Consider the following 60282-nt stretch of genomic DNA (forward strand, 5'->3'; position numbering starts at 1 on the left):
GACACACCCATCTTAATTATTTCAATATATAGTTTAACCTGCCCAAAAAGACCATAAACATTGCAGATAACATCTAAAGAAAAATTAATTTACATACACATCTTAAAACCTAATCCTGTGTGACTGATACGCTTCAAATCAGATGATTTTAGGTCAGTGTTTTGGCTGTCAGTCAATGGTGCTCTCTGCTGGTAGGGAATAGTAATAAGGCCGCTTGGACACTTCTGGCTTCCACCGCCTGACAGAAGAGAGCGCAATGAGCAATCCAGTCATTATATAGATCAGTGGTGAGTTACTCAGCACATTTGAACTTCTGTAAGAATCAATAAGCTTTGTTCTCACACATCAAGTACAGTTGTGCTATTCTTTAATTTCGCTGATCAGTGTAAGTATGGGACAGTGTTTCAGAAGAACGAGAGTAAAATGAGTGTAGAGCAGAAGAGATGAGCTCCTGTGGTAATGATGCACTGATACTCGTAGCTGTACTCAAAAATACATCACACCTGCACAACGCCTCCATTAGATCAACAGTAAAACTCACAGACATTCACACTACAGACGGAAACAAACAATAACCTGAAAAAACCAAACCCTCCTCCTCAACACATGTACTTACTATTAAACCTCTACTAAACCATCTGATACAATACTTAATTAATACTAAAAATGACTTCATGAGTCTATAATGTGTTTTGATTCCTGATGTTTTAGTGCTCAGATATACTGCAGTGACCCGTATGTGGTTAACAACTGAAATAAACTAACATGCCGTGGTCATATTTTTAATCACTGAGTACCAGAAAGTAAATCAAATATGGTGTTGGTGCATCCCTATTTTGTTATATTTATATGTAAAGGTTTAGAAAAACTTTTAATATTAAATGACATAGACTAATATTTACAATAAATAAATGTAGTGTTGTATTATTATAATTTGTGGTTAATAAAAGTACTTGTACATTTTTCATGTTCTTGTGTTCAGATGAATGTTGCTTTAGCACCACTGATATGCTATTATAGTTTTTGTTAATGGGTTTTGGTAACACTTTATATATTCTAACACTATATATATTCTGTATATACTATATTCAGCTTTCACTTTTAAAGTTTAAGTTTTAGTTATTATAATTATGTTGTGTCTCTGTCATTTTTAGATTTTCTTAAACATGTCTTCATAGTATTTATTACTTTTGATTTAATAATTTGTTTATTTGTTATATCCGTTTTAGTAATTCTAGTGAAATTAAATGAAAATCAGAAATGTTTTTTGGCAAATAGCAGAAATAAAATGTTTTTTAATTTTTATTTTTTTTTATTTCAGTAAACATTTATTTTAATTAACAAAGCATTATGCAATTTTTTAAAAATGCAATAATTTTGAGGTAAAAAATATTACAATGTGAAACACAACAAAGCTGCACCTCACCTGATGCTGTCAATACATTGTATTTCTCTTAAAATGCTGGATAATTTACAGATTTGCTTGAAATTACAAAAAAAAAAAAAAACTGTCTAATTTGATTGGATCATTTTATGTTTATGGACAAAATATGTGTTTTTAAAGTTTTTTTCTTTTCTCACATCTAATCTACACAGTCTATGCTATTACGATCTATAGATGTGATAAATTATATTAATACAAAAAATCAATATAAAACGCGGTTCACAACCCATTTTACATCCACAATCTGCTGTATTTCCAAGTAAAACATGTTCTTTAATGAGACAAAAAAGGGTGAAACGTTTAACCTTAAAAAACTGATTGGTCTCTAAATGACAGGTGGTTGTAAAATAAAAAAGGCTTAGAAATCTATGTTTTTCCTCAGAATAATGCCAGTTTTTCTACTCATCTTCCCCAGTAGATGCCTGATGAGTCCTCTAGAGAGCGCCGTGTCTGATCTTGTGCTGCTGGAACTCGACTATGTAAAGCTGTTCTCAGTCCTGTTAATGACCTATTCCAAATGTTCTGTATGTTTTATGGTCTTATTTCTGTGACTTAAAAATTTTAGTTTTTCACTATCCACACATAAACGTTGTTCTCTCAACAACACAAACATGTACATTCATGCTGTTCACATATTATTCTGTAGCCCAGTTTGTGCTTATTACAGTGTAATCAGACTATAGACATGAATATGTTTTAGATACTGAAAAAAACCCCACAAATGGCAGGGTGTCAAAACTACTCCAGAGCCCCAAAACCTCATCAGACAACAGAGGGTTAAATCCAGACTCTTTATTGTCCAGCTGGTTGTTCTGTGAGAGGAAGACACTTGGTTGAACTCTCAACGAGTGAGGAGTTTAATGTAGGTTTTTTAAGCAGTGGGGTTACAAAAATGCCTGTGAGATGAGATGTGTTGTCATGAGAGTGAAGACATACTGTAAGTCTTGCAGGAGATGCGAGGGGATTGGGCCTAAAGAGCAGGTGGTGGGGTGGCTGGAGAGAATACGTTTAGAGACAACTTCTTCTGTAAGATGCGTTCACGACCTCAAGGTTGGATTATTGTAATGCTTTATTGGGTGGTTGACCTGTGCACTTCATAAACAAACTCCAGCTGGTTCAAAATGCAGCAGCTAGAGTTCTTACTAGAACCAGGAAGTATGACCATAGGCAGCTAGTTAGGGTAGAAAATAACCAGGGTTTGAAATTAACACCCGCCAAATGCGGATAAAAATCAGCTGTGGCGAGTAATGCTGTCAAATCACTAGCCAATTTGGCGGGTTATTTTTCGTAAGTTATGTTCACTCATTAATTTCTTGTGGACGTTCATGCAAGCCAAATCTGCGCAGGTTTAGCTCCAATACTGAACTCGTGAGACATCATGACATTATCGAGTATATTGCAAAAACCAAACTAAACACACCTACAGAGGCACGTATACGCAACGAGACGAAGTCTGGTTAGATGAACATAGGCTTTAGTGCGCGTGCGCATTGAGAGTGCGTTCTTTCACTGCATGATTCAGTCTATTAATATGCATTAAGAATGATCACATAATTTAAGATAAGGGGGCAGAAAATGTATATACTGTATTTATATCAGTTCATATAGTTAACCAATATCACACGAAGAGTGACGTTTTTTCTTTTAAAAAATCAGCATGGTTACAAATGTGATAGTGATTTTATACAACAGTTCAATAAACAATAAGTTAATATCAAGAGACTTGCGTCCGCAGCGTGACAAGAAACCTAGAGGACGCAGTGTCTTGTTCCCTACTCAGGGAACCATGGTTACATAAGTAACCTGAGATGTTCCCTTTCATGGGAACTTCGAAACTGCGACCTCTAGGGATCGCTATGGGGAATTATATACCCACGCCACCATGCTGAGGGGAGTGCATGCCAGAATCATGGCGAGCACTAAGTACCAACTCTACCATATTGCTATGGGAGTCGCCCCTGGGACGTTAGATTCTGTCAGTGACGTTATTCCCTACGGCCAAAGGCCTAGGCTACATACTCCAAAATACTTACCTGTTAGGGCCAGACTCCTGGGCCCGGGGTAGAGCTCAAGGCTTGGAATCAGGAATAGATTCCTTTAAGGGAATAAGACCAATAGCCTAGAAGCATACTAGTCTTTGCCTGGCACACAGGGGCTACCGCACGTTTCTCTTTGTATGTGCTGAAGGAACTGTGTCAACAGACCCTTAGCAGCAACACCCTGTTAAGTAGGTATCCAGAGGATACATACGTAGGAGGAGTGATGCCCAAGGCGGAACCGGGGTTTTAAACCACTCAGAAAGAGCACAAAGCTGTTGCGCGTAGCTCTTACCGTACAGGATTTTAGAAAAGTGGGCAAAGCATAACGTGCACACTTACCACTTATGTGGATTTTAGAAAGTGGGCAAAGCATAACGTGCACACTTACCAGCTATGTGGATTTTAGAAAGTGTACAAAGACTTTACGTGCACACTTACCACCTATGTGGATTTGTAGAAAAGTGTGCAAAGCTTAACTTGTGCACTTACCATAGTATTTGGATTTAGTGTTGCACTTTCCGGAAGTACTTTGAGTGGAGCCCAAGGTACCGGGGTCTAAACCAACTCAGAGAAAGGGAACAAGGTCAATAACGCGTATCCCTTACCATACAGGATTTCAGAAAAGTGGGCAAAGCATAACGTGCACACTTACCAGTATACCTATGATGAAAATTACAGGCCTCTCTCATCTTTTTAAGTGGGAGAACTTGCACAATTGGTGGCTGACTAAATACTTTTTTTCCCCACTGTATATTAATATATACATATATTAGACATGGATCGTACTCACCCATGATTTACTCACTATGATTTAGCCATAGAACCAACCAAAATATCATAGGTCCAGTAGGAGACTGTTATGCAGGAAGCTTCCACCTAACCTCGGTCAGGTGGAGAGATGGTCGTTACAGGGGAATTAGGAAGGGGAAGAAAAGGGTAGATGTTACACCCCCTGAGGGAAAGAGTGGATACCTAAGTATTACTCTGATCCAGACGAAAGCACTGACGCCTTGTCTGGATCACATCCCTCAGGTATTGCCTACCTCCCTTTGACCCACGATACTTCCTACCCCTACCCACAGGCGGAGGAGGAGCGTGAGTCACGACACTAGCCTTCTGTTCTCGTCTCTGATCCTCAAACCGAGACGGGCCAGGACCCGTGGGTTGTTCTGGCTCAGACTTGGACCTTCGTGGAATGAAGGTTTTGAAGGCCATTGAGCGCGCCTTCGCCTCCCTGAACTTTTTGACCACCATCTCAGCGGAGGTACCAAAAAGTTCAGAGGGCGAAACCGGGGCATCGAAAAGAAAACCCCTTTCTTTCTTCCCGATGTCTGCCAGGTTTACCCACAGATGCCTCTCCGTTACAACCATCGCCGCCATAGATCTGCCCATGGCAGAGGCAGCCTGCTTAGTAGCACCTAACCTCGGTCAGGTGGAGAGATGGTCGTTACAGGGGAATTAGGAAGGGGAAGAAAAGGGTAGATGTTACACCCCCTGAGGGAAAGAGTGGATACCTAAGTATTACTCTGATCCAGACGAAAGCACTGATGCCTTGTCTGGATCACATCCCTCAGGTATTGCCTACCTCCCTTTGACCCACGATACTTCCTACCCCTACCCACAGGCGGAGGAGGAGCGTGAGTCACGACACTAGCCTTCTGTTCTCGTCTCTGATCCTCAAACCGAGACGGGCCAGGACCCGTGGGTTGTTCTGGCTCAGACTTGGACCTTCGTGGAATGAAGGTTTTGAAGGCCATTGAGCGCGCCTTCGCCTCCCTGAACTTTTTGACCACCATCTCAGCGGAGGTACCAAAAAGTTCAGAGGGCGAAACCGGGGCATCGAAAAGAAAACCCCTTTCTTTCTTCCCGATGTCTGCCAGGTTTACCCACAGATGCCTCTCCGTCACTACCATTGCCGCCATAGATCTGCCCATGGCTTCAAGTGAGATGTAGTCTGAAGGGGCACGGATGGCAAGGGGGGAGTTTTGAGAGACGATGTCTCACCCATAGAGAGATAGCTGGCTAGTGTCTCTTCTACAGGGGGCATTCTCTCATAGCCGTTTTCGTGCATCACCTCGATATTCGCATTACTGGTATGCTGAAACCGATGGATGCGTGAGGAAAATGGCCTCTTCCATTCCTTCTCGATCTCAGTATGGAGATCAGGAAGGAAAGAAAGGCTCACCTGAGCTGGAGGGTTATGGCTCGTCATACGCAGGAGGATTGAGAAGGCTCAGCCTCAGCTTCTTCGCTCTCTTCATCGATTCCCTGCTCTTCCTGGGCTGAACCCAGCAGAGCACTGGCCCCTGGATCAGATGATGTTAAAGAGAGAACATCATCCTCCGGCAGCTGTCTCGCCCGCCGCCGATGAGCGCGAGAGGGAAAGCCCCTCTTTAAACTCATCGGCCAGGTCCACCTGAGATCCCCACAAGCTCATTCTCCTCCGTGCCTCAGCAGCGGTGGGTCCTGAACCGCGGGAAGCAGATAGCTGCCCCTCTTTACTCGAAAAGAGAGACAAACGAGAACAGAGCTTTTTCATTGGAAAACGCTACCAATGCACGCAGATTGCCCCCTAGAGGACATCGTGTGCGTGCTCTTCGCCCAAACAAACAATGCATAGATTGTGTGTGTCATCGGGTGTCAAATAGCGATGACACGGATGCACACACCTTCTAAATGCTCTGCTAGTGCTCGCCATAATGAATAGAGATAGCTCTTACTTTTTCCTTGGAAATGCACGCTTCAAACAGAACAGTCAATGAAGACGAAGAAGAGAATGATGTGTGCTCCTGGCGCCTATTTATATTATAGTAGCACCGGTAGTGACGTCATGGCTGTCGCCGGCCAATGAGTTGGTGTTTTTTCAATGTATGCTTCAGACACGGGTCACGACGAGGTGTTCCCCGTAGTGACCCCTAGAGGACGCAGTTCGAAGTTCCCATGAAAGGGAACTGTTGGTTTATTTCTGTCTTTTTTTTTTTGGCTAGTAGAAGTTATGAATGGCCGGTAACTTTAACATTTTGTAGCCAAATTGGCTGGTGAGTGAAAAAGTTAATTTCATTCCCTGAAAATAACGTATCTGTGGCACAATGCATATCTTATGATGAGAAGTGTGCAGCTACTTTGGCTCATTTCTAGTCAGAGTGGGACTGTCCGGTGTCTGAAAGTGAGTTTTGATTAACTTGTAGATCTCTGCTGCTCAAGCTCGAACTGTTTCAGACGATTCAGTCTGATTTGGTGAACTGGTTGATGATTAGGATGATTAATCGGCACCAATAGTTGATTGCTGGAACTATCGGCAAAAATCCATGCCGATAGTTGTTCTGGGTTGTGTCTGTTGCTGGAGCAGATGAGAAGGGTCACAGTGTAGAAGTCACTACACAGTGCGAGAGCAGCCTCTAGAGGTGGAAATCACTGACAGCACTGTTGTTTGTTTTGACATGTGAGGCTACACACTGCACAGTGCAGGGGCCCGATCTTCGCATGTCGCTAACTCAGCAAGCTGGATTTGATTGTTGATGATTTGGCGTGATCTTGGATTGTTTGGTTCTTCAAAGCTCATCCCGGAGTTGCTGTCATAGCAACAGGTCATTAAGCTTAAACCTGCTTATTTCATGTAAACAGGATTAGATTGCATCTTTTTAAGCAGAACTGATACTTAAAATCTGTCCCAGCCACCGCTACTTTTTTAGAAGAGTACCCTACTGATCCAGGGACAGTAATTTACAGTAATAATAATTTAAACATTAATGCAAAAAATATTATAATGTTGTGTAGTCATCATCTATAACACTATAGACACAGCAGGTTTACTCGTTGAAAATGTTATTCGTGATGAAATAATTACTTTATAATTGTATTGGAGTCTTACACACATGCTATATAGTTAATCTGAGCTGTGCATTAATTTGAGTGGTGACAGATAATATGGGAGTGGCTTGATGGAGTGCAGGAGATGCAGATAACATGATCTTGACCATAAAGAAACTTTAATTAATGCTGTCACGTAACAAATCTGTTCAAATATCAAATTAAATTAATGGCTAATTACTACATTGGAATAAAAATGTAAAGCCTGTACAAATATTAGAAATCGTGAATATAAATATTTGGGAATCATGTACAAAATAAAAATAAAATAAAAACAGTGCACATTTAATTTATCTATTGTAACATTTATGTAGTTTTGTTCGCTTGGCTGTTTCCTTATAAAAGTCCAGAAATTTGTCAAGTTTTTCGTCAGGTGTCTTTTTTAATTATATGATGCCATTACGTTGCTGTCTTGCCGCCAGCCAATCACTGCATTTCTGATCGTGGTTTCAAGTATCTATACATAACCCCTTTTAAACAAACCCATGAATGCGCAATTATCTCATATAACTCAATCCATCCATAATAATCATCAACAGCAGGTGCGTTCGAAGAACTGAATTAGCCAGATCCTGATTAGCGCGATGATATCATTTTGGATGTGACATTTCATCTCAGATTTAATAAGCGACGTACGAAGAACGGGCCCCTGGAAACTTCAAACATGGATTTAAATGCAGCCGACAGAAAATCCTGGCCCGCCACAGAGCACATTCACATAGTTTTCCATTAAATTATATTATATTTGTCCCAAACCGTTATTATTGTACATAATGTCTTCACCCACATAATCATGACTGGATCAAAAAATATTATTGAATTATTGTAGGCTATATTGCACTTTTTATGTTTTATGTCATTTTCATCACTAGTCATGAAGTTTATTAATAATAACAACAACAATAACAATAATAATAATAATGTAGATTAAGCAATGCACTTCGACTGTTGAAGAACAATATTAAAAACAAATAATAATAATTTGAAAGATTTCATATCTTCTAATCCTGATGACTGATCTCTGGCTAATTTGGTTCTTAAAACGAATCTGCAGATTTGATTAAGTTATCTGGATTAAGTTGTCTAAGGCTGTGTTCGAAATGGCATACTTACTTACTGCTTACTGCACAGTACACAGTGCATACTGCCTACTATTTTTTAAAGAATGGTGTGTGAAACAGTATACAATAAGCAACAAATGTTTCAAAGTAGTATGCATAAGTGTTGTCACATGACAAACACTGAACATTAATTCAGCACAGCTGTCAAGGTTGTTACCTTACAAACAAATGTGCTAATAGTTCTTTTTAGGCTTGTTAATAAGGTTTCATACTAGTAAACAATGCTATATTTCCCAATTTAACTCATTTCATAATTGATTAACTTTACATATTGGACAGAACTGAATCAACACTGAGCTGTCTTTAACTGAACATTGATATTTTTGCAGATATATTCTAGTTACACTAAGTGCAAATAATGATAAATTCTGTTTACACTAAAATAACAGCATTTTCTTTAGCAACAGCCATGTAAATAGTAGTTAGGTGGCAGATGTTTACACTTCAGTACTGTACATTATATAAATACATGAATTTTATTTGATGGATGCCACTTTATTGGGACAAAAACCTACAGCTAAGCATATAATAACACTGTATTATTAATTAGGCTTTTTTTGTACGTGATGGGGAAAGGAGTGGCACGAGTTTGACAAAAGGCAGACTCGAACTCGTGTCGATGACGTCAACAACACACATCTCACGTCTTTTACTTGCTGCACAACTCATACTACAGAAATACATGAGTCTTTTGCAGTGCTGTTTATCACAGCCAGGCATTGGTGGGTGGAATTAATCTAAAAAGCCTCTGCCAACAAATTGGTCAATTTGTCCTTAGAGTAAATACATTCCGTTTCTTTTTAGAGCTGCTCAATAGCGGAACTGAATTCTGTTTGAATAATTAAAATATTAATTTTAATTATTTATTTATTTTATTTATATATTATATTACTGCAATATTATTATTATTTAATATCTTTGAAACAATTTGTACTGTATAAAAGCGCTATAGAGATAAAGGTGACGTCATTTGACTCGATCGGAAATGTGCCGCAGAGATTAAAGAACAATTTATGTCCTACATACATATACAAGTCTTACATTTATAATTACTATTCCCCGCCTCCAATTCACTCACACGTTTGAAGATGAAACGTCATATGGAGTGTGTTGCTTTCTTGTAAACAGTACCCAATGCAGTGTCTTCAGATGCATACATCAAATTTCAGCCAATGTAGCAAGCAATCCGGGCATTCCATGCATACAGAAAATTCACTTACTATTCACAATATACACACAGCATACTGCAATATAATAGGAGTTGTATGGTAGTATGCCATTCCGAACAGAGTTTCTGTACTGCTTTCAGTGTACTTGAGTAATATTTAGCAGATTCTGGCAAATATAGTAGGTCATCCGGGTATTCCATGAATACAGAACATTTGTATACTACGCACAGCATACATACTGGATACTGCAGAAATAGTAAGACTAGTATGATAGTATGACATTTCGAACACAACCACAGATTACTGCGTGTTCCCCGAAAAGGGCAGATGTATCGATACTTGAAACCACGATCAGCAATGCAGCGATTGGCTGGCGGCAAGACAGCAACTTAATGACATTATATAATTTAAAAAGACACCTGACGAAACACATTTTCAATAACAAATTGCTGGACTTTTATAACGAAACCAAGTGAATAAAGTGAACCAAGTGAACAAAATTTCATAAATGTTACATAAATAATAGATAATAAATAATAGATAAATGAAATGCACTTTTTAATTTATTTGTAATTTTTTTTTTACATGATTCCCAATTATTTATAATCACGATTTCTAGTATTTGGACAGGCTTTACATTTTTATTTCAGTGTTGTAATTAGCAATTCATTTAATTTTATCTTTGAAGCAGATTTGTTACATAACAGCATTAATTAAAGTTTCTTAAGGGTCCAGATCAAGTTATCTCCTGCACTCCATTAAGCCACTCCCATAATAGCTGTCACCACTCAAATTAATGCATGACTCATATTAACTGTATAGCATGTGACCATGTGTGTAAGACTCCAGTACAATTATAAACAAATTATTTCATCACTAATAAATATTTCAGTGAGTAAAACTGGCTGTGTCTATAGTATTATTGACTACACAACATTATTACATTATTTTCAAACATTTTAAAATTATTATTTAAAATTTTTGTTCCTGGATCAGTAGGCTACACTTGTAATAAAGTAGTGGTGACTGGGAATGATTTCAAGAATCAATTCTGCTTAAAAAGATGCAGTCTAATCCTGTTTACATGAAATAAGCCTGATCCCGAGCAGGTTTAATCTTACAGACCTGGCGCTATGACAGCAACTCAAAGAGTTGAATGAGCTTCAAAGAACCAAATGATCCAAGATCAAGTGAAATCGTCAAGTCAAGTCACCTTTATTTATATAGCGCTTTTAACAATACAGATTGTGTCAAAGCAGCTTTACAGTATCAAATAGGAAAATAGTGTGTCAATAATGCAAAAGGACAAAAGTAACACTCAATTCTCAGTTAAATGCAGTTCATCATTGAATTCAGTGATGTCATCATCCAGCTCAGTTCAGTTTAAATAGTATCTGTGCAATCAAGTCGACGATAACGCTGGAAATGTAGTGTCTCCAACTAAGCAAGCCAGAGGTGACAGCAGCAAGGAACCAAAACTCCATCGGTGACAGAATGGAGAAAAAAACCTTGGGAGAAACCAGGCTCAGTCGGGGGTCCAGTTCTACTCCAGCCAGACGAACCAGCAGGTTGATCCATGCTGCAGCAAAGTTAGATTGTGCAGAGGACTCATCTGGTTCCTGTGGTCTTGTCCCGTGGCAAATATAGTAGGTCATCCGGGTATTCCATGAATACAGAACATTTGTATACTACGCACAGCATACATACTGGATACTGCAGAAATAGTAAGACTAGTATGATAGTATGACATTTCGAACACAACCACAGATTACTGCGTGTTCCCCGAAAAGGGCAGATGTATCGATACTTGAAACCACGATCAGCAATGCAGCGATTGGCTGGCGGCAAGACAGCAACTTAATGACATTATATAATTTAAAAAGACACCTGACGAAACACATTTTCAATAACAAATTGCTGGACTTTTATAACGAAACCAAGTGAATAAAGTGAACCAAGTGAACAAAATTTCATAAATGTTACATAAATAATAGATAATAAATAATAGATAAATGAAATGCACTTTTTAATTTATTTGTAATTTTTTTTTTACATGATTCCCAATTATTTATAATCACGATTTCTAGTATTTGGACAGGCTTTACATTTTTATTTCAGTGTTGTAATTAGCAATTCATTTAATTTTATCTTTGAAGCAGATTTGTTACATAACAGCATTAATTAAAGTTTCTTAAGGGTCCAGATCAAGTTATCTCCTGCACTCCATTAAGCCACTCCCATAATAGCTGTCACCACTCAAATTAATGCATGACTCATATTAACTGTATAGCATGTGACCATGTGTGTAAGACTCCAGTACAATTATAAACAAATTATTTCATCACTAATAAATATTTCAGTGAGTAAAACTGGCTGTGTCTATAGTATTATTGACTACACAACATTATTACATTATTTTCAAACATTTTAAAATTATTATTTAAAATTTTTGTTCCTGGATCAGTAGGCTACACTTGTAATAAAGTAGTGGTGACTGGGAATGATTTCAAGAATCAATTCTGCTTAAAAAGATGCAGTCTAATCCTGTTTACATGAAATAAGCCTGATCCCGAGCAGGTTTAATCTTACAGACCTGGCGCTATGACAGCAACTCAAAGAGTTGAATGAGCTTCAAAGAACCAAATGATCCAAGATCAAGTGAAATCGTCAAGTCAAGTCACCTTTATTTATATAGCGCTTTTAACAATACAGATTGTGTCAAAGCAGCTTTACAGTATCAAATAGGAAAATAGTGTGTCAATAATGCAAAAGGACAAAAGTAACACTCAATTCTCAGTTAAATGCAGTTCATCATTGAATTCAGTGATGTCATCATCCAGCTCAGTTCAGTTTAAATAGTATCTGTGCAATCAAGTCGACGATAACGCTGGAAATGTAGTGTCTCCAACTAAGCAAGCCAGAGGTGACAGCAGCAAGGAACCAAAACTCCATCGGTGACAGAATGGAGAAAAAAACCTTGGGAGAAACCAGGCTCAGTCGGGGGTCCAGTTCTACTCCAGCCAGACGAACCAGCAGGTTGATCCATGCTGCAGCAAAGTTAGATTGTGCAGAGGACTCATCTGGTTCCTGTGGTCTTGTCCCGATTGACGTCTAGGAGAAATCGTCAACAATCAAATTTAGCTAACTGAGTTAGCGACGTACGAAGAATGGGCCCGTAAACAATATTTACATTAACAGGTTCTCCAATATTTGACCAATGCTTTACAACCGAAATGCTATATTAACTGTACATTCTTTATCAGCACATGAAAAATCAAAGACAAAGTCACTTGACAAGCTCTTATCCAACAATGACCAAACAAACTATAGGTGTCAGAATATATATATATATATATATATATATATATATATATATATATATATATATATATATATAAAAAAGTTGACTAGGACAAATAAAGCCAGTCAAACTTTGAGGAAAAATAATAAGATGACTTCACTAACTCGGTGTATACTACAAGAGTATATTCTCATGAAGCAGTCTATGATGTGGGAAAATGCACAGAATTACTGCAGGATGCACCATTTTGACCTGGCCACCGTTCAGAGAAGCAGCAAGTGAAAAACTGTTTTCTGCCATTGCCTGGATCGGACTGTACGACATCAACAGCTGGAACTGGTCTTACAACGAGGAGAGTCCTGGGGTCTTGGTCAGCCAAATAAATATGGTTTTGGAGAGGAGTGTGCTGCGATATAATAACGGAGCCTGGTTTGATTTCTACTGCACCGACCCAAGATATTTTGTGCATTATGATGGTGAAAATCACGTACAGTCACTCTTTATTGATGCTCATTAATTCAGTGTATGAATGAAGATTAATAATATGATGACATTAGAAGTAAAAATTAATATAAACCAATGTTACTTTTGTATCATTTAGATGCTATTATCAACTTTGGTTTATTTTTATATTTTCGGTTTTCATTTTATTTTATTTTAGTTATTTTATTGTGTGTTTATTATTAGGGGCAAAGCACTGATAGGCCACACAGGCACCTATTTTATCTGTTAGTTGTCTTCTGCTCTGGAAGTCTATGGCAGCCCATAGAACTGTTGTGAAATCTGGCACACAGATAGAGGACAGTCCGAACATTAACGTTTGTCTTTTCTTCTCCACCTGTTTTTTTGTTTTTTTTGACCCCGATGACCCAATGAGCATTTTGCTGTCCAATGGTCATGCCTTTACGTTGCAAATTCTGTACTGCATTAATTTTGAATATTTCTCTTGGGGATTTAATCATTTTTGACTTGTTCAGTCTGAGTTAAATCTCTCTTTTTTTGGCTCATTTTATCTGTAAAAGAAAATGTGTCTAATAATTCTGCACACCTGAATATAAGGAGTTTTTCACTTCCAGCCTTCATGTACAATTATATATCACTTATAAATGATTGAATACAAATAATAGTAATTATCGAGATTTATGTGGTTTGGAATTGGTCAAATGTGCTTGAAAAAAATGATCAGAATAATAATTGTGCACACACTGTATTCATCGTACTTGTGTGAACAAGAAAGGTATTGATGGATTGCAATTGTCAGACTAATAGCTTGCCAGTATTTCTGAACAGAGTCCCCTTTCACTACAGTATTTCACAAGTTCAAGAGAGGTCACAGAGGGGATTCTCCACCCCAAATGCTCATCCTGATCATGTTATTTATGTTGCCAAACAGCGTATTCATAAATAGCATTAATAAATATGGCTGCAAGCAACAATTTTTGAGGGCGAGCAAGTCAGAAACAAAGTGACAAGCTAAGCAAGCATGGCAGGGGAGCATCAGAACAGTAGAATAAAATGTTATTGTTACATGTTAATTATTATATTTCAACATCTGCTTCTGCAGTAATTTTCTCAGAAATATTATTAAAAATAATTTAATGACACATACTTAAGAATTCAAAAAATACTAAAACTACAGAATACTAAAAAGGAATTTGTTAGTGAGGCCAGCAGGGGGTGCTCACCCTGTGGTCTGTGTGGGATGGGGACACTATACTGACAAAAAGCACTGTCTTTCAAATGACACGTTAAACCAAGGTCCTGACTCTCTGTGGTCATTAAAAATCCCAGGTTCCCCTTCAGGAACTCGAGCTGCGTCAAAGTCACTTTTGGAACGCCCTTGCGTGACCGCGTTCTGAAGCACGTGTCAAATCAGTCCAATGGAGTAGCGAGATGTCAGGAGCGGGGTGACGTAAGCACCAGAAAGTATAAAAGCGCATCCGGCAGAGCGCAAACCAGCTTCTGCTCTTCAGTAGCTCTCTGTGTATGTGTCTGTCTATTTAATGTTGTCTGTCCGCACAAGCATATATAAAAAACAATCATGAAAAAGCCTATGGCGAGCGAACGGCATTACAAATGATGTGTTCCTCCCTGCCCACGATATCAGGTGGCGGGGGATACACACGATTTGTGTGCCATTTGTTTGGGAGCGGAGCAAGCACGGTCAGCTTTCGAGGAGCTGATTGTCATCACTGCGAGCTCTCGCTGCGCACGCTCCGCTCTCGCCTGGCTGTGTTTGATGAGAGCGGCCAGGCTCGCGATCCAGCTGGCAGCGGTCCCGCTTTTGCTGAGCCACAGCGCAGGCTGTTGTCGTGGGGATCGCGGGTGGATTTAGCGGAGGGATCCGAGACGGGCTCGTCCTTTTCTCGGTCCTCACCTGCTAGATCCGTGGCTCTCTCTCAGGGTTCGGAAGTATAATATTATTATTCGATAATATGTGTGTGCACTTGGATGGCGCACTATGGCTGCCGTCGCATCATCCAGGTGGATGCTGCACACTGGTGGTGGTAGAGGAGATTCCCCCTTCTATGTAAAGCACTTTGAGTGCACTTTGCGGGCTCTACTGTGATGCTTAATCTCATCAAACGATTCATGTTTAAAATATGCTTAAGATTTTTTGGTATATAGATATTGTTACACTGAATGAAATTTTCGAGGGCGTCTTCTGTAAATCATGGTAAAAAATGCATGATAGTCATTATTTTTTGTTCAGAAAAATATAAATTTATACAGGACACATTCTAATGTATGGGGGGGGGGACTAAATTTAAAGCTGTATTATTTTCCTTAAAACACCCTTTTCATCTTTGACCCACTTATATTATTAAAACACCCAATAACGATGTGTGATGTGGATGTTTCACATGTATTAAGTGAATAAGCTAGCCTTCATCAGCCCACCTTTTTACATTAGCCATGAGAAACCATAAAAATCTTAATTTAGCCCCTTCATTCAAGTGTTCGGTTCAAAGGCACATTACAACAGGTAATAATATTGTAAATAATGCTCAGTTTCTTGCACAGACCAATCGTTTTGTTTCACAAAACCTCATAAATGATGTGTTGTCTGATATGCGTAAACACATATTAGTGTAAATGCGTATTTATTCATGCACACTGCATTCTCTATTTTTTTAAGCAGTAGTTTCTGCTGCACAGCAAACACATCAAAGAACCCAGCCTACTGTGAAAAATTTCCATCCTGTCCACAATGATTTACATCCTGACCTTCACAAGGACACTTTATTCAAAGACAAGAAGCAAATAATCTCCAATTGAGCCAAACCAGGGGAGATAGGGAAATCAGTAAATCCAGAACATAATGAAAAAAAAACTAATTTCTGACATTATCTGTAATGATGGTTATCTGATTATGCTACACCAATTTTAATATCTATAGCTAGGGATGGGTATCATTTACATTTTATCGATACCGGTACTTATCGATAGTACGCTCTATAAGTTGTTGCAAAAAGAAATGATGTGAAAAGATGTTGAAAATTTCAAGTTATTTCATTACTGCTGAACTTTAGTACTGCCGTTTACAAATGCCTCCAAGCAAACAGAAAAAAGCACATAAAGCACTTTTTTCCCTCAGCATACTACAGCACAACATATTTTTGAACATCATGTGCATAGGAGCACAACAAATGCAATAAGTTTCAAAGTTTAATTTACTTTTGTAGCACAATTAAAAACAGCAGCAGCTGACCAATGTGCTTTATAACATCAGATAAAATAAGTCACTGGACATCAAAAATAAAATCACGACTAACAACAAAGCCACATTATATCAACATTTAAAAGTTAAAACAAAATGTAGTAAAAAATAACAAGAATCAAATACCAAAGTAGATCATCAAGGGACATTGAAAGTGATAGAAAAGTAGAACATTTAGAGTAAAGATTTGAAAATCTAAAAGGAAAAGGAGGAATTTGTGCTTTGCATTTCACCCATCCAAGTGCACACACACAGCAGTGAGTAGTGAACACACACACACACACACACACACACACACAGAGCAGTGGGCAGCCAATGCTGCGGCACCTGGGGAGCAGTTGTGGGTTTGGTGCCTTGCTCAAGGGTCTCACCTCAGTCGTGGTATTGAGGGTGGAAGAGGGCACTGGTCATTCACTCTCCCCACGTACAATCCCTGCCGGACCTGCGACCTTTGGGTTACAAGTATGACTCTCTAACCATTACGCCACGACTGTAAAGCAGGTAAAGACTGTAATATGTAAGACTGTAAATATGTAAGACTGTAAAGCAGGACTGTAAGGATTAAACCAGGTGAGAATCTAATATGAACTGGTAAGCTGTTCCAGATTTTGGGGCCCAAAACAGCACAGGCAAGTTCACCCCTTTGTTTTAATTTAACTCTGGAAACAGTGTCTACAGCAGTCAGCAGTCTAAGACTACCAGATCTACAAGTTCAAGAAGGGTTATGTAGAGAAAGCAGTTCAGATAAATATGAGGGAGCTAAGTTGTTTAGAGACTTAAAAACAAAAACAAGGATTTTAAAATACTCTCTAAACCACACAGGCAGCCAATGCAGCGAAGCTAATACAGGAGTGATATGAGTACATTTACGAAGACACATTAAGAGTTTTGCTGATGCATTTTGGACCAACTGTAGACGGGCAAAATAAGTGGCATTCATTCCACAGTACAATGAGTTACAGTAGTCTAAACTTGATGATATAAAAACATGAATTACTCTTGGAAAGAGAGAAAAGGCTTGATTTTAGAGAGAAGACTGAGATGAAAGGAGCAAGATTTAACTACAGAATTTACTTGACTATCAAGTTTCAACTCACTGTCAAGCAAAGAGTTTTGGCATGGGATGTAACAAAATGTTCACTGAAATATTTTAAAGAAATGCCACTAGCGGGAACAAATAGTATAATTTCATTAAGATTAAGAAAATTTTAATGATATCCAGATTTTTGTCTGCTTCATATAAGCCAGCAAAGTGCCAAAGGTGTTGCTATCTGTGTGTTTAAGGAGCAAATAAATCTGGGTATCGTCAGCATAACAGTGAAAAGAGACACCATGCTTCCTAAAGATAGAGCCCAAAGGGAGCATATACAGAGAGAAAAGTGAAGGTGCTAATATCGACCCCTGTGGGACCCCCCAAGGGAAGTTAGCAGCTGGTGGCAAGTGGGTGCATAGTTGAACTGAGAGCCTCTGGTCCTTTAAATAAGAACTAAATCAACTTAAAATGGTACCCGTCAAGCCCACATAGTTCTTGAGCCAGGCAATAAGAATATCATGATCAATCATATCAAACACAGCAATAAGATCTAACAGCACCAATATAACCCTGGTCAGTTACCATATAGATATCATTCAACACATCATATCATTCTTAAACAAAGCCAACTCAGTACTATGAAATGTTCTGAAACCTGACTGAAACCTTTCATAGATGGAGTTTTTTTTAACAGAAAAGAGTTGAATTGATGTTGAATAACTTTTTCTAAAAACTTAGAGAGAAAAGTCCAATTAGAAATAGGCCTATAATTGGCAGAATCAGCAGGGTCAAGATTTGGCTTCTTAAGAGATGGAACTACCAATGCATGTTTGAGATCAACTGGTATAGTCCCCAAACTAAGTGATTTGTTGACAATAGCCATAAGACTGGGTCCCAAGGCCTGAGGGGTTTTTTTTAATGCACGAAGGAATTATGTCAAATGAGCAAACAGTAGGTTTTAGTTGAGCAAAAATTTATTGTAGAGCAGAAAATGAGATGGGTTCAAAAGCACTCCAAATGGGAGCACACAGAAGAGGTTCAGAGATGTTACAGTCCGTTTTAACAGACTGTGGTCTCTGATCAGCAATCTTCTCAAGAAAAAAAACTAAAAAATATCAGATGTTAAGGAAGAGGATACTGTGGATTTAGCGTGTGGATTGAGAACAGAGTCAATAATGGGAAAAAAGAGCCTTAGGCTTATGACAGTTTTGCTTAATAATGTCAGAGAAGTATTCCATTTTAGCAATCTTAGCTCCTTTTTGAAAAATAGCCAATGCAGCCTGCAGGACTTCGTACTCAACTTGAAGTTTGGACTTTTTCCATTTTTGTTCTACTTGTCTACATTTCTGTCAGAGAGGAAGTGTATGGTCAATTAAACAGGGCATTGATTTGGCTTTAATTGGTTTAGGTTTCAAAGGAGCAGCAGAGTCTAAAATACTAAGACATGTGGAATTAAAAAGAGCAAGATGATCATAGGAATAATAGAGAATTGACATTTACAAAAACCCCACCTCCTTAGTAATTGTGGCTATATCCAACAAGCCATGCCGCTCTCATGCCACACATCATGTTCTCGCACAGTAACAAATGCATCGTAGAGCAAAGAGGAAACTGTGTGAAAGCGTACCAACTCTACGTTTACACTGGTGTGTTTTTGTTTTAAAATGAAAACGATTCTCGCGTACAATGGCATTTCCACTGCATTTCAAAAAAGATCTCTGTCCATTCTACATGACCGAAAGCACGCGTTATGTGAACATTCATGCACACTGTAGCATCAAGCTACACAAGACAATAAATAAGATTTATTTTCCCCTTTTACTCAAAACCCACTTTGAAACCACCATCGAGTGTTTGTATTAACGTCCAATTACTGTCTAATGTGTGTTTTGGCCATGTAATGTAGCTAAAAAAAGTATTTCCTCCGAGTCAGAACAGCGATCATGGAAGAGAAAACAAAGGCAGACAGCAGCTGAAAGGTGCTGATACTCATCAGTAAATCAGTGGAAAATGAACAGAAATGAGGATTCTTTCTGAGCTATTCGTTTTAAAACGAACACAATAGTGTAAATGTAACCTAACAGATGTGTAAACTGAAAACTATTTGAGCTTTATTAAAACTATTAGCACTGATTTATTGTGTTGGTAACATTTTGTTCTTTTGTGCAGTGGCTCAGGAGACAAGTCTTTGAATATGTATAAACGTCAACAAGATAAAAAAAAAAAAAAACTTTTTTGGGGGGGAATAATGTAATCTTGTTAAAATTTAATTGAAGAATTGTCAAAAAAAATAAAATACAGTTCTCGTTGTCCATTCCTATCTATAGCTACACATCATATACAGCTGAACATATGTACAGTGGGTACGGAAAGTATTCAGACCCCCTTAAATTTTTCACTCTTTGTTATATTGCAGCCATTTGCTAAAATCATTTAAGTTAATTTTTTTCCCTCATTAATGTACACACAGCACCCCATATTGACAGAAAAACACAGAATTGTTGACATTTTTGCAGATTTATTAAAAAAGAAAAACTGAAATATCACATGGTCCTAAGTATTCAGACCCTTTGCTCAGTATTTAGTAGAAGCACCCTTTTGATCGAATACAGCCATGAGTCTTTTTGGGAAAGATGCAACAAGTTTTGCACACCTGGATTTGGGGATCCTCTGCCGTACCCACTGTATATAGACTCTAACATTACAGAAGAACTTTTGCTGATCTTTACATTTCTGTAGCTCAATCACTAGAATATGGTGCCTAAAGGTGTAAATATTCACTAGCCTCACAATATGATTATGACTCCATGGGTAACAATTTGATTATAAAATTGTTCTTGATGCATGACGACACATCTTTTTCTTCAAATATTTATGAATAATTACTATATTAATAATCACAATACAGATCTTTTTTGTTACCTTTGTTATCTAAAATTAGAACTTAGTCTTAGGTCCTCCTGTGCATGTTTGCGAATTGGGCAACAACATCCCTCCAGCAACACTGATCAGCTGTGATCACCAATATCGCTTCTTCCCACTTGATGTTAATACTCTGCAGATCTTTCTTCAAAGTTTGGTTCCATGTCTTCTTCGATCTTCCATGTTTTCCCTTACCCACAGTTAGTATCCAATGTATTGCAGTCTTTGGGTGGCAATGATTGGGCATATGTAAGGTAACACATGACCAGCATGTTGTAGGCTGTGTTCTGTGACAATATCTTGTAATTCTTCACATCGAAGGATCTCCTCATTTGTAATGCAATCACGGTATGTGTCCTGCAGGACTTTGCGAAGACAGCGCTGCTGGAATACATTGAGCCTATAAGCAATCTTCACAGTGATCATCTATGTCTCACTGGCATATATCACATTTGGGAAAATAATTGCATTGAACAGCTGGATTTTCAGCTTGAGGTTGGTCACTGCTGATAACCAGATTGGGCGCATTTCCTTAAGGCTATTGACCACAACATTATTTTGAATAGACTAGAAAACTTTGTTGGCATTAATGGAAGTGCATTTGCATGGTCAAATCATACTTATCTGACCGCCATCAATTCGTAGCAGTGAATGAAGTGGTATAATTTCGATCACAAGTGCAGTATGGAGTACCTCAAGGCTCAGTACTAGGGCCGTTACTTTTCACCCTTTACATGTTACCCTTGGGAGATATCATCAAGAAACACGGTGTTAGCTTTCACAGTTATGCTGATGGTACTCAGCTTTATATTTCTTCGTGGCCCGGCGAATCATGCCAATTTAAAAAACAAACGGAATGCATAGTCGTTATAAAAAACTGGATGATGAGTAATTTCTTACTGCTAAATTCTGAAAAATCAGGTGTTAATTATAGGACTAAAAACCTCTGCGTGTAATGACCTAGAACACTGTCTAACACTTGATGGCTGCTCTGTCAATTCTTCATCATTAGTTAGGAACCTAGGTGTGCTATTTGATAGCAATCTTACCTTTGAAAGCCACGTTTCTAACATTTGTAAAACTGCATTTTTACATCTTAAAAAATATATCTAAATTACGACCTATGCTCTCGATGTCAAAGGCAGAAATGTTAATTCATGCGTTCATGACCTCAAGGTTAGATTATTGTAATGCTTTATTGGGTGGTTGTTCTGCATGCTTAATTAACAAACTCCAGCTGGTCCAAAATGCAGCAGCTAGAGTTCGTACTAGAACCAGGAAGTATGACCATATTAGCCTGGTTCCATCAACACTGCATTGGCTCCCTTTTAAACATTGTGTAAATTTTAAAATCTTGCTTATTACTTATAAAGCCCTGAATGGTTTAGTACCTCAGTATTTGAACAAGCTCTTATCGCATTATAGTCTTCCACGTCCGCTGTGTTCTCAAAACTCTGGCAATTTGATCATACCTAGAACATCAAAATCAACTGTGGGCGGCAGATCCTTTTCCTATTAGCGCCCAAAATCTGGAATAACCAACTAACATTGTTCGGGAGGCAGACACACGCCGTCAGTTTAAATCTAGATTAAAGACCCATCTCTTTAACCTGGCTTACAAATAACACACTAACACATTTCTAATATTCAAATCCGTTAAATGATTTTTAAGCTGCATTAATTAGGACAACCGAACCGGGAACACTTCCCATAACACCCTATGTACTTGCTACATCGTCAGAATAACGGCATCTACACTAATATTAGTCTGTTTCTTTCTTATTCCGAGGTCACCGTAGCCACCAGATCCAGTCTGTATCCAGATCAGATGGTCACTGCAGTCAGATGGTGGATCAGCACCTAGAGAGGACCTCTACAGCCCTGAGAGACAGATCCCCAGTGAAGACCTTATCTCCTAGACGACCACCAGGACAAAACCACAGGAAACATTTGAGTCCTCTGCACAATGTGACTTTGCTGCAGCCTGGAACTGAACTGCTGGTTTCGTCTGGCCAGAGGAGAACTGGCCCCCCGACTGAGCCTGGTTTCTCCAAAGGTTTTTTTTTCTCCATTCTGTCACCGATGGAGTTTTGGTTCCTCTGGCTTGCTTAGTTGGGAACACTTAATTTCCAGCATAATCATCAACTTGATTGCACAAATACTATTTAAACTGAACTGAGCTGGATGATGACATCACTGAATTCAATGATGAACTGCCTTTAACTGAAAAATTAGTGTTTACTATTGTCATTTTGCGTTATTGACAAACTATTTTCCTAATTAATGCTGTACAGTTGACACAATCTGTATTGTTAAAAGCGCTATATAAATAAAGGTTAATTGACTTGACTGACTTGTTACTGTGACTGGAAAGTTGGGTAAATTTCTCAAAATATTCGATGTTCTGACCACTAACAGTGATTGATGCATCAGATTTAATGCTGTCCACATACATGGCCTTGGTCTTTTTCGTGCAAATCCTGAGCCCAATCTTGTTGGCTTCCATTTCTAAGCTCCAAATTGCTAAGTCAGGCCTGGAGTTTCCATGGAATCCCCACATTAATCACATCCATTGCTCGTCACATTACAGCCTTGCCTTTCTCCAGTTTCGATGATGAAGAAATCAATGTTCCCGGAGTTCCGGTCGAAGTCAAGAATATGTTGATAAAGTGCTGAGGGATGCCATAGATTTATGCAATGTTCCAGAGACATTCTCTGTGAATCAGGGATTCTCAACTTTTTTACTCCGGGGCCCCCCCTCCTTCTCCGGTCAATTTTGCAAGGCCCCCCTATGCCTGACATTTCCTCTTATACTGTACTTCCAAAGCAAAGAGAAAAGTGTTTATTTTTAAACCTTTTTTATTAACCAAAACATTTGTTTTGCCTTATTATACTTCTACTGCATGTTATTAAAAAACTCAGAATTCAAACTTTAAATTAAAGCTATACTTTATAACTTAAAAGAAAACATTCTGCTCAATTCTAACTTTTTAAAATAATATATATACATATACACATTTAAAGCTCCTGAATTCTTTACTTCAGACATTCTTTACAACTTCAGAGTACTTTTTCTTAAATAAGTGAACCTGCCATACCAAACAGGACAACAGGGAGATGCCAAAAGACCACTCACTAAACCTTTCCCTTTGAATTGGACCGACTGAATAATTACTGTTTGTGTCCATTAAACAAATAAACATTCAAATGAAAAATACAGCAAATACAAATGAATGAATGACGGTTGGAAGTTTTGAGCCGCCGTTCAGTCTGTGCGATGAGGTTTGCTGCGCCAAGTCCGAAGCGATCAATCACAGAACACGAGAGAGGCCGTGCTTTGATCATTTTCATTTAACACATTAATAATGAAATTAAACAATTATAGGATAATATTTAAATACATTTTAAGCTGTCTCGCGGCCCCTCTGGAGGATCACTGAGGCCCCCTAGTGGGCCGCGACCCCCCAGTTGAGAACCCCTGCTGTGAATGCTGTCAAATGCTTTCTTGAAGTTGAAGAAGTTGATAACAAAGGGTCATTGAAATTTTATATTTTGATTGATGATGTTGCGGCAGGTGAAGATCTGCTCACTGCAATAGGGATGCATCGATCCAATACTCAGTATCGGTATCGGCTCTGATACTGACATTTTCTGCTGGATTGGGTATCGGTCAGATGAGACCGATCCAAATCCGATATTCTGCGTATACTATTCTGTGTTATTGTTAAGCTCCACGAAAGGCACAAAAACATTATAAAGCACCATAACATTTTTGTGCACTATATTGCAAATGTTCTGAAACTCGGGCAAGGAAAGCAGACAAAATTTACTACAGATTTCACATTCTATAAAGTTATCATTATAATGCTATGTTTATGGCAGATTTGTGCTGTATTTTCATCTACATTATCAAGTGATTCTTGAAATCGCTTGCTCGTTTTCTAAGCCATAAAAAGTATTCCTACTGTTGAACAAATATAATGAAAAAGCACTGCTCAGTACATCAGTATTAGTACATTAATACATCAATATAAAAAAAAAGAAACATCTATAAGCAATATGACCGTCTCAAATAACTCAGTAATTATCAGGCATTGCATTTGAGCATGAAACTAAAACTGGTAATATGCAGTGCATTCAGCATTTTAATAAATGTTAATATCCCAACGTATCCTTTATTAGATTAATCAGATATGTATGTAGCTAACTCAGACATCACTATAGCTATGTTTCCATCACCCTATTTTAATGCGCATTTTGAAGTAACGCATGAGAAACGAGTGATGGAAATGCCAAATTTAAAAAAAAATCCCTTAAAAAAATCTGCTAAAAAGTTTTTACACTCGCTTGAGGTGGTTTTAGACTTGTGTGAAAAATGGTTGATGCAAATAATGGGAGATGAAAATGCATTTTGCGAATAAATTCCTCCAAGCGCATCAAAAAATCATGTGACTTTGCGCTATGGGACGGCAAAACCTGACTAACCAGCCCACCGATCTCATTCCACAGCATCTGAAATGTTGTTATGGTCATTTGGAAATGCATGAGCAAAGTCTGTCATCTAAGTATTTCTGTATAATTGCCTCCCAGAAATGACACAACTGCATTCCCAAACAGCAGCATCCACCAACGAAAGCAATGACTGCATTCATTATGTTTCGTCTGCTCGCTCTGAGGCGCAAGTAATTTATTATATATGAAATTTATTATATTCTCCTACTTTTCTTAGTGATTTATAGTGCCAGTTTATCAGGAAGGGATGATTTTGTTCTCTTTGACTTGTCGGATGGAAACGATGCTTGTTCGCAAATGTTTTATGCGATATTCCAGTTTTGCGCATAAGTTAAGCATCATCGTTTTCATGATCGATCGTCGCTGTCACGGCCGAGTATTCGATCACTGTTGCACATCCCTGCATTGAATAGGTTTGTCAGCTGCTGTATCATTTGATTACTGCCATATTTCAGGAATTCTGCAAGGATCTAGTCAATGCCAGCAGCCTTATTGTTTTTCATTGACACTCGTTTCTAGGGTTACGATCAGATCAAGACAAGGTTTGAGTTGAAAAATAAAAACAATGATGCAAATAACAAACAGTTTCACAAATACAATAAGAATATTTTCATTTTAAATCTATTCAACACAAGCTTTCAAGAAATAACATATCTGTCATGAATTCGGTCCGTGGACTTCCGTTTATTCACCACCAGAGGTCACCCTTTCCATTACATTGACTCTCGCACAACACAAACTGTTGCATAGCACCCCGGACTACATATCCCAAACCATCGCTCACTATTCTGAGTTACCAGACTGTTTACTGAGAGTTTTTCTGCGATGGCATAAATCAACCTCTTAGGGCTAAGTTTAGGCGCGAGGGTCCACGTTCATCACTCGCTCAGTTCATGGATTATGCTTTGTTGACTGTCGGATCTTTATTTACTGTGGGTGTCGCGGAGGAAGAACGCGACACAATGTCTGTGACTGAAATGGTGGCTGAACCAGAGCACGCTCACAAAATGGTGGTGGCAGCGGAGCCTGACGCAAAATGACGGCCACACTAGAGCACGCTCACAAGATGGCGGACACAACAGCATCTAGTCAAGTCACGGTTGATCATCATGAGTCAGGTCAAGTAACAGTTTATTATCATGAGTCTAGTCAAGTCACAGTTGATCGTCATGAGTCAAGTCAAGTCGCAACTGATCTTCATGAGTCAAGTCAAGTCTGCAGTTGATCGTCATGAGTCCAGTAAAGTCTCAGCTGAGCTGCCAGAGCCTCATTACGTCACAGCTGATCTGAGGCCTGTCTATGAACTCTCTGCATGTTCTGTTCTGGCCAAGGAGGCCGTCTATGAACTCTCTGCTCGTCCTATTCCGGCCAAGGAGGCCGCCTATGAACTCTCTGCCTGTCCTGTTCCAGCCAAGGAGGCCATCTATGAACTCTCTGCTCGTCCTGTTCCGGCCAAGGAGGCCGCCTATGAACTCTCTGCCTGTCCTGTTCCAGCCAAGGAGGCCATCTATGAACTCTCTGCTCGTCCTGTTCCGGCCAAGGAGGCCGCCTATGAACTCTGTCTGTCTTGTTCCGGCCAAGGAGGTCATCTGGGAACGTTTTGTCTGTCCTGTCACGGCTATAGAAGCCGAATACGAACTCCCTGCTTGTCCTATGGAGGCCATCGGGGAATCCTCATCCTGTCCTGTCATGGTTATGGAGGCCGTTTGTGAACTTTTGTCTTGTCCCGACCCAGCCAGGGAGGCTGCCCCTGAACGCTCAGTCTTGTCTATCAACCCCAATGTTCTGTTTGTGTTGTCTGTCTCTGCTCTCTCATTGTTACAGTCTCCGCCATGGTCTCCTAATCGGTGTGGTTCACCAGGGGGGTTTCCTGTTCCCTCTGCTCTACCGTGGTGGTCCTCTGCCCCGCCATGGTGGTCTAATGTCTGGTTCTGGTGGTCCTCTGCTCCGCCGTGGTGGTTCTCTGCCCCATAAACTGAATAATCAAATGTAAAATACTCGCTACATAGTCTTTAATGAACTAACTACAAAAACCTGCTTAAAGCCGCTTGAACTTAAAGCTACATAAGTTATTCAGTCAAGAGCAGTGAGTGATTCACCCTTTTTGTTCATCAACGTAATTCAGTCCCCAAAGTGTGTGATATAGGGAGGAAATGCTAAATATATTTTACAAAAGTTTTTGACACTAATATAACTTCATAATTTTAGTATTAGTATGTTTGACAGCTTGTTATTGCCATGCCATTAATAGTATTATGGCTATAATTCTAAATGATAAAATATAACATCTCTTTTTATAAAAACTATTATTTTGTTGTTCCTGTACTCTAAATTTCCAGAAGGGTCAAGTACACGCCTACTAGCATTTGCATAGGAAAATAAGAGTCAAAAAAGGCATTACATTTGGCAAGATCTAAAGACATATTATACTAATCACAAACACACAATATTTACACAAATACACCTGACCTTGGAAACTAACAAATAAACACATTTCATGTTTTGCATATCCAAACGCATCACCAGACCAAACGTGTGTGATTTTGTCCAATTAATGCAAGAACTGATCAAATGTAAATGTGTACTTTGAATACAATATAAGTCAGTTTGGACAGAAGTGCCTGTGAAATGCATACATGTAAATGTAAAGTTAACTTTAGATTAAAAGATCAAAAGTGGATTTTCTGAACAAAACATCTGTAAATGTTTGTACATGAAGTATTATCTTTCTGAGGTGATGCTGTTTGTTTTGCATAGACTTAAGAATCACATCGTCCTTCATTTACATGATCCACAAGGATATTTAATCTGAAAAATAAAGCTATATTAAGATTACATGCACCACAAAGCCACTCAAAACAATTAAAGTGATAGCATCCCACTTTAAATCAATCTGTTTATCTATTTCTATGACTTAATCAGGTTAAAATAATGTGAAAGATACACTTTTAACACTTACAGTCTTATATCACTAGCAAATCATGTCTTCTATCATCTGTCTAATGTTTTAAAGCAGATTTATGCGTGATCGGCCAATGAGCATCTTCAGTCAGGCTCTGAGATCAATCTGAGATCATTTATTTGCTGATATTAAATTAAGGAACATTTAATTAATTAATATACAGAGATGGCACGATGATTTTTGTGATATTCTTGTATATTAAACTAAAAGGTGGCTGTCATTCAAAGATTCAGTCTAAATGTGTAGCATCTATTTTACAAGTATAATTAGAAATCATATGATAACGAGTGCCCTAAGATGATCCATCAAAACACAACTTAAAGAGAGACCACAAAAAAAACAATACAGGACACACTTTGCATATCAGACTGTGAAATTGCCTTCTTAACGTAACAAACCCCTTTAAAGAGCATAAGATTAGGAACTTGAGAGACATCCTGATAACTCACTATCACTGAAGGTAGGCCAGCGTTTCATCAGTTCACTCTCAGCGCAGTTTAACAGGTTAGTGCTCTCATTCATAAGTGATGAACGGTTGACTACCAATTATGTTGTACTTTTCACATCTTATTGTTGGTAACGAAACATTACTTTAGCTTTTTTTTTTTCATGTTTTTTTTTCCTCATACAAATATGTAAATTAAACCTTAAAAAACAAGCATGCCAACTTATCAACTATGCAGATAGTATATTAGAAAACTAATTTGGGATTCTTTTGTGTTTTTATATTTTTCCAGTAACAAAAACCACAGACAAAGTGATGGACCAAATTTGGCTTAATCTGCTTTTTCTTTCAGGTAAAACACTGTGCAAAACATTAAAACGTGTAACATTAAATAAATAAATAAATTGTATTTGCATATTCTTGCAATTTTACATACAGCGATATTACAAAGAAACATGTGTAAAAAAAAACACTTTGTAGGCAAGAGTGAGACAAAGAGAATTAAGGTAAATCTAATCAACTCAATAATTTAGATAGTCTGTTATCAATTACAATGACCAAACGCACTGTAGGTGTCAGTAGTGTTGTCTTAAATCTCGATTTTCATTACATAACGATACTGAAACATGGCCGCAGCCGGGGTTTGAAAGTCAGTGAGGCCTGGGGTGTGGTTAAGAATTGGGCTATAATAACCACTACAAATACAACTCATTATATACACAAACAAACTTTAAAAGAGACAGACATATAGATGTTTGTGAAAGATGTGTTCTCTGTTTTGGAGGGATGAACAATGTTAAATCATGCCATATTTATTGCATAAAAATGTCTTAATACTTTACTGTAGGTTGGGGCGGATCATTTTATCAGTTGTTTATTATCCATGCAACAATTCATATTACTGTTATAGCTGTCATTAACCATATATATATATATATATATATATGATAACTTTGTCTAGTGCTCTTATGAAAGTTTTTAGCATGATTTTGTGAAAATTTAACTACCATACTGTATGAAATAGCATAGACATCTTCATGGATAGTGTTTGCATATTTCATTTCATTCTGTAACCACTTGTTCTACAGATCTGTGTACTAGTGTTGATAATGTTTCTGATAGATAATAACATAATGTTTTTTTGCATTTGCCTTACCGAATGTGATATCCTGACCATGGGCTTTTTTGAGTACAGTCACTTTAAGTACCAGCGATGCAGTGTTGCCAGATATTGCTATTAAAACAAATAAAAAAATGCAAATAAACCGTTATTAGTTCAAATCTTTTGTAAATGAGATAAGATAAAGATATTGCTAACCCTAAACTGCAACTTCCCACTTTATTAACTTTATAAAGTGTCAAATTAAGTAGAAAAGAAAAGTCCAAAGATGCTTATAATAGCTGGATCACCCTCACTCACGACTCTCTCAAGCCTCGTTCACTCCAGAGTCTCACAGTGATCATTTTCATACCACAGGCGCTAAACATTCTTGCAAACTGTCTAAACTGAATTAGGCCATAACCTACATGCAGACACTCGTATGAGGAGTTTTAAACATCAAACTAGTCATTCAGAGTACAAATGTTATGTTTGAACAAGGCAAGGCATGTTCATGTATATAGCACATTCCGTACACAATGGTAATTCAAAGTGCTTTACATAAAAGAAAGTAAAATAATCATTAAAAAAATAATCACAAAAATAAAACAAGGAATTAAAAAACTTTGAAGATGATTTAAAAATTGATTTAAAATGAATTTAAGACAGTTAAAAATAGAAAATGATTATACATACATGCATTACAATTAAAATTGACTGTGAAAGTTGTTTTAACTTATTAAACTGACTTAAAAAATCATTTGTTGCCATGAGTTTTTGATTATTACCTGTAATAATTACTCTGTTCCGTAACCAAATTAAGAATTAACGACCATTTCTACAGACATAGCAAAGAGACAGCAGAGAAGAGAGAGCGTTTAACTCAGCAACAGATACAGCATCCTCACATCTCTTGCGCTTATTTTTATCTTTAACGTTAGGCCTTTACTATTCTTAAAAAAATGAATGCTTAATGGTTGATTCAATATTACTCTTTAACAGTGTTGGGAGTAACACATCACAAAAGTAATAATATTACAGTAGTATATTACTTTTTGCTGTAACGCAGTAATATAACTCTTTACTAATAAAATTTGGGTAATATTGGGTAATATTATCAGTATCTCAGTAACGCAAGTTACAACAACATATTTTAACTCTAAATTAAGTGGTGTGATTTTGTGCAATTAATGCAAGAACTGATCAAATGTAAATGTGTACTTTGAATGCAATACAAGTCGGTTTGGACAGAAGTGCCTGTAAAGTTAACTTTACTGGATTTTCTGAATAAAACATCTGTAAATGTTTGTACATGAAGTATGATCTTTCTGAGGTGATGCTGTTTGTTTTGCATAGACTTAAGAATCACATCGTCCTTCATTTACATGCACCACAAAGCCACCCAAAACAATTAAAGTGATAGCATCCCACTTTAAATCAATCTGTTTATCTATTTCTATGACTTAATCAGGTTAAAATAATGTGAAAGATACACTTTTAACACTTACAGGCTTATATCACTAGCAAATCATGTCTTCTATCATCTGTCTAATGTTTTAAAGCAGATTTATGCGTGATCGGCCAATGACACCTATAAGCTTCAGCATACAAATTCAGTTATATACAGCAGCTTTGAAAAAGGCATATTTTAGATTTATTTTTTCTGTGGTATATACTTCTCATATGCCACTGTTATTAGTGATATAACTTTAATGCCAACTGCCAAATATGACACTTACAAATTAATACAATTTATGAACGCACATAGAAAAGAGAGAAAGTAGGGATTTCTTAATTTTTTTAATGTTATTTTTATTTATTTTTTTACACATCTATTTAGTCATTTGTTCTGACCATCAAGTGTCAGTCACTCTCAATGCCAACTGGCAGGAAAACATGGTACATTCTAACCATTTTTTACAATAGATAACGTGCCGACCATTCATACAACTATTTCCACACAGTGGCATTGCAGACGAGCACGCACTGCGGGGGAGCCCGTGATAACCTCCCCGTGCTGAGATGCGTCGTATAGTGTCAACGATAGCCAGAAATATTGTCAAAACAAAGCATCAAAAATTTAGCATTTCCAAGTAATGTAGGCCTGTTACATTCTTATTATTATTAGGCCTATTATTATTATTATTATTAGGTTAATTTTATTATTAAATTACATGAAATTATTGCGCTGCAATAATTTCATAGTGCATTACCGTATGGCACGGTGTGAGGATAATTAAAATTTAGGCTATTAGCTTAGGCTACTCCTCATTGAAAATGTTTAAAATGTGCCGGGGCTAAGCAAGTTTCTGATGGGCCCCGTTTCATTTTGGCTTGTTTAGCAACTTATATTTTTCATTCTTGTTTTCTTCTGAAACCGTTCAAAATTGCCTAAAGGCTAGGTATTGTGTTTATTGTTTGTCCATTATTACATTTCGCTTTACTTACCGGTGTTATTTATTAATGTAATCATGCGGTTTCTGCTTATCTGTGTTTAACCTAAACTACAACGTAACGTTAATGTAGACCTACATACCGGCATCTAAATATGATTTAGACTACCACATTACTCTCCACTGGATGTAGAATGAGCAGCAGTAAACTACATTTTGGCATTTTATAATACTTCTGTGGATATTTTGGTGAAAGTAACTCAAAAGTAGTGTAACGCATTACAATTCAGAGACAGTAATATTGTAATGTAACTAATTACTTTCAAAAGACAGTAACTAGTAATATATAATGTATCACATTTTGGAAGTAACTTGCCCAACACTGCTCTTTAATGAAAAAAAAACCAGACACACAACATCAGCAATGCTACAATGACAAAGTCGCTTATCAAACATAAAACTTTTGTGAACAGAACGAATAAGACTGATGTAGGCCTACCCGCTTTGTAACACAAATAAATGAAAGGTTTTTGAATTTTCCCCTTACTCAAACAAATGTGTATGGCACATTATTATTAATGGGCTAGTTTACTAGTTCACCTCACCACACAAATTCACCTAGTTTAATATAGGTGAATAATATAATTCACCTATATGAACTTTTATTAACAAAACGAATAAGATAAGTATAGCCTTGCTTTGTAACCCAAATAGCCTATATAAGGTATTTCATCTTATTTAAAACGAATGCTTAGTTTGTGGTTCATTGTTATTTTTTTTATGAAAACTCAGCAACAATAAAGACGCTCACTTATATTAAATGAAGAAATTAAAGTTTCATTAACAAAAGTTGTGCTTTTGGATCCGCTATCACAGTGTCAGTCTTCTTGCGTTACTCTTGTCACGTGACACAAAATTGTCCAGGTATCCATTTGAGTTTAAGTATTTGTTCAGCTGATTAAAAACGACCTTTTCAATAATCTTGCCTATAAAAGGAAGATTTGATATTGGTCTATAATCGCTCAAAATGTTGTTACCAAGATTGCTCTTGATAACAACAATCAACAACAATCAAAATGTGTAAAAAAAAAAAAAAAAATTCCAGAGGTCAGGACTAGGGCTGGGCGATATATGACCTAAAATTAAAACCTCTATTAACTGAACACTTTACCTCAAATACGATTATTGAACGATTAGTTATTTTTTATTTTTTGCCCTCATAGTTCATTAAAGGTTTGTATTGTAAATATACTATTAAAAGTGTGTGTGTGTGGGGGGGGGGGCTGTTCTAATGAAAGTGTGCATTTCTTATCTTTAATTTTTTGCAAACAAAATAAATTTATATTGACATGTCAAAAGTAGAAAATAACCAGCATCTCTTGCAAACAAAATACATTTTAAATATTGGCATGTGAAAAGTAGAAAATAATAACTTGCATCTCCTGTAAACAAATATTTTAAATAATGAATATAAATAGAACACTGCTTATTAAGAGAAAGAGCAGGGTAGCATCTCAGTGATCTTGTCCTGTCACTCTTTATGTTTAAATATTTACTCTAGGTTCTTACTGGCCATTCACACAGAACATGTCTTTGAAAAATGTACAGAGGTCCGGACCTCTGTGATCTCATAGCTGGCTACGGGCATGAACTGAAATGTTTGAATCTATAAGATGTTGTTTTTCTGCAGTATTGATATACAATGTCGATACTGCAGCTGCAAGTTCGCACACACCGCAGCAGTCTTACATATCTGCACCTCCTGTCACTCACTCATCTCATTCAGTTCAGTTGAAGCTTTCTGTTACAGTGTTACGACCCGCCACAATCTAATCTGTTCTGTCAAAGTTTCACTTTGTTCATTATCCAGTGTTTTCAGAGGCTCAGTGCAGCTCAGTTCACATTTGACGCTATGAACTCCATGCGCATTTTTAAGTATTGTTAATTTAAACATTCAAGCACAAAAAGACGCGATAGGTGAACTCAGGAAGTGAGCTCTGTTTTACGTGTTCTTGCGCTTGTCAAATATATGACAAATTATGTAGTATCCTCGTACACACAGTAGGTTATGTCTTAAGGGAACGTAAACAACAGAGAGAAAATCATTGTTAGACCTGCCTGAAGAACTTAAAGCACTGTTTGTATATTTGTCCTATTGCATTTGTTTGTGCCATTGGTTGCACTTTGATTATTTGTATTTATTACTGACTTCACTTGTCTTATGTTTGATAATATTTGTATAATTTGGCTGTTTTTTTCCTGTAATATCCAAATGGCACTGAGCCGTGCTTGAGGGTTTAACCCTGACAAATTAAGACATACACTCGTAAACACAGTAGGTAAGTGAAAGCGAACAGCTGAGAAGTAAAACACATGTGTAACAGTATATTGGATCTGGGCAGCTCTTAAAGTGACAGCAGTCATTCATATTAATCAAATAACAAAAGAGAGAAAATCTCTGCTTTTGACTAAATCACTTTTGTAACTTTAAGAAGAAATATATATTTAGTTGACACAGTGAAGAATATGCAGTATTTTTATACATTTGGTTACTTTATACAATGTATGTAGCATTGCTTATTTATTTGTTCTACTGTAGTTTTTTTGTGCTGTTGTTTAATCTTTGCGCTATTGCTTATAGTCTAATTTTTTTATTTAATCACTGATTGTTTACTTGTCTTCAGTGAGTTTTTTTTATTTTATTTAGGCTAGTATTAGTTAATTTGTGATATTGACAGTGGTGACAAGAATTATGAAATTTCTATCAAAAATGTTGATGTCATAAAGACCTTATTTAAAGCAAAAATAACTATATTGTGATATATATATCCCCACCGTGAAATAAAATGACTTGTATCGTGACAGAATATTTATAATATTACCCCTATACACTTTGTAATTTTACTACAGTGAACTAAAGTAATATAATTGTGAAAAAATCATAAATCATATCAAAATATCACCTTTTTTTCATATCATTCAATACCGATATTTATTGTGATATTCATCTACCCTTTAATGGGGAAGGAAATACTTTCGACATGTTTGTTAGACCATGAGAATAAATGTAAACATAACTTTTGTTCACAATTGAACCCCACACAGTAAGCTACCTTTTTAATTTTGGCCAATTTTGCAATTTTTCCCTTTGTCTTTGAAAGTGATATCAAATATCTTTTTTCTCTTTTTTTTACAGCATTGTATCCGAGTTAGAAATTACAGTATTGAGACAACACTAAGTGTCAGAATAAAAACGTGATGACTGGGACAAACTTTAAGAAGGAAATATAATAAAATGACTGTATTCTCTTGCAGGACTGCTGTCATTAACTCTGTGTATACAACAAGAGTATATTCTGATCGAGCAGGCTATGACGTGGGAAAATGCACAGAATTACTGCAGGACGCACCATATTGACCTGGCCACCGTTCAGAGTGATGAAGACTGGACGCGTCTGCAAGAAGCTGCAGATACGTTTTCTGGCTTTGCCTGGATCGGACTGTACAAGGACATCAACAGCTGGCGCTGGTCCTGTAACGAGGAAAGTCTGGTGTTCAAGTCCTGGGCTTCGGGTCAGCCAGATAACTACTATGGAGGAGAGGAGTGTGCTGCAATATATTATAATGGAGGCTGGCAAGATTTCGCCTGCACCATCTCTTATTATTTCATGTGTTATGATGGTGAGAAACATGTATATTCACTCTTTATAGATACTCATTAATTCAGTGTATGAATGAAGACACTAATATAGTGGCTTCCAGTTATATAAAAACTTCTTTTAACTTGAGCGTGTTTTTAGACTGGTGTTTCATGCATGAGACGCTGCAAGAGACGCAAGTGCAACAGTCAAACGCGTCCATGTTTACATAGAAAAAAGCTATGGAAAAGCAGTGCAAGCGAATAAAAAAACCTGTAAAGTACTGCTGTATGTCTGATATGATGACAGACTGAGGTGGTCTAAGTTCGGTACGTTTGTGGGTCCGTTTGTGGTTCGATTTCCTCGTTATTTGTGAAAGCAATGAGGTCCCTTTGTTCTATGGACTATGAATATATATATGATTTTTGTAAAATGGCACAGCTTTTTAAATATCTGAAAGTACACTCTTAACATCAGTAAGTCATGCGCTATAATATGATATTATGATGAATCAAGTATTATTTAATGATAGAACTTTAGTAGTTTAGAATTTAAACTTGATAATCATGTATGAATGCATATTAGTCATTTTAACTGAACTTAGGACTGGTGGTGGTGCTTAAAATATACATTTTGCTAAAACAATTGTTTTTGGACATTAAATGTGTCTTTTGTAGAATTTTAAACCTACACATAAATTTTATTTTTATGATAGTAACTATAAGTGGACTATTGTAATAGGTAAATCAAATGTAAGCTAGTAGGCTACTAATTACTAAGCTCAAAAATCATTTTCTTTATAATTTATTTTCATTTTTAATTCTGTGATTTTAACTTTAAATTTAGTTATTTTAATGCTTTAAAGAGCAATTTTAGATAACTTATTAAAATGACAAAGAATTGACAGAGCAGCCATCAAGTGTTAGACAGTGTTCTAGGTTATTACATGCGGAGGTTTTAGGTCCGATAATTAACACCTCTGTTTTTTTTTCAGAATTTATCAGTAAGAAATTTCTCGTCATCCAGTTTTTTTATATCGACTATGCATTCCGTTAGTTTTTCAAATTGGTATGTTTCGCCGGGCTGCGAAGAAATATAGAGCTGAGTATCATCAGCATAACAGTGAAAGCTAACACCGTGTTTCCTGATCAGAATCAGAATCAGAATCAGAATCAGAGAGTTTTTATTGCCAGGTATGTTTACACATACGAGGAATTTGTTTTCGTGACAGAAGCTTCCACAGTGTAACAGAATGACAGTGACAGAACAAAAAATACAGATAATAAAAATAAAAATAGAACAAGTAAATGATATCTCCCAAGGGTAGCATGTAAAGCGTGAAAAGAATCATATTCATATATCATCTCCATCTTCCACGTGTAGTTCTTCTGTGTGCTTGTAGGCATTTTTTTCTTCTTCTTTACCCTTTGAGGACCGACTGAAACACTTCCAGGTGTATGCCCTGGCTGCCCTCGTCAGTTCCGGGCTGCATTCCAGTTCACTTTTAGACACGCACTCGCAAACTTCCCTAAGCATTCCCCCTCGGGAGAATCCCCGCCACCATTTTGAAGCGCATTCCACTTTGTCAAGTGGACGAGGGAAGATTACATGGACATACCCTCGACCCCTCGATTTTGACCGAGGGAGCGAGTCAGCTTCATATGCACACTTCAGGCTGCTCCATAGACCACAATGCAACATGACTGTGACGTCATTGCAGATCGCATTTAATTTATCCCCACCCCAAACAACTCTATAATATATAAATTATTTGCTTTTTACATTTATAACAGCCCAAGCATATCAATATACATATAGAATGCTGCACCAAACAAATTCGTAAGGGGAATCGTAAACAATAAACCAACTCCATAGCTGATTCTAAGTGATCAAGAGCTTAGGACGTTCCAGTTCAGCACATTCCAAGGGTTCCACCAGTATTGGGAACTCATGCAACATAATCAATGACGTACATCTGAGTAAACGAGATGGAGGGAAGTTAGCGAGTGAAGGGCATAAAAAAAGTGAACTGGAACGCAGCTCCAGAAGAATTGCAGCCTCACTCACTAGTCGCTACCTTCGCTACTGAAGAAAAACAAGTACCGGCAGGATTTTAAAATGTTTATACCAACTTCGTTCTCGTGACATCCCTATAACAGGCTCACACTCGTTAGAGAAAATGAATCTGGCTTTAACGTCTTGACTATTTTTCACAGGAAGTGCAAACGCAACAGAGAAAATGGTTTTGAGCACGACTACAAAGACATGGATTGATGCTCAGGAGTACTGCAGACATCATTATACAAACCTGGCTACCATTAGGAGTCAAGAAGACAATGATGAGATAATCAAGTTGATATATAGTTTGCAGGTTTTTGTCTGGATTGGATTGTACAGAGACAATTGGAAGTGGTCAGATCAGGCGAACATCACTTCCTCAACCCAAATCATTACTCAGACATTTAGAGTGCAGAGCTATGACTGCATTGGTGCAAATATTTATCCTCGTACACTTGAAGACTGGACATGCACCTCAGCTTATTACTTCTGCTGTAACACTGGTAGGTCTGTCCTGAACTATTTTGTACAATCATTTGTTTGTTATTTGTTGACAAACACTGAATAGAAAAATGTGACTTTCATTTAAATTATCTATTTCAGACTTTTACAAAGTACGGTTTTGGTGAAAAGCCAAACCTATCAATTTTAACATTTTGTTACTTATTTAGAAATGTTACACACTAGACAAAATAATTCTAATGTCACAAATAATATTCTCAAGGTTTACTGGGTTTTATATGATTCTTTTGTAGTGTGGGTTTGGAGTACTAAAATTGAAAATTTTTCACAGTCTTCCAAATTGACCCAAACCTAATCAGTTTTTACATAAAGTAATTAATTAAAGGGATAGTTCACCCAAAAATTAAAATTAGCCCATGTTTTACTCACCCTCAAAGCATCCTAGGTGTATATGACTTTATTCTTTCAGACGAACCAATCGGAGTTATATTTTAAATTATCCTTGCTCTTCAAGCGTTAGAATGGGAGTAGGTGGGTGTTTTTGTTCAACAGTCCAAAAGTAGTCAAATAATACGTGCGCATCTGTAATAAAAACATGTTTTACACGGCTCCAGGGGGGTGAATAAAGGCCTCCTGTAGCGAATCGATGTGTTTTTGTAAGAAAAATACCCATATTTAAAATGTTATAAATAATTTTTTTCTAACTTCCAATCACTGTCATACGTGCAAGCCATTCCGGCGGATGACGTAGGACGTATGCGTCGCGCATGTGCCGGTGATTAGTGACGAACGCGGAAGCACGACGGAGAGAGAACAAAACAAAAAGGTGGTCACGAATTAGAAGCACAAAACGAGGATTTGTAAAGATAAATGTAGGAGGTTTTCGATATAAGCCAAGAGGAGACTGGTTTTCCTTTGGTAAAGTAAAGAAACTTTGCTTCCTTTGCCCCTGTAAGCTAGCGAGACTAGCATATCTCACAGGCACGTGCGCGTGTACATCCTACGTCATCCACCGGAATGGCTTGCACGTATGACCGTCAGCGGAAGTGAGAGAAAAGTGTTTATAACGTTTTAAATATGGATATTTTTCTTACAAAAGCACATCGATTCGCTACAGGAGGCGTTTATTCATTATTGATGCACGCACTTTATTTTACTACTTTTGGACTGTTGAACAAAAACACCCACCTACTCCCATTCTAATGCTTGGAAGAGCAAGGAAAAATGTTACTATAACTCTGATTGGATTTGTCTGAAAGAAGAAAGTCATATACACCTCAAATAAAAAATGTTTTTCAAGTCATATACATGCTTTGAGGGTGAGTAAAACATAGGCTAATTTTCATTTTTGGGTGAAATAACCCTTTAATTCATCAACTAATTTATCAAATGAGAAGTTTTGAGTATTGTACCGGCAAAATATTTGCAGTCTCAAACCAGAGCCTTCGCTCTCTGTATTGATGGCCAAATGTGCCAAGCTGCTGTTGCGAGCATCACCAGCTGCTTCTCAGATACAGGTATGTCTAGGAGACAGGACAAACATCTCTCACATATGGAGAGGAGTAGGGTTGCTGTACGGCGGTTCACTCTGAAGTTAAAGCTGCAGTCCGTAACTTTTTCGTGTTCAAAATGTACAACATTTTTATAATAAGCGAGTACACCATGAATCCATTTTCCAAACCGTGTTTTTGGCTTGTCCTGAATCACTACGGTACACCTATAATAAGTGTTTATATTCAGACTGGTTCGGGTAGGTACCGCTCATTACCTGCATGATTCATCATAGACATAAATGGAAAGAAGTAGCTTGTAGCTTACAATGTACTTCCGCAAGATGCACGCAGTTCTGTTTATTAACCGCTAGAGCGCCAAAAGTTACGGACTGTCGCTTTAAGTTAGATGAATATACACTATATATGCGCATATCAAGTGTTTATGAGAAGTGTGGGAGTATTAACCCGCTTACTGCATGACATGGAGGTGCCTGCGCAATCCCTTTCATTTTTTTCCTGCGGAAAGAACTTAAAATACTCTGTCATTTTTGGTCATACAGATAAGAGCAGCCTAATAGGCTACAACATTTGTAAAAACAAAATATTAATGCTTTCATTTATGTACACTCACAATAACACCAAAATGTTGTGCTTTTGTAAAATAGAGAAAATAAAGAGGATGTGCTTTCTGCCATCTAATCTCTGTGATCTCCACTACAATAAACCAGTTACATGCCTCACAGACAAAAGAAAGAAATCTATAGAAAGATTGAAATGTCTACTTTTAAATGAACCAATTAAAAAAAAAAAGATAGATAGATAGATATTAGGGCTGTCAGTTTGACATGTTAACTTAATTAATTAGTTATGAAAAAATAACGAATTAAAATATTTTAACGCAGTTAATGCATTGGCCCCGCCCCCAGACCTGTACGTCATCTTACATTTCAGTTACAGTTGACTGTTGACAAACATGATGCAGGGTAACAACTCCGTAAATGCAGTCATGCCCTAAAATTAAATATATTGGGGCAAAAAATGCCCCTGCATGAGTTTTTGTCTCATATTTATATCAGCGAGAGCAATATCACATGAGTGATTTTGTCCTGAATATCACGAGTTTAAATGTGATTTTATTCAACAGTTCAGTAAATAAGTTGATATTGTGTTATATTTTAAACAGAATATTATGTGTTTTTGTTCAATTTTGCAGAGAATATATTACCTTTCCCCAAAAAAAATCACCCATAGACATCAATGGGAGACTGTAATCCACTCATAAGGAATGAAAAATTTACGCGACATGAATTGCTCTCTCTTACATAATTTGTCAACTACAATGCAGAACACACACACCAGTACACACATCTAACACCATATTCAGGTTTGACTTTAATGTTTGCATATAATTGCAAAAAAATGACACTTCAGTACAAAAAAAATCCTTGACAAAGAGTATTTTTATTATTATTATTATGATTTTATAATGTCCTAACATAAATAAAAAAAAAATATATATATATTTTTTTAGAAGTGTTTCTTTTCCAAGTAGATGGAAACAATTGCCAATTTAACCACGGCACATTGGCCATGCTATCTCCATGAATGAAAATTGGAAATGTGGGTCTTTTATAAAGTGAATTTTACATAAAAAGGTGTTGTTTTTTTCTATAATTTTTTTAAGAATATATGTTTTAATTTATTTATATATGGGTCATTGACATATAAGGATTTTCGATATTTTGTAGTTGTTCAAACATTAACAATGTTGTGTACACATAAATGCATATTAAAATTTTAAATTAAGTGATTTTAGTGTTTTTTCATCTAGATGAATTGGACATAGCCTTAAAAAACGTCATGTGGTGCAACAATGATTTACATTAAAATTAATTAATTTCCTTAACATGCTTAACATTTTTATTTAGTAATTAAATGTAATTAATTTAAGTGTTTAGAAACAAAGTATTTGCATTTCTTTTGAGTTTTTGTAAATAATGATCTCATAGTTTTGTTCTATAATTTTAAAGTTGCCTTTCTTAAATGTAGTTAGCAGACTTATTTTTCTGTAAATTGCATACAACTGATAAAAAATGTTTTCCATTCGCTTAAGCATACTGTAGCAGTGATTCATATTTCAGCCACATAAATTAGATCCTTTATTTTTCATTTAATACAATTATTGCTATTATTGGTCACACTGCATGATGAGTGGTCGCTCCAAATGACACAAAGACCTTATATCATTAAACATCTTTTTAAAGAAACGTGTGAAAAGTGCAGCACATGGCATTAACTGCAGTCATTTTATTAGACCCAGTTATTTCTAAACTTTGCCCAATCTTGGCTGCTCAAATGACCCTTCGCCGGGAGTTTGATTAACAGGCGATCTGACCAATCATGATGCCAAATCCACCATTTCTGTCTGATAAACAAACCAGACAGGAGAGTAGTTTAACGTTGGTGGACTTGAACTTGAAAAATAGTGTGTATTGACATCTCTTCACAGTTGAAACTAAATAACTTCTGATGTTCATTCATGTTTATTTTGTGTTATAACTAGTAAGAGATGATTGGTTCACATGCCGCTTGAACTGAGGTGCTACAGCGATCTGTAATGACACATTAAAGAGCCACAAAACAGTATTTGTTGTTTGAATTTCTTTCAAAAAAAAACTTGCATGAAAGTGACATGGTTTGTCAGACGTAGCAACAGTAACTAAGGAGAGCAGGACTTTGCGAAGGGTTCATTTAGAGTAGCGGAAGGTTGCTGGCTCGGGTTCTGAGATGAAATCATAAACATCTTCTTACATCTAGAGTTTGTGCTTGACTGCAGGGTCAGAATTAACATGCTGCCTATGGCGAGCATTTATTTTACTTTCCTTGGCAGTGGAGTCTGGTAAAATAGATTAAAATGGTTATTAATAAATTACTAATAAATTACTAATAAATGCATAATTACCAAACTAAAATTACATGCTCTAAATTATTTATTTTTTTGCATTTTTCTCATATTGTAAAAAGATTAAACATAAACTGTCTGAAATTACCCAAATTGCATAAAAATCTATTCCAAATGATACTAAAATAAAGTATTTTATGTATATAAACCATTAATTGAATATGAAAGCAGAAAAAACTGCCAATCTGGGACATATTTGGTCGCACCACATGATATTTAAAAATTTAGTCAAATTTACAAGCTCAAAACTGGCCACCTAAACAAAACAAGCTAGCTTCCCATGAAAGGTCACTACGGAATTTATAATAAAAATAAATACTTGTAAAAATAACTTAATATTCATTGTTTTTCTGATGTCATACCACATGATATCCAAATTTGGATACTAACTACATACCAGACATTAAAAAGTTTTCCTTTTTTTTCCAAATTTGAAAGAGATTATTGCCAATTATGGCCAGACGGTCGCACCACAAAAAATTACCATTAACTAAAGTTTTTTGATAAGTTAAAGTTGGTACATATGTGAGAGAGGTACTTCTTATATGCAGCATCTTTTTTATACATTTAAACCGATTTTTAACTGAACAAATGCAATCGGACAGAAACCGTAGGCGTCATGTCATTGACCGATTTATTTAAAAAATACCATAAATCCTCCCAAAACAGCACAAATGTAAAACAATAATGAACTGAGTAAAATTACATTTGTAAACATTTTATTACAATTACATTGTATCCATTATCCTACAGCCGGAGTGTACACCACAAACGAATGGCTTACAACGGTTAAACATCAGTCTAAAAAATTTGATTTAAGAAAACAATCAGATTTCCCCTTTATTGTGAACAAAAACCCACATCAGTCAGTCTTGTACAGACAAAACACAATGCTTTGTGTTTGGAGTTTTGCCCATTTTTGCTCTTTTTGTAAGATTTATAAAGTAAGAGATGTTAATTCTGAGCTGAAATGCCTCAAACTTGTTTGCGTGGAATTCATTCACTGAGTAATCGAAGGCTGTTTCTGTGTTTAGTTAAAGCAGACGCTGAGCAATCAGGACGTCACGATGGAATGGAGGACGCAACCCAACGGGAAAGTCTTTCAGAAGAACAGGACTGGACAAAAACATAGTGAAGCAAACACTACTCGTGTTTGTTCTTCTTTGGGGTGAAATTTATTCTTAGTTACAGATATCTGAATTATTACATTAGACTAACAATTTATAATAATTTCTCAAAAATAGTTACATACAGTATATTCATTTTGCATTTATTCATTTAGTTGACATATGTATGCCTAAATATGAGCTAACAAATGGTAGGATGTAGGGATGCACAATATTAGATTTTTGCTTATATCGCAAATGCCAATATTTTTCAAATCATTTTGGCCAATAGCTGATGCTGATACTGATGTATTTCCCTTTGTTTTGAAACAACACCAAGTCTCTCCTGTTTGGAAATCATTTTAAAGTTATTTTTGAGCAAAACCTTGACAAACATTAAAACTCATAAACATTATTAAAGTTATGTTTTAATTAGAGTACATTGTATATACGTTTTCATAATTCATTTGAAAAAATATTACATATTAATGAATAAATCTGTATAAAATATTTAATTTATAACTGTTTGTGATTTTTATTCATGTAAACTATAGCTTCTGGCCTTTAAATCAAAACAGACTGATTTTAAGACTTTGATACTGCTTTATTTAGTCTCTTAATGATATTTGTGTATTTTACCTATATTTTATTACAAGTAGGCCAACATGGTCAAAGATGGGCATTAGTGGTCCATAGGGAAGTCGTGGCCTAATGGTTAGAGAGTCAGACTCATAACCCAAAGGTTGCGGGTTCGAGTCTCGTACCGGAGGGATTGTAGGTGGGGGTACAGCGCACGCTCCCACCTTCAATACCATGACTGAGGTGCCCTTGAGCAAGGCACCGAACCCCCAACTGCTCCCCGGGCGCCGCAGCATAAATGGCTGTCCACTGCTCCGGGTGTGTGTTCACGGTTCACGGTGTGTTCACTGCTGTGTGTGTGCACTTTGGATGGGTTACCTATATTTTATTACAAGTAGGCACTTTGGATGGGTTAAATACAGAGCACTAGCCACATGTCAATGTCACTTATTAGGAGCACTAGTGATTGTTTTGCACATCGGAGATTTAAATGCAACAATCCATAACAGTGAATCTAATCATCAATGAGGCAAAAGTTTGCTTCAAGAATGACCACACTGCTGTGATCTTATCAACATCACACCCTGAGCACATGTAAGTTATTCGTCTTTTTTGTCAAGATATATCGGTATAATTTTTTCAAATGCTAATGTTTACATTTTTAGCCATTATCGGCTGATTTCGATTACCCTCTGATAAAATCGTGCATCCCTAGTAGAATGTTTTAGCATTGTAATTTTACTGCTACATTTGCCTTTAAGAGTAGATAAAGGCCTTTGGGAGGATTAAAAACTGCATCAAATTTTTTTCACAAATACATTTCACGAAAGTATGACGCAAAAAGCACCAGCCTATTAAACTTTGCAGAATAAATGTACTATATAAATGAGTAGATTTTAAAACTGATTTCAGTCCAATTAAATGTATTACAGTAGGGTTGTAATGGTAAACAAACATGATGGTTCGGTAGGTACCTTGGTTTTGACGTCACGGTTCGGTATGGTTTCGGTACAGAAGGGGGACAATTAAACCTCTTTCTTTTCAGTGGTTTACTGAACAAATTGCTCTTTCTTCAAAGCGGACCTATTGTGTCCCTATTTACAAGATGGGAAATAAATGTCCCCGGAGTGTGCATGTGAAGGTTTAGCTCAAAATACCCCACAGATAACTTTTTATAGCTTGTTAAAATTGTCACTTTTATGGTATGAGCCAAAACGCGTAGTTTTTGTGTTCGTCCCTTTAAATGCAAATGAGCTGGTGCTCCCGGCCCCCTTTTCCACATTCAAAACTATACGAGTGACATGCCTTGGGTATTCTGTAGTCTTTGCTAATGATCCATTGATATGGAGCTATACATTGATACTCCTGATATAATTTTTTGAGGTATTGGCAAATATCGTATCGTTGGGTATGAGAATCAATGTCATATCGTGACAAACCTTAAGATTTACACCCCTATCTTGATCCACTTAAAGGGGTCTGAGTTTTTTTTTTTTAAGTGAACTCAAGTGTAAAACACACTCATAAGAACCAATGAGGTTTGATCTCACGCGTCAAGCAAGTACGGTTGAGCTTTGTGATGAGTGGGGCGGGGCAGAGAGCCGTGGGAACGGAGCGAGGCCGGTGGAGTGAATGATAATGAGCGACACCTGCACCACAAAACGCTCCTCCTCAATGCATGTACTTACTATTAAACCACTACTAAACCATCTGATACAATAGGCTACTTACCCAATACTAAAAATGACTTCATGAATCTATAATGCAGATATACTGCAGTGACCCGTTAAGAACTGGAATAAACAATCATGATGTGGTCATATACATTTTTTAATCACCGTGTACCAGAAAGCAAATATCAAATATGGAATTGGTGCATCCCTATTTTGTTATATTTATATGTGAATATTTAGAAAAACTTAGAATATAAAATGATATAGACTAAAATTATAATATTTACAACAAACATGGTTTTGTACTATGATTATGTGGTTATGGTTCTTCTTTGTAATAAAGTATTTAATGCACTTTTATTTTAGTTACAGTAATTCTGTTGTGTGTTTGTCATTTTTATTATTTTGTCTTGAGCGTGTCCTTATAGTATTCATTATTTATTTATTAGTTGTAGTTTATTTGGTATATCAGTTTTAGTACTTCTCGTTAAATTAAATGAAATGAAAAAAATGTTTTTTTGGCAACTAGCAAAAAAAAGATTTTATGATATTATTTTATTTTACTTCAGTTAAAGTTTATTTGAAGTAACAATGCATTTTGCAACACTTTTAAAGTTAAAAATCTCACTGTGAAACAGACAACAAATGCTGCACTCAATATACTGTATTTCTTTTTAGACTGCAGGATAATATACAGATTTATTTACCTTATATTAACTATATATATATATATATACATACTGTATATATATATTAACTATATAATTTGACTGGATAATATTGTTTATGGAAATATGTTAATGAATTAACAATTAAAATTTGTTCCTAATGAATCTAGCTAATCTACACAGTCTATACTGTTATGATCTATAGATCATATTAAATTATTATTAATATTAACAAATAAAAGTACTAAGCTTATTAATAATGCAATTTAAATCAATGTAAAAATGCTGTTAACAACTCATTTTACATCCACAATCTGATGCATTTCCAAGTAAAACATGTTCTCAATGAGAGAAAAACAGGGTGGGACTTTCATCCCTGAAGAACTGATTGGTCTCTAAATAATAAGTGGTTGAAAAATAAGAGCGTAATTTACTAAGTCTTTGGAGGAAAATTGCTTAAAATTACAGTTTTTCTGCTCATCTTTCCCAGTCAAGATCTGATGAGTTCTCCAGAGGGTGCTGTGTCTGATTTTGCTGCTTGAACTCGTCTATGTAAAGCAGTTCCCTATCTGTCGGTCACTATGAGTTATGTCGTGACGACATTAGGGGGTTTACTTGGGAGCCCCAATCCTCTCTGACTTTAAGGCAAAGCAAGGCAAGGCAAGTTTATTTATATAGCACATTTCATACACAATGGTAATTCAAAGTGCTTTACATAAAAGAAAAGAAAAGAAAAATAATAATCACAACAATAAAACAAGGAATTTAAAAACTTTGAGAATGATTAAAAAATTTATTTAAGATGTTTAAAATGAATTTAAAATGGTTAAGAAAAACGATTATACATATAATACAGTGCAATCAGTTCGGACATCGCACAGTGCTCATTCAATAAATGCACAGCTAAACAGATGAGTTTTGAGTCTGCATTTAAATGTGACTAATGTTTTAGCACATCTGATCTCTTCTGGAAGCTGATTCCAGCTGCGGGTGGCATGATAACTAAAAGCACATTCCCCTTGTTTTGTGTGAACGCTTGGTATTTCTAACTGACTCGATCCTAATGATCTGAGTGGTCTGTTAGGTTTATATTCAGTGAGCATATCTGCTATATATTTAGGTCCTAGGCCATTGAGTGATTTATAAACGAGTAAAAGTACTTTAAAATCAATCCTAAATATAACTGGAAGCCAGTGTAAGGACCTGAGGACTGGTGTAATATGCTCAGATTTTCTGGTTCTAGTCAGAATTCTGGCAGCAGCGTTCTGGATGAGCTGCAGCTGTCTAATGGTCTTCTTGGCAAGGCCGGTGAGGAGACCATTACAATAGTCCACCCTGCTGCTGATAAAGGCATGAACAAGTTTCTCCAAGTCTTGACTGGAAACAAAACATCTAATTCTTGCAATGTTTTTGAGATGATAGTATGCGGATTTAGTTACAGCTTTGACATGACAACTGAAACTAAGGTCTGTCTCCAGAATCACACCAAGATTCCTGACTTGATTTTTAGTTGTTAGACCCCTAGACTCAAGGTATGCATTCACCTTGAGAACTTCATCTTTGTTTCCAAATGCAATGACTTCGGTTTTTTCTTTGTTTAACTGAAGAAAGTTCTCGCACATCCAACTGTTAATTTCATCAATGCATTGGCAGAGGGAGTCAATGGGGCTGTAGTCATTTGGAGATAAGGCTAGGTAAATCTGGGTATCATCTGCATAGCTGTGATAGGCGATTTGGTTCTTTCTCATTATTTGACTTAGTGGGAGCATATACAGGCTAAACAAGAGCGGTGCAAGAATTGAGCCTTGTGGGACTCCGCATGTCATGGACGTCCACTTAGACTTATGCTCTCCTATACTCACATAATAACCTCTCCCTTCTAAGTATGACCTGAACCATTTAATTACCATGCCAGAAAGCCCAACCAAGTTTTCCAGTCTCTCTAGTAGTATGTTATGATCGACAGTATCAAACGCAGCACTGAGATCTAGTAGTACCAGCACTGATATTTTGCCAGATTCAGAATTTAAGCGAATATCAGGCAGAGAGCCGTGGGAACGGAGCGAGGCCGGTGGAGTGAATGATAATGAGCGACACCTGCACCACAAAACGCTCCTCCTCAATGCATGTACTTACTATTAAACCACTACTAAACCATCTGATACAATAGGCTACTTACCCAATACTAAAAATGACTTCATGAATCTATAATGCAGATATACTGCAGTGACCCGTTAAGAACTGGAATAAACAATCATGATGTGGTCATATACATTTTTTAATCACCGTGTACCAGAAAGCAAATATCAAATATGGAATTGGTGCATCCCTATTTTGTTATATTTATATGTGAATATTTAGAAAAACTTAGAATATAAAATGATATAGACTAAAATTATAATATTTACAACAAACATGGTTTTGTACTATGATTATGTGGTTATGGTTCTTCTTTGTAATAAAGTATTTAATGCACTTTTATTTTAGTTACAGTAATTCTGTTGTGTGTTTGTCATTTTTATTATTTTGTCTTGAGCGTGTCCTTATAGTATTCATTATTTATTTATTAGTTGTAGTTTATTTGGTATATCAGTTTTAGTACTTCTCGTTAAATTAAATGAAATGAAAAAAATGTTTTTTTGGCAACTAGCAAAAAAAAGATTTTATGATATTATTTTATTTTACTTCAGTTAAAGTTTATTTGAAGTAACAATGCATTTTGCAACACTTTTAAAGTTAAAAATCTCACTGTGAAACAGACAACAAATGCTGCACTCAATATACTGTATTTCTTTTTAGACTGCAGGATAATATACAGATTTATTTACCTTATATTAACTATATATATATATATATACATACTGTATATATATATTAACTATATAATTTGACTGGATAATATTGTTTATGGAAATATGTTAATGAATTAACAATTAAAATTTGTTCCTAATGAATCTAGCTAATCTACACAGTCTATACTGTTATGATCTATAGATCATATTAAATTATTATTAATATTAACAAATAAAAGTACTAAGCTTATTAATTATGCAATTTAAATCAATGTAAAAATGCTGTTAACAACTCATTTTACATCCACAATCTGATGCATTTCCAAGTAAAACATGTTCTCAATGAGAGAAAAACAGGGTGGGACTTTCATCCCTGAAGAACTGATTGGTCTCTAAATAATAAGTGGTTGAAAAATAAGAGCGTAATTTACTAAGTCTTTGGAGGAAAATTGCTTAAAATTACAGTTTTTCTGCTCATCTTTCCCAGTCAAGATCTGATGAGTTCTCCAGAGGGTGCTGTGTCTGATTTTGCTGCTTGAACTCGTCTATGTAAAGCAGTTCCCTATCTGTCGGTCACTATGAGTTATGTCGTGACGACATTAGGGGGTTTACTTGGGAGCCCCAATCCTCTCTGACTTTAAGGCAAAGCAAGGCAAGGCAAGTTTATTTATATAGCACATTTCATACACAATGGTAATTCAAAGTGCTTTACATAAAAGAAAAGAAAAGAAAAATAATAATCACAACAATAAAACAAGGAATTAAAAAACTTTGAGAATGATTAAAAAATTTATTTAAGATGTTTAAAATGAATTTAAAATGGTTAAGAAAAACGATTATACATATAATACAGTGCAATCAGTTCGGACATCGCACAGTGCTCATTCAATAAATGCACAGCTAAACAGATGAGTTTTGAGTCTGCATTTAAATGTGACTAATGTTTTAGCACATCTGATCTCTTCTGGAAGCTGATTCCAGCTGCGGGTGGCATAATAACTAAAAGCGGACTCCCCTTGTTTTGTGTGAACCCTTGGTATTTCTAACTGACTCGATCCTAATGATCTGAGTGGTCTGTTAGGTTTATATTCAGTGAGCATATCTGCTATATATTTAGGTCCTAGGCCATTGAGTGATTTATAAACGAGTAAAAGTACTTTAAAATCAATCCTAAATATAACTGGAAGCCAGTGTAAGGACCTGAGGACTGGTGTGATATGCTCAGATTTTCTGGTTCTAGTCAGAATCCTGGCAGCAGCGTTCTGGATGAGCTGCAGCTGTCTAATGGTCTTCTTGTGAAGGCCGGTGAGGAGACCATTACAATAGTCCACCCTGCTGATCGTGATTAATCGCATTGTTATGCACAACATTCAATAATGAATTAAAAAGTAGTGTATTGTGCACTTTTTCATTTCAAAGTACTGCTATATGAACAAAAGTGCAATAACATTTGGTTTGCAAACACTTTAAACAAATAAGGTGCTTTTTACAGCAGTATTCCTTTTACATAGTAGCAGTTAAAATATTTCTTGTAAATATCAATTTATAACATTAATGTAATCAAATTAAATATTTACCCACTGCGAGGGCATTAACGTTTTTATAAAAAAATACTTTATAGTTTGTTATAGAAAAACAGAGCTTGATGGGTGAGTGCGGGTGGGTAGACACTCGTGTGTGTGGGATGTGGGAGAATAAGGGTGTATCACACTAGGCAATCTTAACCGTGACTGAGTGCGTCTGACCTCCAAAGCCCGGTTTATTTGACTAGTGTGATCACTCTGGTCCGTTTAGCCGGCCCTGGCTCGGTTGGAAGAGGTGGGCCAGAGAGCGTTTCACTTGTGCTCGGGCGCGGCACGCATGTAGTGTCGGAGTGCTGAACTTCTGATACGTGCAGCATGATTGAGTGAACATATCTGAGCATCAAAAGTGATAGATCTGTAAAGCAATATATTGTGAGAGGGCCGTGTGTTATCGTGTCCCAGATGACTCAAAATAATAGTTAACAAAACGATGCACTCCACTGTGCTGAGCGAGAGTGCTTCTCTGCTGTGGCGGAGCTAGGGTGTTATGCATGGGGTGGCCAAGGCTTATTCAGGAGGTCCATAGACCATGACAGAAAACCAGTGTGTAACTCCAACCTGACATAAAAAAAGCATGAATAAATTCTATGATTACTGAATAATTCACATTACCCCTCATTAATTAAATATACAGGGAACCCTATTGTCAAGGTTAAAAGTAATTGATTTGTATTCAAGTTCATATTAGACCATTATTGTATTGTAATATTATAGGCCCTATCTATACAGTTTATTAATTATAATAAAAAAGAGCATAAATGAGTAAATAAATAATAAATTTAATTTTTGCAAAATTCTCCTCTCTAATGTACATTTTTCTCACTAGTTAATGGACAGTGAATGGATTTTCTGCTGTTATGTGTCAATGCAAAACAGTCTCTCGGCATTTCATGACTGGGTTGAAAAATGTATTCTAGCTGTATGTCTTTCGGCTGTTGAAACATTAATTGGATGATTACATGAGACACTATACATTCAGTAAGTTGTAGTGCATCTTTCAACATGAATCGGATGTTTATTTCATGTTTATTTCATGCTATTTAAAATGCACTTCTGCTTCGCTTGAACTGAGGTAAAGCAGGAGCGCGCATGAACCGTCACGCTTCTCAAGAGCTCCAAAACTGTATTTATCGTTAGAAATTCTTCACAAAACGAACAGAATTTGAATGCTCAGACTTTGTTTCCTATTATCAAAGTGACCTGCTCTGTCTTGTCTGTCAGTGCGTTGTCTGTCGTGATCTACACCCCTGTGTGTCCTCTCTGCTCTGCAATGTTTTTCACTCCGTAAGAAAATGGCGCGAGAGCCTGGAAATGGACGAGATGAAGCACGATGCGGAACGTGTCGCATCCTTGAGTTCGAGGCTAAAATAAGAGCCTGGTCTCATGAAAATGCGTATAAATAGTATGCCAAATAAAAACGAAAACACGTGGTATTGATTCGCAAAAATGGACTTTGGCATGCATATGATACGCATGTGTTTGGCGTGCATATGATACGCAGTATATTCGCGAATATATGATACACATCTACTCCACAACCCTAAACCTACCCATCGCATAGCATATATATACACGCCAAAGTCCATTTTTGTGTATCAGTACCACAAGTTTTCGTTTTTTATTTGGCGTACCAATTATACGCACTTTCATGAACATTCAGTACGATTGAACAAAGAAAATGAAGTAGTAGCATATTAATTATTGGGGTGGCACCCGGGGTGGCCGATCAGATGTCAGGAGTGTCCTGTACAGACAGATACTAACACACACACACACACACATAGAGAATAAACAACTTCTTTAAAGCTGTGTCGTTTAAACCCAAGCTCTAATCAGGAACCTTCCACAAACACCCAGATATGAAGTACTTTTTCTCAGCTAGAGGTTTCAGACAACATTCTTTTCTATTTTCTAATGTTTAAAAAGTAACTGCTTTCATTGTATATTGGTCATGTAGATTAGAGTACGTGTACTTTATCACGATAACAGGACGAGTAAGAGTAGAACCATCGCTGTATTTAAAATCTGCTTGAACCGTGGGGAACTTTGGCAAGAACAGCTCTGATCCAAGCCTTACTGTGCTTCCCTGCTGCGATGCTATAAAATAAAAAACCGAAACCCTACACATGTCCACTGTTCTTTGATAATTAAAAATTCTCCAACAGGAACCCTGTAGAGTTAAATGCTTAATTTGCCAACATCAATTATTTTCTACAATCATTTGAAAAAGGAGGGACAATTCGGCATTTCCTCCATCTCATCCCAAATCCACAGCGAAACTCCAGCTTTGCCGCCTAGTTTTGGCAACAGCTTTTCTGTCAGCAGCACCATGATGCTTTAAAATACTGCCTACGCAGGCAGTGCACTAGGTTTTGGTTCAGAGCCACAGAGAGATGGACGGGATTGTCCAGTGATGGAGTGACCGTGACTCTGTAGCACTGAAGGTAAGACGACATTTGATGTTTAATAAGCTTTCATGATTTTAGTTCAGTGAGAGAGAGATACGCATTTGAGATGAACTCACACACAGTGCCGTACACTTTAGACAGAAGCTTTCCTGATGCATGAACACTGCTATAACACATTACAATACACTGTATCTAGATTGTATATAAATATAATCCGTGAAAAAGCAGCAGCTGTCGTTTAACAGAACTGTAAAAACATTTTAGGCTATTGTTTTTAAATGTAAATTTAAAATTTAGATTTCTGACAAAGCTTAAACTTAGATTTCTTCCGGTTTTTGTTCAGTGAGGGACAATCAACAGATTTTTACTGTAGCATTATACAGTCTTTTAATATTAAAATCATGACGATTTTTACAGTGGACTCAAAATATAGTGATTATATTTAGTTTTACGGAAACAACAGAACAGCTTTTCTCATCTGGTGGATCGAGACCCAAAAACTGGTTGCAAAAGTCAAGAGACATTTAGAAACCAAACATCAAAACTCCAAACATAAAAAAAGTCAATTTTCCTCTTCAGTCACGATCATTTTGCAAATTGTTGGGGCCATGTGGTGAGTGAGTGAGTGAGTGAGTGAGTGAGTGAGTGAGTGAGTGAGTGAGTGAGCGAGCGAGCGAGCGTGCGTGCGTGCGTGCGTGCGTGAGTGAGTGAGCATTTTTGCGCATATTTTTATATCATATAATAAATTATATTATATTTTACTATAATATCATTTTATATTACTTTAATATGATATTTAGGACATTTTTGTTACTTTTGTTGGTCAATCAGGGAACTGTGTTGAATAAAAGTCCTGAAGAATGAGAAAAGCCATATTACAGTTACAATTATAATAAATAAATAAATAAAAACTTAAACTTATTTTATTGCCAATTTTTATCTTTGGTAATTTAATTTTGTTTAACTTCATATACTAAAATATCTAAAACGGATAGATAGATAGATAGATAGATAGATAGATAGATAGATAGATAGATAGATAGATGATAGATAGATAGATAGACAGACAGATAGATAGATAGATCGATAGACAGATAGAGATATAGATAGATAGAGAGATAGATAGATAGATAGATAGACAGACAGATAGATAGATAGATAGATAAATTAGACATTAAAAAAGATACCATGACAAAAAAAAATGAAAAATACAGCAAAATTACTAAAACTTTAAAAAATAATATAAAAACTGGAAATATAAAAATAAAACCTAATTTAAAATATGAATAAACACTGTATCTCAATGATACTAAAAGAACACTGGTGTGCGTGTGTTGGAATGTTTTGGAAGCATGATGGGAAGGCAGATGGTCTCTTCATAAGGGACGTCTGGTCCAGATGGCCGGTGTGAGTGTGTATTGCGGTGGTCCAGTGACTTACAGCACACACAAACGCTGAAGTGCGAAACTATCGAATGTGTATCTGCACACAGATCTTCCGATGTGCTCTTCTCCCTCTGCATGTGCTGTTATCTAGTCTTGAGGTCAGGAAGGGAAGGCCCTTGTTCACTAGTGGGTCACCGCTGGATATTTCTGCATTTGCTCTGGACCTGCAGATAAAGCAGCAGAGGCAGGCAGTGAGACAGCTAGAGGACGAACTAATACATCGACGTATTCAGATGAGTGGCACACGGTTAGCTCTTCTCTGTCTGATGGGGCCCCTGCTAGTTCGGGGCCAGAATGACACGGAGCCCATCGTGCTGGAAGGGAAGTGTTTAGTCGTTTGCGACTCCACTCCGACCACAGAACCCGCTGGGTATGCTTTGGGAATGTCGGTGCGCTCCGGAAACGGCCGCATCGCCTTCTCGGCTGTGAGGAACAACAACCACGAACCGTCTGAGATGAGCAACCGCACCATGACCATATACTTCGACCAGGTAACGATGCATGGGATATATGATCGTTCCTTCCTTTATCAGCAGCACATGAGGCAGCCAGTGCTGTAACAGACCCGACGCTTTCCATCTGTCTTTCTGTATTCCATCAGGTTCTGGTGAACGTCGGGAGCCATTTTGATCCGGCACGGAGCATTTTCGTGGCTCCTAGAAAAGGAGTGTATAGCTTCAGTTTCAACGTGGTGAAAGTTTACAACAGGCAAACTATACAGGTGCGTCAAAAGATCCATTCAGAAACACGTACGACCTTACGACTTAAGACCTTGTTGTTTCATATTTATTGTCTTTTAAACATTTTCTGAATGACAAATATCAAAAATGAAAATGAGATGAAAATGTGCTCATCCGAGATCAGGGTGAGTTTGTTTCTTCATCAGATTCGGAGAAATGTAGCACTGCGTCAGTGTCTCAGCAAATGTGCGAGTAATGGAATACTACATTCTTTCAGTTTTGGGCTGAGCTATTTCTTTAACTGTCTTTTTACTAAAACTTTTGTAGTGACAACAGAGGACATATAAATCAAAACCGCCGAGTTCAGCAGTTTCCAACTAGTTTTGCATTTCAGCATGACATCAAACGGCCACCATACACCGCACAAGAACATTCATGTTCAATCCAGTTATTAGGTTAGCTTGAGAAAGCCAGCCTACTGATCTGCTACGTAAGCTTTTTATTATTCTTCTTCATAGACTACATTTCTGACCACCAAACTCAGCCCAGATCTTCAGACTGATCCGACTTATAGTTTTCATAAAACTGAAGATTAAAAATCATAAAAATCTATCTATCCTAGCGACATGCTAATCATGCTAGAAACATACTAACAACATGCTAGTAGCATGCTAATCAGATTTATAGTTTTCATAAAACTGAAGATTAAAAATCCCATTGATTTACATTGAAGGAATGTTCAGATGAGCCAAGACTATTCAAACTCCATGATTAGCAACATGCTAGTTACTTGCTAATCATGTTATCAGCATGCCAGTAACATGCTAATCATGCTAGAAACATGCTAGCGACATGCTAGATACTTGGTAATCATGTTAGCAAAATGCTAGTAACATGCTAATTATGTTAGGAACATGCTAGTCACTTGCTAATCATGCTAGGAACATGCTAGTAACATGTTAATCATGCTAGAAACATGCTAGTGACATGTTAGTTACTTGCTAATCATGTTAGCAAAATGCTAGTAACATGCTATTCATGCTAGAAACATACTAGTAACATGTTAATCATGCTAGAAACATGCTAACGACATGCTAGTTATTTGTTAATCATGTTAAAAAACATGCTAGTAACATGCTAATCATGCTAGAAAAATGCTAGCAACATGCACTTGCTAATCATGCTAAAAACATGCTAGTCACTTGCTAATCATGCTAGCAAAATGCTAGTAACGGTAATCATGCTAGAAACATGCTAGTCACTTGCTAATCATGCTAGCAAAATGCTAGTAACGGTAATCATGCTAGAAACATGCTAGTCACTTGCTAATCATGCTAGTAACATGTTAATCATGCTAGGAACATGCTAGTAACTTGCGAATCATGCTAGTCACTTGCTAACCAGGCTAGTAACATGTTAATCATGCTAGGAACATGCTAATCGTGCTAGGAACATGCTAATCATGCTAGGAGCATGCTAGTTACCTGTTAATCATGCTAGAAACATGCTAGTCATTTGCTAATCATGCTAGTAACATGTTAATCATGCTAGGAACATGCTAGTAACTTGCGAATCATGCTAGTCACTTGCTAACCAGGCTAGTAACATGTTAATCATGCTAGGAACATGCTAATCGTGCTAGGAACATGCTAATCATGCTAGGAACATGCTAGTAACTTGCTAATCATGCTAGAAACATGCTAGTCATTTGCTAATCATGCTAGAAACATGCTAGTCACTTGCTAATCAAGCTACCAACATGCTAGTAACATGCTAATCATGCCAGCAATGTGCTAGTGACAGGCCAATCATGCTAGAAACATGTTATCAACATCTATCTAATCTAAATTTTCAAACTTCAGGCTTTTACAACTGCTTTAAACTTTCAGGCTAGGCTTTCTCAAGCCAACCAAAATTTTGTCTTGACAAACTTTATCTAGTTATTATTAAATATTGTAAGAATTCCTTTCTTTCTGGCTCTCCGTCCAGGTAAGTCTGGTGTTGAACGGTTGGCCGGTGATCTCGGCCTTCGCCGGCGATCAGGATGTGACGCGTGAGGCAGCGACCAACGCCGGTCTGGTTACGATGGAGAGAGGAGACAAGGCCTACCTCAAACTGGAGAGAGGAAACCTGATGGGCGGCTGGAAATACTCCACCTTCTCCGGCTTCCTGGTCTTTCCCTCATAGAAAGAAGTTCACGCAGAAAACTGATCAAAAGCGCACATTCAGCAGAAGGACGTGTTCACAAGTGTTCAGACAAGGACGCTTCTTCTGTTCCTGTACTTACACACGCTGCTGGGCTTCTTCCTCTGCATCTTTTCTATATGCATGAACCTGCTTGTTAAGGTCAGGGATGCACGATATATGGCACTTTCCACTAACAAGATACAAAATGGGGTATACAAATGTTGCTTTCTGACAAATAATCAGTGAACGGTGCTAAACCTTAGGATTGTGGTGATCAGCGTCAACCTCAGGACGTCAAACTAAATATGATATATTCTGTTATCTTTTCATTTTGAATTTGCAAATCTTGCAATCCTGTAACCTGCATTTGGGACGTGTTTGCTATTTTCAATTAACATTAAATAAAGAAAAAAAAACACACTAGGTAGGGGAAACAAGGACACACTCAAAAAAATTGAAATTCATGCAGGTTGCACACAATAAATTCAAATTTTTAGTGATTAAGCATTTTACATATATTTTTGCTAACAAAGCATATATCCATTGGGCAGATTACGTATGATTTCAATTGTTTGATGCAGGTGTGAAAGTCGTGACATCTGAGGTTGAATTGATGTTTAAAACAAATTATTCCAACTGTACAATAAAATTCTGATGTGTTGAAGCATGAATGATTCTAAATTGGAGCCTCCTTTGTTTTTAAACAACAGATGAAAGGATATAGATTTATAATATCAGCCATTACGACATAACAGCTCATTATAAAAACAATTATTGATCATCCTCATTGGCCAGAATTAATATTCAGGTGAATCCCTACATGGTGCGCATCCATAAAACATCCTAAGGCAAGACACTACAGGCAAAACTATCATTTTTTCATGCATTCGTCAATTTTGAGACTTTTACATAATATTCTTTTAAGCTAGTGAAAAAAAAACATCCAAACTACACATATAAGTGTTTATTTTATTGCACTTTATCTATCTATTTTTGTCTGTGGATTTCAATTACAGTACATATCTTTAAAGGTAATTTCTTTCTAAATGAGTTTTTATCTCCACTTCAGCAAACACCAAAAGGTTTTTACTGAGGGGTTTGTTCATATATCATTTTATACAATATTTTATTCCAAATGGTAAAATTGTGTTAGTTTTCTGTCTGTTAAAGTATGTTGATATCAATTAGTTATTATTTCTATTCATCTGTAGTGTCTTGCCTGTAAAACGAGTCGTGATTCGTCTGGTTTCTTTCTGCCATGCAGGTCAGAGAGTAAATGGACACAAATGGCTGCAGAGTCTATTTATCATCATTATCCGCCATCTGTTGTTCTGGCTACAGACGTCAGAGCCTCCAGGCCTTTCGAGGACAGCACATGTCCTGTTCTGGCTTCAAATATTCATGATGTGAATCATATGAAAACATACCATATATATATATTTATATATTTGTTTAACGGAAACATTAAAGGGACAGCTCACCCAAAAATGAAAATAGTTTGAAGAATGTTGGTAAGCAAACAGTTGACGGTAGCCATCGACTTCCATAGTATGACAAAAATACAATGGACCTTCTTGACATTTCCGGGTCTCTCAGCAGCAAGAAGCCGTCATAGTTGGGTTAACTTTGAGAGCAGTGAATATATTTGTTGCATTCCCATTTGCTCAAATAGACTGACAACGGCAGTCAGAAGAGAGAACGATGTCAAATTTTCCGTCCCTGCATTAAAAACACCCTTGTATGGAAGCCCGTTTCCGCCACTGAATAAAAAACAAAAAAGGTAATTGTGTCTTTTTATCTCACAATTCAGACTTTTTTCTCAATCAGAATCAATTGCGAGTTAAAAAGTCATCATTGTGAGATATAAACTCGCAGTTCTGAGAAATAAAGTCAGAATTGTGTGATATAAACTCGCAATGGCGAGACATTAAGTCGTAGAAATAACGTCAAAACTTATTTGTTTAACGGAAACATTAAAGGGACAGCTCACCCAAAAATGAAAATAGTTTGAAGAATGTTGGTAAGCAAACAGTTGACGGTAGCCATCGACTTCCATAGTGTGACAAAAATACAATGGACCTTCTTGACATTTCCGGGTCTCTCAGCAGCAAGAAGCCGCTGGGCTTGAGGTTGTGTTTGGGCACTGTACCTACACTACAAATGCCCTCAAATAGAACATCATTATGGAGTAACACAAAACACACAAACATGTGCTTTGAGGTTCATAAATAGTACAATTAATATGCAACATGTCTAGGCTATAGTCAAAGTTGAAATGTAATATTAAATATTCATTATAATATAATAAACAGGATGTGTTCTCTCAGTTGAGAGATCAAAACCCTGAAATAGACAACGGCAGTCAGAAGAGAGAACGATGTCAAATTTTCCGTCCCTGCATTAAAAACACCCTTGTATGGAAGCCCGTTTCCGCCACTGAATAAAAAACAAAAAAGGTAATTGTGTCTTTTTATCTCACAATTCAGACTTTTTTCTCAATCAGAATCAATTGCGAGT

At 36.8% G+C, this 60282-nt stretch overlaps 2 protein-coding genes across 3 annotated transcripts; both read left to right on the top strand.

The window, feature by feature from the left end:
- The first annotated feature begins 28854 nt into the window (after positions 1-28854).
- Positions 28855-43816, top strand: LOC107572650 (macrophage mannose receptor 1-like). The gene is made up of 5 exons (XM_016259075.1): positions 28855-28891; positions 35347-35712; positions 37877-38230; positions 38331-38341; positions 43679-43816. Exons 1-5 carry the CDS (start codon positions 28855-28857, stop codon positions 43814-43816), a joined length of 906 nt encoding a protein of 301 aa, XP_016114561.1.
- A 9570-nt stretch (positions 43817-53386) lies between these two features.
- On the top strand, positions 53387-58430 carry LOC107572651 (cerebellin-1-like). 2 transcript variants are annotated; one of them, XM_016259077.1, is made up of 4 exons: positions 53387-53489; positions 55069-55389; positions 55500-55619; positions 57568-58430. In XM_016259077.1, the coding sequence occupies exons 2-4, from the start codon at positions 55132-55134 to the stop codon at positions 57763-57765; spliced, it is 576 nt and encodes a 191-aa protein (XP_016114563.1). In that variant the 5' UTR covers positions 53387-53489; positions 55069-55131; the 3' UTR covers positions 57766-58430. The 2 variants fall into 2 exon arrangements, with proteins under 2 accessions (XP_016114563.1, XP_016114562.1); XM_016259076.1 differs by lacking the exon at positions 53387-53489 and having other exon boundaries at positions 54769-55389.
- The last annotated feature ends 1852 nt before the right edge of the window (positions 58431-60282 follow it).

The sequence above is a fragment of the Sinocyclocheilus grahami genome, unplaced genomic scaffold, assembly GCF_001515645.1.
Source record: "Sinocyclocheilus grahami isolate Dianchi unplaced genomic scaffold, SAMN03320097.WGS_v1.1 scaffold1787.1, whole genome shotgun sequence".
NCBI lineage: Eukaryota > Metazoa > Chordata > Actinopteri > Cypriniformes > Cyprinidae > Sinocyclocheilus > Sinocyclocheilus grahami.

Excerpts from the sequence above, each read along its gene's own strand:
- LOC107572650 (XM_016259075.1), top strand. The coding sequence starts at position 28,855 with ATGGACCAAATTTGGCTTAATCTGCTTTTTCTTTCAG. Across the intron at positions 28,892-35,346 it reads TAATCTGCTTTTTCTTTCAG|GACTGCTGTCATTAACTCTG; the intron begins GTAAAACACTGT and ends ATTCTCTTGCAG. Across the intron at positions 35,713-37,876 it reads TTATTTCATGTGTTATGATG|TTTTCACAGGAAGTGCAAAC; the intron begins GTGAGAAACATG and ends CGTCTTGACTAT.
- LOC107572651 (XM_016259076.1), top strand. The coding sequence starts at position 54,928 with ATGTGTATCTGCACACAGATCTTCCGATGTGCTCTTCTCCCTCTGCAT. Across the intron at positions 55,390-55,499 it reads TGACCATATACTTCGACCAG|GTTCTGGTGAACGTCGGGAG; the intron begins GTAACGATGCAT and ends GTATTCCATCAG. Across the intron at positions 55,620-57,567 it reads ACAACAGGCAAACTATACAG|GTAAGTCTGGTGTTGAACGG; the intron begins GTGCGTCAAAAG and ends CTCTCCGTCCAG.